Genomic DNA, 70,474 nt, shown 5'->3' with positions numbered 1-70,474 from the left:
CCACCCAGGTGAGCACCAAAGACAAACCGTCCCTGGAGCCCTGGATGAGATTCACCGTGGTGATGAAGTTGAAGGAGGTGGATGGACGGATGCCGGACATGACAGTGGAGACCTTTGGGAAGAAGATGATCCTGGACCAGGGCTTCTCGACCGCTGAAACCCTCAGCATCCAGAATTACCTGAAGGGGATCTTTTACGTCACCTTCGCCTCCCTTGCCATCTGCAAGAGGTACTGGGAGGCAGTGAAATCGGCGAGACCCGAATCCCCTTTCTCCCGCTTTGTGGGCAATTGCCCTATTCAAAGAGAGGAAAGGCGGGTGACGGTTTCAATGAGGAACCCACACACGCCCATCAAGGACATTGTCACCTTCCTCAGCCGGTTCTGTACCGTCAAGAAGGACCCCACAAGGGTTCTGGATGGGAACAGCTTCTGGACTGGAAAGTGGGCTGTGATCGTCGTCCTGCAAAAGGACACCTCGTGCCCAGAAGGAGTCAAGCACCTCCCACAGTGCTTCTCCCTGGGGGGATCTCAAGGACTTCTCCACTACGCCGACCAGCCACGCAACTGCAGGAAGTGCGGCGGGACGGGCCACGTGATGAAGGACTGCAAGGTCCCGGCATGCAAGAATTGCCACATGGCCAGCCATGAGACCAAAGACTGCCCCACGAGGAAAACCTGCAACCTGTGCGGCAAAGTGGACCACGTCTACAGGGACTGCCCGAGTAGGTCGAGAACCTACTCAGCTGTGGTGACCGGACGTGCCAACCCTGCCCTCAAGCTGCTGCCCTCTGCTACGCAGAAGGAAAAGAAACCGCAGGAGGGTAAGAAACCTGTCAAACCCACCCCCCTCCCATCCTCCCTCACCACCTCCCTACCCATCTCCACCAGCCCACCCCCTGCGACAGTGACTCCCATCCCTACCACTGTCGCAACCCTCCCTGACCCCTCCTCCGACTCTCCTACCCAGCCCATTGTCTCTCCCAACCCAGCCACCCCTGCCCCACCTGACCTTTCTTCCCAGGAAGATTTCCCCGCCCTCCCCTCCCCTCTTACTCCAACTGCAGGTGCCGAGAAGACACGGAACTGCAAGAGGAAGGAGCTCGACAGCCCGTCTGCGGACTCCGAATCCTCTAAGAAACTGGCGGTCGAGCTGACCCCACTGGAAGAAGAAATGGAGGAGCTGGCGGAGGCATTCAGCAGGGAGGAGGAGGAGGAGCTGGATGCCAACGCCGACGCCTTACTCGACCGGATACTGGGAGACAGCTCGCCGCTACCCGAGCAAGGGAACCTGGCATCCGATGCCGAGGAAGCCCCGCCCGACGGAGTGGTAACGTAAACGTAGAACTGTTGCCTAACCTCTCTTTTTTCCCCAACTAATGGCGTCATTTTCAATTTTCACCATTAATGTGAGGAGTATTAAGGATAAGCTTAGAAGACAGTCTGTGTTTACTTTCCTAGATAGTCAGAAATGTGATGTGTACATGTTGCAGGAATGCTCTCTTCCTTTCTCCAGGTCCTACAAACATCTGGGCAGGCAGTGGTCTCACGGCGCCTCCTATTGGTCCGGTGGGGGTGAGTGTAAGTCTGCAGGGGTCGCCATTCTTATCAGGGGGAGCCTCTTCACGCTAGATTCTGTTCAGGAGCTCGTCTGCGGCAGATTGCTGATCGTAGACGGCTCCTGGGCAGGTGAGCCTATCAGGCTTATCTGCGTGTACGCCCCCCCTTTCAAGAATGAGCGTTTGGAGCTTTTCCAGACCCTGCGACCGCAGCTCGCAACCACTAGGGCGGTAGTGATGGCAGGAGACTTCAACTGCACCATGGAGGAGGATGGACGCAGCACCAGCAACTCTACCAAGCTTGATGTGACGTCTAAACTGCTTATAGAAATGGTGACCGAAGCATCACTGCGGGACGCTATGGGCTCCATGGGGTCCGGCTCCGTGAATTATACATGGAGCCGCCCCGATGGCTCTGTGCGTTCCCGCATTGACTTTGTGTTTACCTCTAGAACAGTGAAACAGACGAGGCATTCTATGGTCCCCTGCTTCTTCTCAGACCACAGGGCCATTCTCTTCCAAGGAGTCCTGGGTAGCGGTTTTTCACCTGGCCCAGGCTCCTGGAAGTTGAATTGTGCCCTACTGGAAAGAGAGGACGTGCTGGCGGAGCTGAAGGATGCCTACATCACATGGAAAAATGACAAATGTTACTTTGAATGTATGAGCGACTGGTGGGAATATGCTAAGGCTAACATTCGCAGTTTCTTTCAGGTCAAAGGGAGACAACAGGCGTGCGACCGAAAGAGGAACTTCAAGAGGCTGCAGAGACTTCTGCAGTCCCTGCTGGACCTCCAACGGTGCGGCTGGGACGTGAGAGACGAGCTGGAGGAGACCAAAGGGGGCCTGAAAGGGCACTTTGAGGAGGAATCCAGACGTATCGTCTTCCGTTCCAAGGTGGAGAACCTTGAGAAGGACGAGAAATGCAACTCTTTCTTTTTCAGGAAACTCCACTCTGGCCACACGCCCCTGACTGAGCTGCGAGATGAGGCCGGCATCCCCAGACAGGGGAAGGAGGGCGTGATGAAAGTCGTCCGCGACTACTACAGCGACCTCTACTCCCCTAAGACCACAGACAGCGAGGAGGCTGATAAGTTCCTGTCAGGTATCACTAACACCGTTGATCCTGCAGGTAAAGCCGCCCTGGATGCTCCCTTGGCGTTGGAGGAGTTGCACTCTGCCGCCAAATCCTTTAGGCAGGGCAGGACCCCGGGCAGTGATGGTCTCCCAGCAGAGCTCTACGTAGCGCTGTGGGACCTCATTGGACCGGACCTGCTCGAGCTGTACGGGGAGATGGTGGTGGAGGGCAAAATGCCCCCATCGCTGAGGGAGGGAATGATCACGATCTTGTATAAGCGTAAGGGGGAGAGATGTGAGCTGAAAAATTGGAGGCCCATCTCTCTCTTAAACGTGGACTACAAGATCCTCGCCAAGGTGCTCGCCAACAGGCTGAAGGCTGTCATCGGACAGATCATTCACCCGGACCAGACCTGCGCCATCCCTGGTCGCAGGATTGCAGACAGCCTCGCCCTCCTCAGAGACACGGTCCATTACATCAAGGATCGGAACGTGCACGCGGCCCTGGTCAGTCTTGATCAGGAGAAGGCCTTTGATCGTGTCTCACATGAGCTGATGGGCAGGGTTCTGCATAAATTTGGCCTCGGTAAAATGTTTTGTACGTATGTTAACCTGATGTACCTTGATATCCACAGCTCGGTGCTGGTGAACGGCTGGAAGACTGACCCCTTTAACATCTTGTCCGGGGTCAGACAAGGCTGCCCTCTTTCACCTCTTCTTTTTGTTTGTGTTATAGAGCTCATGGCTGTATGCATCAGACGGAATCCAGAGATCAGAGGGATCGCCGCACCGGGTCGTGACCGACGAGAGGCCAAGTGTTCGCTGTACATGGATGACGCCACTGTCTTCTGCGCGGATCACCGTTCGGTGACAGCACTCGTCCAGACCTGCGAGAACTTCGGCCGAGCCTCAGGGGCTAAAGTCAACTGCGGGAAGTCAGAGGCTATGCTCTTCGGAAAGTGGCACCTGTCATCCTCTGCACCATTTCCTTTCACCATCAAGCCCGACTTCATCAAGATTCTCGGAGTCTGGTTCGGCGGCGAGGGTGCAGCCCTGAGATGTTGGGACGAGAGACTGGCGACTGTTCGCCAAAAGATTGGATTGTGGAGCCTCAGAGATCTTACCATCGAGGGGAAATCACTTGTGCTGCGCAACGAGATTCTTCCCGTTCTGCAGTACACCGCGCAGGCCTGGCCACCACTGGCAACCGTCTGCAGGGCCATCACACGGGCAGTGTTTCACTTCATCTGGGGCTCCAAGATGGACAGAGTAAAGCGATCAGTTATGTACAAGGAGCCCCTCAAGGGTGGGAAGGGTATCCCAGATATCCCAACCATGCTCCGAGCCTTCTTCGTGTGTAACTGCATCCGCAGGACAATGTACGAGAACTTGAACGATTCTGCAGGAAACTCCATGTCCCGTTTCTTCCTCCTGCCTCTTTGGAGGAATCTCGGCTGGGACAAATGGGACAGCTCCATCCCTTACAACTGGAACACCCCGTGGTTCTACCTGGACGTGTCCAAGTTCGTGAGGGAACACCAACTGGAGGGAGTTAAACCTGACTTATGGAAATCGAGGACGATCTACAAGCTCATCAGAGCCAAAGACGATTTAGAGCCGATTCCGGGGCTCCCTTCAGCGACTGCCAAACAGGTCTGGGAGAATGTGGCCTCAAAAAGGCTCACAAACAGACACAAAGACCTGTCGTGGATGGCCATCCAAGGAGGCTTGCCCCTCCGGTCATTCATGCACTCCCGGAACCTGTGCAGGTACAGACATTGCCCCAGGTGCATCATACACGAAGAAACATCTATGCACCTGTTTTGGGACTGTGCCTGGGCCCAGTTGTTGTTGGACGCCCTGGAAAACGAACTGAAAAACTCTGTGCCAAGGAACTGTCTCACGTACCATTCGGTACTCTACGGACTATTCCCTGGCACCCACACCGTTGGGGCGATCCAGGAAGCCTGGCGCCTTATGAACTGTGTTAAGGACGCTTCGTGGCTTGCCAGGAACCGCCTCATTCTGAGGAGGGAGAGGATGTCTATCCAGGACTGTTGCAGGCTGGTTCACAGCTTGCTCAGAGACTATTCCACCATGGACAGCCCTGAGGAAGAAGAGGACTAAAACCCCCCTTTTTCTGCCCCTCTCCCCTTGTCCGAACCGAAGATGAGACTTTGGGACCGTGGCCCCTGCCCCCTCACTCACAATGTCTGTTGTTTTATTGATGTCTTCTATTTATTGCCCTTCCCCTTATATGTGTCTGTCTTTTCAATAAAGCTTCGGGCCTGTGATTCACCCTCCCTCACCCCCCTACCCTCCACACCCATAGCCTTATTTACTGTTGTGTTATTGTATCGTCTAATTGCATAGTGCAGCCTGAGAACTACGGTGTAGGCTACAGGCCCGCGCCGTAGTTCTTCGACTGCACTATACAGTCTGCATCTGTGCTGTGTTTTGGCCTGTGCTGCGACACGGCACTTATGTTTGTCAATGTATTCGTCTGTTTTTTGCAACTTTATACCAATAAAGACGCTTTTTCAATCAAAAATCTGTTCTTATCAGTTCACGCTGACTGACGGTGCTACCTTGTTTCTTGGACCGACAATTGTCCTTCTCAGGGCTAAGCTGCACCCGGGCCGAGAAGCCAGAAAAATCGAAAGCCGAGACTGCGAGGAGAAGGAGAAGATCGCTTGAAGAGGGTGAAGATTTGCATCGCTCCCCAGCTACAGCAGAGGGTTAGACTTGTTTGCTCTGCCCTCTGGAGAAGACACCCCCCCTCCGCCAGCAAGACTGCGTGGAGAAAAGGGACTTCGCCGGAGAAGCTCTGCAGCGCCCCCTACCTGCACTGGAGGGTTAGACTTGCTGGCTCTGCCCTCTGAAGCGACCGACCGCCTCTCCTCCTCTCGACGACAGCGCTGATCCTCCGCCCCGCCTTCTACGCCAAAGGACCCGTGAGTATGGCCACCGCTGCCCCAGCCGCCGCTGTTCCAGCCCCCGCTGCTCCAGCCCCAGCTGCTCCAGCCTCTGCCTCCACTCCGGCCACCCTCGCCAAGAAGAGCCAGGCCAAGACGGCGAAAAAAACCGCCAAAGCCCCCACCGGATCGGCCGCACCCAGCGCCACAACCCCTGCAGCAACACCGCCAGCGGCACCCACCCAGGCGAGCACCAAAGACAAACCGTCCCTGGAGCCCTGGATGAGATTCACCGTGGTGATGAAGTTGAAGGAGGTGGATGGACGGATGCCGGACATGACAGTGGAGACCTTTGGGAAGAAGATGATCCTGGACCAGGGCTTCTCGACCGCTGAAACCCTCAGCATCCAGAATTACCTGAAGGGGATCTTCTACGTCACCTTCGCCTCCCTTGCCATCTGCAAGAGGTACTGGGAGGCAGTGAAATCGGCGAGACCCGAATCCCCTTTCTCCCGCTTTGTGGGCAATTGCCCTATTCAAAGAGAGGAAAGGCGGGTGACGGTTTCAATGAGGAACCCACACACGCCCATCAAGGACATTGTCACCTTCCTCAGCCGGTTCTGTACCGTCAAGAAGGACCCCACAAGGGTTCTGGATGGGAACAGCTTCTGGACTGGAAAGTGGGCTGTGATCGTCGTCCTGCAAAAGGACACCTCGTGCCCAGAAGGAGTCAAGCACCTCCCACAGTGCTTCTCCCTGGGGGGATCTCAAGGACTTCTCCACTACGCCGACCAGCCACGCAACTGCAGGAAGTGCGGCGGGACGGGCCACGTGATGAAGGACTGCAAGGTCCCGGCATGCAAGAATTGCCACATGGCCAGCCATGAGACCAAAGACTGCCCCACGAGGAAAACCTGCAACCTGTGCGGCAAAGTGGACCACGTCTACAGGGACTGCCCGAGTAGGTCGAGAACCTACTCAGCTGTGGTGACCGGACGTGCCAACCCTGCCCTCAAGCTGCTGCCCTCTGCTACGCAGAAGGAAAAGAAACCGCAGGAGGGTAAGAAACCTGTCAAACCCACCCCCCTCCCATCCTCCCTCACCACCTCCCTACCCATCTCCACCAGCCCACCCCCTGCGACAGTGACTCCCATCCCTACCACTGTCGCAACCCTCCCTGACCCCTCCTCCGACTCTCCTACCCAGCCCATTGTCTCTCCCAACCCAGCCACCCCTGCCCCACCTGACCTTTCTTCCCAGGAAGATTTCCCCGCCCTCCCCTCCCCTCTTACTCCAACTGCAGGTGCCGAGAAGACACGGAACTGCAAGAGGAAGGAGCTCGACAGCCCGTCTGCGGACTCCGAATCCTCTAAGAAACTGGCGGTCGAGCTGACCCCACTGGAAGAAGAAATGGAGGAGCTGGCGGAGGCATTCAGCAGGGAGGAGGAGGAGGAGCTGGATGCCAACGCCGACGCCTTACTCGACCGGATACTGGGAGACTGCTCGCCGCTACCCGAGCAAGGGAACCTGGCATCCGATGCCGAGGAAGCCCCGCCCGACGGAGTGGTAACGTAAATGTAGAACTGTTGCCTAACCTCTCTTTTTTCCCCAACTAATGGCGTCATTTTCAATTTTCACCATTAATGTGAGGAGTATTAAGGATAAGCTTAGAAGACAGTCTGTGTTTACTTTCCTAGATAGTCAGAAATGTGATGTGTACATGTTGCAGGAATGCTCTCTTCCTTTCTCCAGGTCCTACAAACATCTGGGCAGGCAGTGGTCTCACGGCGCCTCCTATTGGTCCGGTGGGGGTGAGTGTAAGTCTGCAGGGGTCGCCATTCTTATCAGGGGGAGCCTCTTCACGCTAGATTCTGTTCAGGAGCTCGTCTGCGGCAGATTGCTGATCGTAGACGGCTCCTGGGCAGGTGAGCCTATCAGGCTTATCTGCGTGTACGCCCCCCCTTTCAAGAATGAGCGCTTGGAGCTTTTCCAGACCCTGCGACCGCAGCTCGCAACCACTAGGGCGGTAGTGATGGCAGGAGACTTCAACTGCACCATGGAGGAGGATGGACGCAGCACCAGCAACTCTACCAAGCTTGATGTGACGTCTAAACTGCTCATAGAAATGGTGACCGAAGCATCACTGCGGGACGCTATGGGCTCCATGGGGTCCGGCTCCGTGAATTTTACATGGAGCCGCCCCGATGGCTCTGTGCGTTCCCGCATTGACTTTGTGTTTACCTCTAGAGCAGTGAAGCAGACGAGGCATTCTATGGTCCCCTGCTTCTTCTCAGACCACAGGGCCATTCTCTTCCAAGGAGTCCTGGGCAGCGGTTTTTCACCTGGCCCAGGCTCCTGGAAGTTGAATTGCGCCCTACTGGAAAGAGAGGAGGTGCTGGCGGAGCTGAAGGATGCCTACATCACATGGAAAAATGACAAATGTTATTTTGAATGTATGAGCGACTGGTGGGAATATGCTAAGGCTAACATTCGCAGTTTCTTTCAGGTTAAAGGGAGACAACAGGCGTGCGACCGAAAGAGGAACTTCAAGAGACTGCAGAGAAATTTGCAGTCCCTGCTGGACCTCCAACGGTGCGGCTGGGACGTGAGAGACGAGCTGGATGAGACCAAAGAGGGCCTGAAAGGGCACTTTGAGGAGGAATCCAGACGTATCGTCTTCCGTTCCAAGGTGGAGAACCTTGAGAAGGACGAGAAGTCAAATTCTTTCTTTTTCAGGAAACTCCACTCTGGCCACACGCCCCTGACTGAGCTGCGAGATGAGACCGGCATCCCCAGACAGGGGAAGGAGGGCGTGATGAAAGTCGTCCGCGACTATTACAGCGACCTCTACTCCCCTAAGACTACAGACAGCGAGGAGGCTGATAAGTTCCTGTCAGGTATCACTAACACAATTGATCCTGCAGGTAAAGCCGCCCTGGATGCTCCCTTGGCGTTGGAGGAGTTGCACTCTGCCGCCAGATCCTTTAGGCAGGGCAGGACCCCGGGCAGTGATGGTCTCCCAGCAGAGCTCTATGTAGCGCTGTGGGACCTCATTGGACCGGACCTGCTCGAGCTGTACGGGGAGATGGTGGTGGAGGGCAAAATGCCCCCATCGCTGAGGGAGGGAATGATCACGATCTTGTATAAGCGTAAGGGGGAGAGATGTGAGCTGAAAAATTGGAGGCCCATCTCTCTCTTAAACGTGGACTACAAGATCCTCGCCAAGGTGCTCGCCAACAGGCTGAAGGCTGTCATCGGACAGATCATTCACCCGGACCAGACCTGCGCCATTCCTGGTCGCAGGATTGCAGACAGCCTCGCCCTCCTCAGAGACACGGTCCATTACATCAAGGATCGGAACGTTCACGCGGCCCTGGTCAGTCTTGACCAGGAGAAGGCCTTCGATCGTGTCTCACATGAGCTGATGGGCAGGGTTCTGCATAAATTTGGCCTCGGTAAAATGTTTTGTACGTATGTTAACCTGATGTACCTTGATATCCACAGCTCGGTGCTGGTGAACGGCTGGAAGACTGACCCCTTTTCCATCTTGTCCGGGGTCAGACAAGGCTGCCCTCTTTCACCTCTTCTTTTTGTTTGTGTTATAGAGCTTATGGCTGTATGCATCAGACGGAACCCAGAGATCAGAGGGATCGCCGCACCGGGTCGTGACCGACGAGAGGCCAAGTGTTCGCTGTACATGGATGACGTCACTGTCTTCTGCGCAGACCAGCGTTCGGTGACAGCACTCGTCCAGACCTGCGAGAACTTCGGCCGAGCCTCAGGGGCTAAAGTCAACTGCGGGAAGTCAGAGGCTATGCTCTTCGGAAAGTGGCACCTGTCATCCTCTGCACCATTTCCTTTCACCATCAAGCCCGACTTCATCAAGATCCTGGGAGTCTGGTTCGGCGGTGAGGGTGCAGCCCTGAGATGTTGGGAAGAGAGACTGGCGACTGTTCGACAAAAGATTGGATTGTGGAGCCTCAGAGAACTTACCATCGAGGGGAAATCACTTGTGCTGCGCAACGAGATTCTTCCCGTTCTGCAGTACACCGCGCAGGCCTGGCCACCACTGGCAACCGTCTGCAGGGCCACCACAAGGGCAGTGTTTCACTTCATCTGGGGCTCCAAGATGGACAGAGTAAAGCGGTCAGTTATGTACAAGGAGCCCCTCAAGGGTGGAAAGGGTATTCCGGATATCCCAACCATGCTTCGAGCCTTCTTCGTGTGTAACTGCATCCGAAGGACAATGTACGAGAACTTGAACGATTCGGCAGGAAACTCTATGTCCCGTTTCTTCCTCCTGCCTCTTTGGAGGAATCTCGGCTGGGACAAATGGGACAGCTCCATCCCTTACAACTGGAACACCCCGTGGTTCTACCTGGACGTGTCCAAGTTCGTGAGGGAACACCAACTGGAGGGAGTTAAACCTGACTTATGGAAACCGAAGACCATCTACAAGCTCATCAGAGCTAAAGACGATTTGGAGCCGATTCCGGGGCTCCCTTCAGCGACTGCCAAACAGGTCTGGGAGAATGTGGCCTCTAAAAGGCTCACAAACAGACACAAAGACCTGTCGTGGATGGCCATCCAGGGGGGCCTGCCCCTCCGGTCATTCATGCACTCCCGGAACCTGTGCAGGTACAGACATTGCCCCAGGTGCATCATACACGAGGAAACATCTATGCACCTGTTTTGGGACTGTGCCTGGGCCCAGTTGTTGTTGGACGCCCTGGAAAACGAACTGAAAAACTCTGTGCCAAGGAACTGTCTCACGTACCATTCGGTACTCTACGGACTATTCCCTGGCACCCACACCGTTGGGGCGATCCAGGAAGCCTGGCGCCTTATGAACAGTGTTAAGGACGCTTCGTGGCTTGCCAGGAACCGCCTCATTCTGAGGAGGGAGAGGATGTCTATCCAGGACTGTTGCAGGCTGGTTCACAGCTTGCTCAGAGACTATTCCACCATGGACAGCCCTGAGGAAGAAGAGGACTAAAACCCCCCTTTTTCTGCCCCTCTCCCCTTGTCCGAACCGAAGATGAGACTTTGGGACCGTGGCCCCTGCCCCCTCACTCACAATGTCTGTTGTTTTATTGATATCTTCTATTTATTGCCCTCCCCCTTATATGTGTCTGTCTTTTCAATAAAGCTTCGGGCCTGTGATTCACCCTCCCTCACCCCCCTACCCTCCACACCCATAGCCTTAATTACTGTTGTGTTATTGTATCGTCTAATTGCATAGTGCAGCCTGAGAACTACGGTGTAGGCTACAGGCCCGCGCCGTAGTTCTTCGACTGCACTATACAGTCTGCATCTGTGCTGTGTTTTGGCCTGTGCTGCGACACGGCACTTATGTTTGTCAATGTTACCGTCTGTTTTTTGCAACTTTATACCAATAAAGACGCTTTTTCAATCAAAAATCTGTTCTTATCAGTTCACGCTGACTGACGGTGCTACCTTGTTTCTTGGACCGACAATTGTCCTTCTCAGGGCTAAGCTGCACCCGGGCCGAGAAGCCAGAAAAAATCGGAAGTCGAGACTGCGAGGAGAAGGAGAAGATCGCTTGAAGAGGGTGAAGATTTGCAACGCTCCCCCAGCTACAGCAGAGGGTTAGACTTTTTTGCTCTGCCCTCTGGAGAAGATACCCCCCCTCCGCCAGCAAGACTGCGTGGAGAAAAGGGACTTCGCCGGAGAAGCTCTGCAGCGCCCCCTACCTGCACTGGAGGGTTAGACTTGCTGGCTCTGCCCTCTGAAGCGACCGACCGCCTCTCCTCCTCTCGACGACAGCGCTGATCCTCCGCCCCGCCTCCTACGCCAGGAACCGTGAGTATGGCCACCGCTGCCCCAGCCGCCGCTGCTCCAGCCACCGCTGCTCCAGCCCCAGCTGCTCCAGCCTCTGCCTCCACTCCGGCCACCCTCGCCAAGAAGAGCCAGGCCAAGACGGCGAAAAAAACCGCCAAAGCCCCCACCGGATCGGCCGCACCCAGCGCCACAACCCCCGCAGCAACACCGCCAGCGGCACCCACCCAGGTGAGCACCAAAGACAAACCGTCCCTGGAGCCCTGGATGAGATTCACCGTGGTGATGAAGTTGAAGGAGGTGGATGGACGGATGCCGGACATGACAGTGGAGACCTTTGGGAAGAAGATGATCCTGGACCAGGGCTTCTCGACCGCTGAAACCCTCAGCATCCAGAATTACCTGAAGGGGATCTTTTACGTCACCTTCGCCTCCCTTGCCATCTGCAAGAGGTACTGGGAGGCAGTGAAATCGGCGAGACCCGAATCCCCTTTCTCCCGCTTTGTGGGCAATTGCCCTATTCAAAGAGAGGAAAGGCGGGTGACGGTTTCAATGAGGAACCCACACACGCCCATCAAGGACATTGTCACCTTCCTCAGCCGGTTCTGTACCGTCAAGAAGGACCCCACAAGGGTTCTGGATGGAAACAGCTTCTGGACTGGAAAGTGGGCTGTGATCGTCGTCCTGCAAAAGGACACCTCGTGCCCAGAAGGAGTCAAGCACCTCCCACAGTGCTTCTCCCTGGGGGGATCCCAAGGACTTCTCCACTACACCGACCAGCCACGCAACTGCAGGAAGTGCGGCGGGACGGGCCACGTGATGAAGGACTGCAAGGTCCCGGCATGCAAGAATTGCCACATGGCCAGCCATGAGACAAAAGACTGCCCCACGAGGAAAACCTGCAACCTGTGCGGCAAAGTGGACCACGTCTACAGGGACTGCCCGAGTAGGTCGAGAACCTACTCAGCTGTGGTGACCGGACGTGCCAACCCTGCCCTCAAGCTGCTGCCCTCTGCTACGCAGAAGGAAAAGAAACCGCAGGAGGGTAAGAAACCTGTCAAACCCACCCCCCTCCCATCCTCCCTCACCACCTCCCTCCCCATCTCCGCCAGCCCACCCCCTGCGACAGTGACCCCCATCCCTACCACTGTCGCAACCCTCCCTGACCCCTCCTCCGACTCTCCTACCCAGCCCATTGTCTCTCCCAACCCAGCCACCCCTGCCCCACCTGACCTTTCTTCCGAGGAAGATTTCCCCGCCCTCCCCTCCCCTCTTACTCCAACTGCAGGTGCCGAGAAGACGAGGAACTGCAAGAGGAAGGAGCTCGACAGCCCGTCTGCGGACTCCGAATCCTCTAAGAAACTGGCGGTCGAGCTGATCCCGCTGGAAGAAGAAATGGAGGAGCTGGCGGAGGCATTCAGCAGGGTGGAGGAGGAGGAGCTGGATGCCAACGCCGCCGCCTTACTCGACCAGATACTGGGAAACAACTCGCCGCTACCCGAGCAAGGGAACCTGGCATCCGATGCCGAGGAAGCCCCGCCCGACGGAGTGGTAACGTAAATGTAGAACTGTTGCCTAACCTCTCTTTTTTCCCCAACTAATGGCGTCATTTTCAATTTTCACCATTAATGTGAGGAGTATTAAGGACAAGCTTAGAAGACAGTCTGTGTTTACTTTCCTAGATAGTCAGAAATGCGATGTGTACATGTTGCAGGAATGCTCTCTTCCTTTCTCCAGGTCCTACAAACATCTGGGCAGGCAGTGGTCTCACGGCGCCTCCTATTGGTCCGGTGGGGGTGAGTGTAAGTCTGCAGGGGTCGCCATTCTTATTAGGGGGAGCCTCTTCACGCTAGATTCTGTTCAGGAGCTTGTCTGCGGCAGATTACTTGTCGTAGATGGCTCCTGGGCAGGTGAGCCTATTAGGCTTATCTGCGTGTACGCCCCCCCTTTCAAGAATGAGCGTTTGGAGCTTTTCCAGACCCTGCGACCGCAGCTCGCAACCACTAGGGCGGTAGTGATGGCAGGAGACTTCAACTGCACCATGGAAGAGGATGGACGCAGCACCAGCAACTGTACCAAGCTTGATGTGACGTCTAAACTGCTCATAGAAATGGTGACCGAAGCATCACTGCGGGACGCTATGGGCTCCATGGGGTCCGGCTCCGTGAACTATACATGGAGCCGCCCCGATGGCTCTGTGCGTTCCCGCATTGACTTTGTGTTTACCTCTAGAACAGTGAAGCAGACCAGGCACTCTATGGTCCCCTGCTTCTTCTCAGACCACAGGGCCATTCTCTTCCAAGGAGTCCTGGGTAGCGGTTTCGCACCTGGCCCAGGCTCTTGGAAGTTGAATTGTGCCCTGCTGGAAAGAGAGGATGTGCTGGCGGAGCTGAAGGACGCCTACATCACATGGAAAAATGACAAATGTTATTTTGAATGTATGAGCGACTGGTGGGAATATGCTAAGGCTAACATTCGCAGTTTCTTTCAGGTTAAAGGGAGACAACAGGCGTGCGACCGAAAGAGGAACTTCAAGAGACTGCAGAGAAATTTGCAGTCCCTGCTGGACCTCCAACGGTGCGGCTGGGACGTGAGAGACGAGCTGGATGAGACCAAAGAGGGCCTGAAAGGGCACTTTGAGGAGGAATCCAGACGTATCGTCTTCCGTTCCAAGGTGGAGAACCTTGAGAAGGACGAGAAGTCTAATTCTTTCTTTTTCAGGAAACTCCACTCTGGCCACACGCCCCTGACTGAGCTGCGAGATGAGACCGGCATCCCCAGACAGGGGAAGGAGGGCGTGATGAAAGTCGTCCGCGACTATTACAGCGACCTCTACTCCCCCAAGACTACAGACAGCGAGGAGGCCGATAAGTTCCTGTCAGGTATCACTAATTCTATTGATCCTGCAGGCAAAGCCACTCTGGATGCTCCCTTGGCGTTGGAGGAGTTGCACTCTGCCGCCAGATCCTTCAGGCAGGGCAGGACCCCGGGCAGTGATGGTCTCCCAGCAGAGCTCTATGTAGCGCTGTGGGACCTCATTGGACCGGACCTGCTCGAGCTGTACGGGGAGATGGTGGTGGAGGGCAAAATGCCCCCATCGCTGAGGGAGGGAATGATCACGATCTTGTATAAGCGTAAGGGGGAGAGATGTGAGCTGAAAAATTGGAGGCCCATCTCTCTCTTAAACGTGGACTACAAGATCCTCGCCAAGGTGCTCGCCAACAGGTTGAAGGCTGTCATCGGACAGATCATTCACCCAGACCAGACCTGCGCCATTCCTGGTCGCAGGATTGCAGACAGCCTCGCCCTCCTCAGAGACACGGTCCATTACATCAAGGATCGGAACGTTCACGCGGCCCTGGTCAGTCTTGACCAGGAGAAGGCCTTTGATCGTGTCTCACATGAGCTGATGGGCAGGGTTCTGCATAAATTCGGCCTCGGTAAAATGTTTTGTACGTATGTTAACCTGATGTACCTTGATATCCACAGCTCGGTGCTGGTGAACGGCTGGAAGACTGACCCCTTTTCCATCTTGTCCGGGGTCAGACAAGGCTGCCCTCTTTCACCTCTTCTTTTTGTTTGTGTTATAGAGCTCATGGCTGTATGCATCAGACGGAATCCAGAGATCAGAGGGATCACCGCACCGGGTCGTGACCGACGAGAGGCCAAGTGTTCGCTGTACATGGATGACGTCACTGTCTTCTGCGCGGATCACCGTTCGGTGACAGCACTCGTCCAGACCTGCGAGAACTTCGGCCGAGCCTCAGGGGCTAAAGTCAACTGCGGGAAGTCAGAGGCTATGCTCTTCGGAAAGTGGCACCTGTCATCCTCTGCACCATTTCCTTTCACCATCAAGCCCGACTTCATTAAGATCCTCGGAGTCTGGTTCGGCGGCGAGGGTGCAGCCCTGAGATGTTGGGACGAGAGACTGGCGACCGTTCGCCAAAAGATTGGATTGTGGAGCCTCAGAGACCTTACCATCGAGGGGAAATCACTTGTGCTGCGCAACGAGATTCTTCCTGTTCTGCAGTACACCGCGCAGGCCTGGCCACCCCTGGCAACCGTCTGCAGGGCCATCACGAGGGCAGTGTTTCACTTCATCTGGGGCTCCAAGATGGACAGAGTAAAGCGGTCAGTTATGTACAAGGAGCCCCTCAAGGGTGGAAAGGGTATTCCGGATATCCCAACCATGCTTCGAGCCTTCTTCGTGTGTAACTGCATCCGCAGGACAATGTACGAGAACTTGAACGATTCTGCAGGAAACTCTATGTCCCGTTTCTTCCTCCTGCCTCTTTGGAGGAATCTCGGCTGGGACAAATGGGACAGCTCCATCCCTTACAACTGGAACACCCCGTGGTTCTACCTGGACGTGTCCAAGTTCGTGAGGGAACACCAACTGGAGGGAGTTAAACCTGACTTATGGAAATCAAAGACGATCTACAAGCTCATCAGAGCTAAAGACGATTTGGAGCCGATTCCGGGGCTCCCTTCAGCGACTGCCAAACAGGTCTGGGAGAATGTGGCCTCTAAAAGGCTCACAAACAGACACAAAGACCTGTCGTGGATGGCCATCCAGGGGGGCCTGCCCCTCCGGTCATTCATGCACTCCCGGAACCTGTGCAGGTACAGACATTGCCCCAGGTGCATCATACACGAGGAAACATCCATGCACCTGTTTTGGGACTGTGCCTGGGCCCAGTTGTTGTTGGACGCCCTGGAAAACGAACTGAAAAACTCTGTGCCAAGGAACTGTCTCACGTACCATTCGGTACTCTACGGACTATTCCCTGGCACCCACACCGTTGGGGCGATCCAGGAAGCCTGGCGCCTTATGAACAGTGTTAAGGACGCTTCGTGGCTTGCCAGGAACCGCCTCATTCTGAGGAGGGAGAGGATGTCTATCCAGGACTGTTGCAGGCTGGTTCACAGCTTGCTCAGAGACTATTCCACCATGGACAGCCCTGAGGAAGAAGAGGATTAAAGCCCCCCTTTTTCTGCCCCTCTCCCCTTGTCCGAACCGAAAATGAGACTTTGGGACCGTGGCCCCTTCCCCCTCACTCACAATGTCTGTTGTTTTATTGATGTCTTCTATTTATTGCCCTTCCCCTTATATGTGTCTGTCCTTCAATAAAGCTTCGGGCTTGTGATTCACCCTCCCTCACCCCCCTACCCTCCACACCCATAGCCTTATTTACTGTTGTGTTATTGTATCGTTTAATTGCATAGTGCAGCCTGAGAACTACAGTGTAGGCTACAGGCCCGCGCCGTAGTTCTTCGACTGCACTATACAGTCTGCATCTGTGCTGTGTTTTGGCCTGTGCTGCGACACGGCACTTATGTTTGTCAATGTTACCGTCTGTTTTTTGCAACTTTATACCAATAAAGACGCTTTTTCAATCAAAAATCTGTTCTTATCAGTTCACGCTGACTGACGGTGCTACCTTGTTTCTTGGACCGACAATTGTCCTTCTCAGGGCTAAGCTGCACCCGGGCCGAGAAGCCAGAAAAATCGAAAGCCGAGACTGCGAGGAGAAGGAGAAGATCGCTTGAAGAGGGTGAAGATTTGCATCGCTCCCCAGCTACAGCAGAGGGTTAGACTTGTTTGCTCTGCCCCCTGGAGAAGATACCCCCCCCCTCCGCCAGCAAGACTGCGTGGAGAAAAGGGACTTCGCCGGAGAAGCTCTGCAGCGCCCCCTACCTGCACTGGAGGGTTAGACTTGCTGGCTCTGCCCTCTGAAGCGACCGACCGCCTCTCCTCCTCTCGACGACAGCGCTGATCCTCCGCCCCGCCTTCTACGCCAAAGGACCCGTGAGTATGGCCACCGCTGCCCCAGCCGCCGCTGTTCCAGCCCCCGCTGCTCCAGCCCCAGCGGCTCCAGCCTCTGCCTCCACTCCGGCCACCCTCGCCAAGAAGAGCCAGGCCAAGACGGCGAAAAAAACCGCCAAAGCCCCCACCGGATCGGCCGCACCCAGCGCCACAACCCCCGCAGCAACACCGCCAGCGGCACCCACCCAGGTGAGCACCAAAGACAAACCGTCCCTGGAGCCCTGGATGAGATTCACCGTGGTGATGAAGTTGAAGGAGGTGGATGGACGGATGCCGGACATGACAGTGGAGACCTTTGGGAAGAAGATGATCCTGGACCAGGGCTTCTCGACCGCTGAAACCCTCAGCATCCAGAATTACCTGAAGGGGATCTTTTACGTCACCTTCGCCTCCCTTGCCATCTGCAAGAGGTACTGGGAGGCAGTGAAATCGGCGAGACCCGAATCCCCTTTCTCCCGCTTTGTGGGCAATTGCCCTATTCAAAGAGAGGAAAGGCGGGTGACGGTTTCAATGAGGAACCCACACACGCCCATCAAGGACATTGTCACCTTCCTCAGCCGGTTCTGTACCGTCAAGAAGGACCCCACAAGGGTTCTGGATGGGAACAGCTTCTGGACCGGAAAGTGGGCTGTGATCGTCGTCCTGCAAAAGGACACCTCGTGCCCAGAAGGAGTCAAGCACCTCCCACAGTGCTTCTCCCTGGGGGGATCCCAAGGACTTCTCCACTACACCGACCAGCCACGCAACTGCAGGAAGTGCGGCGGGACGGGCCACGTGATGAAGGACTGCAAGGTCCCGGCATGCAAGAATTGCCACATGGCCAGCCATGAGACAAAAGACTGCCCCACGAGGAAAACCTGCAACCTGTGCGGCAAAGTGGACCACGTCTACAGGGACTGCCCGAGTAGGTCGAGAACCTACTCAGCTGTGGTGACCGGACGTGCCAACCCTGCCCTCAAGCTGCTGCCCTCTGCTACGCAGAAGGAAAAGAAACCGCAGGAGGGTAAGAAACCTGTCAAACCCACCCCCCTCCCATCCTCCCTCACCACCTCCCTCCCCATCTCCACCAGCCCACCCCCTGCGACAGTGACTCCCATCCCTACCACTGTCGCAACCCTCCCTGACCCCTCCTCCGACTCTCCTACCCAGCCCATTGTCTCTCCCAACCCAGCCACCCCTGCCCCACCTGACCTTTCTTCCCAGGAAGATTTCCCCGCCCTCCCCTCCCCCCTTACTCCAACTGCAGGTGCCGAGAAGACACGGAACTGCAAGAGGAAGGAGCTCGACAGCCCGTCTGCGGACTCCGAATCCTCTAAGAAACTGGCGGTCGAGCTGATCCCGCTGGAAGAAGAAATGGAGGAGCTGGCGGAGGCATTCAGCAGGGAGGAGGAGGAGGAGCTGGATGCCAACGCCGACGCCTTACTCGACCGGATACTGGGAGACAGCTCGCCGCTACCCGAGCAAGGGAACCTGGCATCCGATGCCGAGGAAGCCCCGCCCGACGGAGTGGTAACGTAAATGTAGAACTGTTGCCTAACCTCTCTTTTTTCCCCAACTAATGGCGTCATTTTCAATTTTCACCATTAATGTGAGGAGTATTAAGGACAAGCTTAGAAGACAGTCTGTGTTTACTTTCCTAGATAGTCAGAAATGTGATGTGTACATGTTGCAGGAATGCTCTCTTCCTTTCTCCAGGTCCTACAAACATCTGGGCAGGCAGTGGTCTCACGGCGCCTCCTATTGGTCCGGTGGGGGTGAGTGTAAGTCTGCAGGGGTCGCCATTCTTATTAGGGGGAGCCTCTTCACGCTAGATTCTGTTCAGGAGCTTGTCTGCGGCAGATTACTTGTCGTAGATGGCTCCTGGGCAGGTGAGCCTATTAGGCTTATCTGCGTGTACGCCCCCCCTTTCAAGAATGAGCGTTTGGAGCTTTTCCAGACCCTGCGACCGCAGCTCGCAACCACTAGGGCGGTAGTGATGGCAGGAGACTTCAACTGCACCATGGAAGAGGATGGACGCAGCACCAGCAACTCTACCAAGCTTGATGTGACGTCTAAACTGCTCATAGAAATGGTGACCGAAGCATCACTGCGGGACGCTATGGGCTCCATGGGGTCCGGCTCCGTGAACTATACATGGAGCCGCCCCGATGGCTCTGTGCGTTCCCGCATTGACTTTGTGTTTACCTCTAGAACAGTGAAGCAGACCAGGCATTCTATGGTCCCCTGCTTCTTCTCAGACCACAGGGCCATTCTCTTCCAAGGAGTCCTGGGTAGCGGCTTCGCTCCTGGCCCAGGCTCTTGGAAGTTGAACTGTGCCCTGCTGGAAAGAGAGGAGGTGCTGGCGGAGCTGAAGGATGCCTACATCACATGGAAAAATGACAAATGTTATTTTGAATGTATGAGCGACTGGTGGGAATATGCTAAGGCTAACATTCGCAGTTTCTTTCAGGTTAAAGGGAGACAACAGGCGTGCGACCGAAAGAGGAACTTCAAGAGGCTGCAGAGACTTCTGCAGTCCCTACTGGACCTCCAACGGTGCGGCTGGGACGTGAGAGACGAGCTGGATGAGACCAAAGGGGGCCTGAAAAGGCACTTTGAGGAGGAATCCAGACGTATCGTCTTCCGTTCCAAGGTGGAGAACCTTGAGAAGGACGAGAAATGTAATTCGTTCTTTTTCAGGAAACTCCACTCTGGCCACACGCCCCTGACCGAGCTGCGAGATGAGACCGGCATCCCCAGACAGGGGAAGGAGGGCGTGATGAAAGTCGTCAGAGACTACTACAGCGACCTCTACTCCCCTAAGACCACAGACAGCGAGGAGGCCGATAAGTTCCTGTCAGGTATCACTAACTCTATTGATCCTGCAGGCAAAGCCACCCTGGATGCTCCCTTGGCGTTGGAGGAGTTGCACTCTGCCGCCAAATCCTTTAGGCAGGGCAGGACCCCGGGCAGTGACGGTCTCCCAGCAGAGCTCTACGTAGCGCTGTGGGACCTCATTGGACCGGACCTGCTCGAGCTGTACGGGGAGATGGTGGTGGAGGGCAAAATGCCCCCATCGCTGAGGGAGGGAATGATCACGATCTTGTATAAGCGTAAGGGGGAGAGATGTGAGCTGAAGAATTGGAGGCCCATCTCTCTCTTAAACGTGGACTACAAGATCCTCGCCAAGGTGCTCGCCAACAGGCTGAAGGATGTCATCGGACAGATCATTCACCCGGACCAGACCTGCGCCATCCCCGGTCGCAGGATTGCAGACAGCCTCGCCCTCCTCAGAGACACGGTCCATTACATCAAGGATCGGAACGTGCACGCGGCCCTGGTCAGCCTTGATCAGGAGAAGGCCTTTGATCGTGTCTCACATGAGCTGATGGGCAGGGTTCTGTATAAATTTGGCCTCGGTAAAATGTTTTGTACGTATGTTAACCTGATGTACCTTGATATCCACAGCTCGGTGCTGGTGAACGGCTGGAAGACTGACCCCTTTTCCATCTTGTCCGGGGTCAGACAAGGCTGCCCGCTTTCACCTCTTCTTTTTGTTTGTGTTATAGAGCTCATGGCTGTATGCATCAGACGGAATCCAGAGATCAGAGGGATCGCCGCACCGGGTCGTGACCGACGAGAGGCCAAGTGTTCGCTGTACATGGATGACGTCACTGTCTTCTGCGCGGATCAACGTTCGGTGACAGCACTCGTCCAGACCTGCGAGAACTTCGGCCGAGCCTCAGGGGCTAAAGTCAACTGCGGGAAGTCAGAGGCTATGCTCTTCGGAAAGTGGCACCTGTCATCCTCTGCACCATTTCCTTTCGCCATCAAGCCCGACTTCATTAAGATTCTCGGAGTCTGGTTCGGCGGCGAGGGTGCAGCCCTGAGATGTTGGGACGAGAGACTGGCGACTGTTCGCCAAAAGATTGGATTGTGGAGCCTCAGAGATCTTACCATCGAGGGGAAATCACTTGTGCTGCGCAACGAGATCCTTCCCGTTCTGCAGTACACCGCGCAGGCCTGGCCACCCCTGGCAACCGTCTGCAGGGCCATCACACGGGCAGTGTTTCACTTCATCTGGGGCTCCAAGATGGACAGAGTAAAGCGGTCAGTTATGTACAAGGAGCCCCTCAAGGGAGGAAAGGGTATTCCAGATATCCCAACCATGCTTCGAGCCTTCTTCGTGTGTAACTGCATCCGCAGGACAATGTACGAGAACACGAACGATTCTGCAGGAAACTCCATGTCCCGTTTCTTCCTCCTGCCTCTTTGGAGGAACCTTGGCTGGGACAAATGGGATAGCTCCATCCCTTACAACTGGAACACTCCGTGGTACTACCTGGACGTGTCCAAGTTCGTGAGGGAACACCAACTGGAGGGAGTTAAACCTGACTTATGGAAATCAAAGACGATCTACAAGCTCATCAGAGCTAAAGACGATTTGGAGCCGATTCCGGGGCTCCCTTCAGCGACTGCCAAACAGGTCTGGGAGAATGTGGCCTCCAAAAGGCTCACAAACAGACACAAAGACCTGTCGTGGATGGCCATCCAGGGGGGCTTGCCCCTCCGGTCATTCATGCACTCCCGGAACCTGTGCAGGTACAGACATTGCCCCAGGTGCATCATACATGAAGAAACATCTATGCACCTGTTTTGGGACTGTGCCTGGGCCCAGTTGTTGTTGGACGCCCTGGAAAACGAACTGAAAAACTCTGTGCCAAGGAACTGTCTCACGTACCATTCGGTACTCTACGGACTATTCCCTGGCACCCACACCGTTGGGGCGATCCAGGAAGCCTGGCGCCTTATGAACTGTGTTAAGGACGCTTCGTGGCTTGCCAGGAACCGCCTCATTCTGAGGAGGGAGAGGATGTCTATCCAGGACTGTTGCAGGCTGGTTCACAGCTTGCTCAGAGACTATTCCACCATGGACAGCCCTGAGGAAGAAGAGGACTAAAACCCCCCTTTTTCTGCCCCTCTCCCCTTGTCCGAACCGAAAATGAGACTTTGGGACCGTGGCCCCTGCCCCCTCACTCACAATGTCTGCTGTTTTATTGATGTCTTCTATTTATTGCCCTTCCCCTTATATGTGTCTGTCTTTTCAATAAAGCTTCGGGCTTGTGATTCACCCTCCCTCACCCCCCTACCCTCCACACCCATAGCCTTATTTAATGTTGTGTTATTGTATCGTTTAATTGCATAGTGCAGCCTGAGAACTACAGGGTAGGCTACAGGCCCGCACCGTAGTTCTTCGACTGCACTATACAGTCTGCATCTGTGCTGTGTTTTGGCCTGTGCTGCGACACGGCACTTATGTTTGTCAATGTATTCGTCTGTTTTTTGCAACTTTATACCAATAAAGACGCTTTTTCAATCAAAAAAATCTGTTCTTATCAGTTTAATATCTGATACGCCCCCTATCTGGGGGCCATATATTAAATGGATTTTTAGAACAGGGAGATGGAAGAAGAGCTTGCTCTGTCCACTCCACGCATTGACCCGGTATTGCAGTACCTCCGGGACCGGTGCACCTTTCCTATTCTGTATTCCAAAAATAGATGAATGCTGACTTCTCAGCTTATTCCCCAGGATTTGCAATGTTTTTTTGCCTGCTGCATTGATAAACTCTTGGATTTTGTAAGCATGCTTTTTATACTGTGTCAAAATTGTATTCAATCTTTGCTGTCTATTAAAATGTTACAATGGATGAATAAAAGCACCTGTGAACTACTGTGTGGAGTCTTATTTAGCGTCTACTTCTTGTCTCCATTGAATTCCCTCCTTCTGCACAAGACAAATTGAAACAGTTGATCAGCATTTGGATGTGAGGCCTACGTAGGCCTAATTCTTGAATGCAAACTAAGTATGAACGAAGAAGCCTTACCTCTTCGAAATGAATTCCTACATTTTTAACTTACTATCATGATCATCCTTTCGGCTGGTCTTTTCGACCTGTTCATGTTTGGAACTAATTTTTATTTTTGTGGCGGTGGTGTCCACGCTGGTTGCAGGAGGTGTGGATAGTTGCTGTTACAGGCACTAAAGGCACAAGCTCTGCAGTATGTGTATATGCTGCATCCATCTCCTGGTGTGTGTCTCCCTCAAGTGGATGTCAGTTAGCAAGCCAAGCAAATGCAGTCCATACAGCCAAGCACATTGTGACATCACGTGTGTCGCATAATGATGACATCACATGTGTCGCATCATGATGACATCATAGAGTGTGCATCATGATGACTTCACAGAGCCCTCACACTGTAGTGAAAAATTGAAATCTGCCAGGATGAACGGGTTGGTTGAAACAATCCAGATTTTAGAGACAGGAGGTTCAAGGCAGCCAGGGAACCTTCCATTGCAGAATGAATGTCCCACTGCTTAAGTGATGAAGTGCAAGTGCATAGCATTGTGTCAATGTGATAATAAGCACGGAGCCAGCAGGGACAGACGGGACGGGCGGCAGACGTCTGGTGGGTGTGGTTGTCGGAGGCGGACCAAATGCAAATGATTGTGCATCAGCCAGCCAGTCAGTCAAGCAGCCAGCAAGACAGGAGAGGAGAGAAAACTCACGATGCAGGAGTGAGTGATGGAATGTGGTTGCGCGCGCCTGGGTGACTGCCTGCTTGTCAGTCCGGACTTCTCCTTCCTTCCTCCTCTTCTTTGCTGTCGCCGCCGCCGCCAACAAAAGTCAAGTCAATCTGCAGATAGTGTGAGCGTGCGTTGGGGAGGGTGATTCTCCATGATGGATTGTAGATCCTGTTTCGGTTGCGCCGGTCCCTCAGCCCACATTCGGGTTATCGCTTCTCGGCCTTTTGGCTAAGATCAAGTGTAGTACCTGCTCGAGGGAAACACAGGGTGGAGTATCTGTTCTTACACTAGGAGCGTGAGAGGTTCCTAGATGTGGAATGGAGAAACACTTTGTGGAGTACCAAATGCTGGGGTGTGGCGCTGCCTCTGGTCGAGAGGGGAGGAAAACTAGGCTTAGTATCCACCGTCCTTCTAAGGGGATGAAAAAAGGCCCCTTGCGTGGAGTGGAGAAAGGCCTGGTCTAGTATCTCTTCTCGTACTGGGGGTTGACCCTGGCACCGAGTGGGTATGAAACTGGGTCTGGCTGAGAGGTCGGGAGCAGCTAGAAGCTCGAGGTGTTTCGTGCCCCTGGAACTGGAAGGGACAGGGGTGCCGGAAATGCACTGGGGTTTCGAGCCACCTTTGCACTAAGGCACTTTAGCACTTAACACTTCAACCCTTCCTGTCTGCACCCACTTCCTTTGCCCTGGCCTTTTGGCTAGGGTAAGGAAAATTTTTTATACCCCCCGGCCTTCTGGCTGGGGCTTATTTATTTATTTATTTATGCCCACTCACGTGTTTTGCACTTGTGCACAGCACTAGCACTTTTTATGTTTTTTGTAGTGTGTCACGTCACGGTTTTGTTGGGGTTAAGGTGAGACCCTTATGGGCCACCCTCTCTCCTAAGTTGCTGAGGCCCTCTCCTTTTGGGGAGGGCCAGAGGCTGATATCGGTCCCCAGGGGGAAGCTTCGGCCAACCCTGGGGACACACGAGGGTCCCTCCGCGCTTCGGCAAGGGGGGACCCACAGTCCCTTTTTTCCCTCAGTAGGCCTTCGGGCTCTGAGGGTTAGGGGAGTAACGGGGCCCTTCTCCTTTCGGAGAGGGTCCAAGAACCTTCGCCCCCAGCACGTTTGGTCACAGACACTGGGTGATGAAGTCACGCACCTCGGGCTTCGATAAAAAAAAAAATCTGTTCTTATCAGTTCACGCTGACTGACGGTGCTACCTTGTTTCTTGGACCGACAATTGTCCTTCTCAGGGCTAAGCTGCACCCGGGCCGAGAAGCCAGAAAAATCGAAAGCCGAGACTGCGAGGAGAAGGAGAAGATCGCTTGAAGAGGGTGAAGATTTGCATCGCTCCCCAGCTACAGCAGAGGGTTAGACTTGTTTGCTCTGCCCCCTGGAGAAGATACCCCCCCCCTCCGCCAGCAAGACTGCGTGGAGAAAAGGGACTTCGCCGGAGAAGCTCTGCAGCGCCCCCTACCTGCACTGGAGGGTTAGACTTGCTGGCTCTGCCCTCTGAAGCGACCGACCGCCTCTCCTCCTCTCGACGACAGCGCTGATCCTCCGCCCCGCCTTCTACGCCAAAGGACCCGTGAGTATGGCCACCGCTGCCCCAGCCGCCGCTGTTCCAGCCCCCGCTGCTCCAGCCCCAGCGGCTCCAGCCTCTGCCTCCACTCCGGCCACCCTCGCCAAGAAGAGCCAGGCCAAGACGGCGAAAAAAACCGCCAAAGCCCCCACCGGATCGGCCGCACCCAGCGCCACAACCCCCGCAGCAACACCGCCAGCGGCACCCACCCAGGTGAGCACCAAAGACAAACCGTCCCTGGAGCCCTGGATGAGATTCACCGTGGTGATGAAGTTGAAGGAGGTGGATGGACGGATGCCGGACATGACAGTGGAGACCTTTGGGAAGAAGATGATCCTGGACCAGGGCTTCTCGACCGCTGAAACCCTCAGCATCCAGAATTACCTGAAGGGGATCTTTTACGTCACCTTCGCCTCCCTTGCCATCTGCAAGAGGTACTGGGAGGCAGTGAAATCGGCGAGACCCGAATCCCCTTTCTCCCGCTTTGTGGGCAATTGCCCTATTCAAAGAGAGGAAAGGCGGGTGACGGTTTCAATGAGGAACCCACACACGCCCATCAAGGACATTGTCACCTTCCTCAGCCGGTTCTGTACCGTCAAGAAGGACCCCACAAGGGTTCTGGATGGGAACAGCTTCTGGACCGGAAAGTGGGCTGTGATCGTCGTCCTGCAAAAGGACACCTCGTGCCCAGAAGGAGTCAAGCACCTCCCACAGTGCTTCTCCCTGGGGGGATCCCAAGGACTTCTCCACTACACCGACCAGCCACGCAACTGCAGGAAGTGCGGCGGGACGGGCCACGTGATGAAGGACTGCAAGGTCCCGGCATGCAAGAATTGCCACATGGCCAGCCATGAGACAAAAGACTGCCCCACGAGGAAAACCTGCAACCTGTGCGGCAAAGTGGACCACGTCTACAGGGACTGCCCGAGTAGGTCGAGAACCTACTCAGCTGTGGTGACCGGACGTGCCAACCCTGCCCTCAAGCTGCTGCCCTCTGCTACGCAGAAGGAAAAGAAACCGCAGGAGGGTAAGAAACCTGTCAAACCCACCCCCCTCCCATCCTCCCTCACCACCTCCCTCCCCATCTCCACCAGCCCACCCCCTGCGACAGTGACTCCCATCCCTACCACTGTCGCAACCCTCCCTGACCCCTCCTCCGACTCTCCTACCCAGCCCATTGTCTCTCCCAACCCAGCCACCCCTGCCCCACCTGACCTTTCTTCCCAGGAAGATTTCCCCGCCCTCCCCTCCCCCCTTACTCCAACTGCAGGTGCCGAGAAGACACGGAACTGCAAGAGGAAGGAGCTCGACAGCCCGTCTGCGGACTCCGAATCCTCTAAGAAACTGGCGGTCGAGCTGATCCCGCTGGAAGAAGAAATGGAGGAGCTGGCGGAGGCATTCAGCAGGGAGGAGGAGGAGGAGCTGGATGCCAACGCCGACGCCTTACTCGACCGGATACTGGGAGACAGCTCGCCGCTACCCGAGCAAGGGAACCTGGCATCCGATGCCGAGGAAGCCCCGCCCGACGGAGTGGTAACGTAAATGTAGAACTGTTGCCTAACCTCTCTTTTTTCCCCAACTAATGGCGTCATTTTCAATTTTCACCATTAATGTGAGGAGTATTAAGGACAAGCTTAGAAGACAGTCTGTGTTTACTTTCCTAGATAGTCAGAAATGTGATGTGTACATGTTGCAGGAATGCTCTCTTCCTTTCTCCAGGTCCTACAAACATCTGGGCAGGCAGTGGTCTCACGGCGCCTCCTATTGGTCCGGTGGGGGTGAGTGTAAGTCTGCAGGGGTCGCCATTCTTATTAGGGGGAGCCTCTTCACGCTAGATTCTGTTCAGGAACTCGTCTGCGGCAGATTGCTTATCGTAGACGGTTCCTGGGCAGGCGAGCCTATTAGGCTTATCTGCGTGTACGCCCCCCCTGGCAAGAATGAGCGTTTGGAGCTTTTCCAGACCCTGCGACCGCAGCTCGCAACCACTAGGGCGGTAGTGATGGCAGGAGACTTCAACTGCACCATGGAAGAGGATGGACGCAGCACCAGCAACTGTACCAAGCTTGATGTGACGTCTAAACTGCTCATAGAAATGGTGACCGAAGCATCACTGCGGGACGCTATGGGCTCCATGGGGTCCGGCTCCGTGAACTATACATGGAGCCGCCCCGATGGCTCTGTGCGTTCCCGCATTGACTTTGTGTTTACCTCTAGAACAGTGAAGCAGACCAGGCATTCTATGGTCCCCTGCTTCTTCTCAGACCACAGGGCCATTCTCTTCCAAGGAGTCCTGGGTAGCGGCTTCGCTCCTGGCCCAGGCTCTTGGAAGTTGAACTGTGCCCTGCTGGAAAGAGAGGAGGTGCTGGCGGAGCTGAAGGATGCCTACATCACATGGAAAAATGACAAATGTTATTTTGAATGTATGAGCGACTGGTGGGAATATGCTAAGGCTAACATTCGCAGTTTCTTTCAGGTTAAAGGGAGACAACAGGCGTGCGACCGAAAGAGGAACTTCAAGAGGCTGCAGAGACTTCTGCAGTCCCTACTGGACCTCCAACGGTGCGGCTGGGACGTGAGAGACGAGCTGGATGAGACCAAAGGGGGCCTGAAAAGGCACTTTGAGGAGGAATCCAGACGTATCGTCTTCCGTTCCAAGGTGGAGAACCTTGAGAAGGACGAGAAATGTAATTCGTTCTTTTTCAGGAAACTCCACTCTGGCCACACGCCCCTGACCGAGCTGCGAGATGAGACCGGCATCCCCAGACAGGGGAAGGAGGGCGTGATGAAAGTCGTCAGAGACTACTACAGCGACCTCTACTCCCCTAAGACCACAGACAGCGAGGAGGCCGATAAGTTCCTGTCAGGTATCACTAACTCTATTGATCCTGCAGGCAAAGCCACTCTGGATGCTCCCTTGGCGTTGGAGGAGTTGCACTCTGCCGCCAAATCCTTTAGGCAGGGCAGGACCCCGGGCAGTGACGGTCTCCCAGCAGAGCTCTACGTAGCGCTGTGGGACCTCATTGGACCGGACCTGCTCGAGCTGTACGGGGAGATGGTGGTGGAGGGCAAAATGCCCCCATCGCTGAGGGAGGGAATGATCACGATCTTGTATAAGCGTAAGGGGGAGAGATATGAGCTGAAGAATTGGAGGCCCATCTCTCTCTTAAACGTGGACTACAAGATCCTCGCCAAGGTGCTCGCCAACAGGCTGAAGGATGTCATCGGACAGATCATTCACCCGGACCAGACCTGCGCCATCCCCGGTCGCAGGATTGCAGACAGCCTCGCCCTCCTCAGAGACACGGTCCATTACATCAAGGATCGGAACGTGCACGCGGCCCTGGTCAGCCTTGATCAGGAGAAGGCCTTTGATCGTGTCTCACATGAGCTGATGGGCAGGGTTCTGCATAAATTTGGCCTCGGTAAAATGTTTTGTACGTATGTTAACCTGATGTACCTTGATATCCACAGCTCGGTGCTGGTGAACGGCTGGAAGACTGACCCCTTTTCCATCTTGTCCGGGGTCAGACAAGGCTGCCCGCTTTCACCTCTTCTTTTTGTTTGTGTTATAGAGCTCATGGCTGTATGCATCAGACGGAATCCAGAGATCAGAGGGATCGCCGCACCGGGTCGTGACCGACGAGAGGCCAAGTGTTCGCTGTACATGGATGACGTCACTGTCTTCTGCGCGGATCAACGTTCGGTGACAGCACTCGTCCAGACCTGCGAGAACTTCGGCCGAGCCTCAGGGGCTAAAGTCAACTGCGGGAAGTCAGAGGCTATGCTCTTCGGAAAGTGGCACCTGTCATCCTCTGCACCATTTCCTTTCGCCATCAAGCCCGACTTCATTAAGATTCTCGGAGTCTGGTTCGGCGGCGAGGGTGCAGCCCTGAGATGTTGGGACGAGAGACTGGCGACTGTTCGCCAAAAGATCGGATTGTGGAGCCTCAGAGAACTTACCATCGAGGGGAAATCACTTGTGCTGCGCAACGAGATTCTTCCTGTTCTGCAGTACACCGCGCAGGCCTGGCCACCCCTGGCAACCGTCTGCAGGGCCATCACGAGGGCAGTGTTTCACTTCATCTGGGGCTCCAAGATGGACAGAGTAAAGCGGTCAGTTATGTACAAGGAGCCCCTCAAGGGTGGAAAGGGTATTCCGGATATCCCAACCATGCTTCGAGCCTTCTTCGTGTGTAACTGCATCCGCAGGACAATGTACGAGAACTTGAACGATTCTGCAGGAAACTCCATGTCCCGTTTCTTCCTCCTGCCTCTTTGGAGGAACCTCGGCTGGGACAAATGGGACAGCTCCATCCCTTACAACTGGAACACCCCGTGGTTCTACCTGGACGTGTCCAAGTTCGTGAGGGAACACCAACTGGAGGGAGTTAAACCTGACTTATGGAAATCGAAGACGATCTACAAGCTCATCAGAGCTAAAGACGATTTGGAGCCGATTCCGGGGCTCCCTTCAGCGACTGCCAAACAGGTCTGGGAGAATGTGGCCTCTAAAAGGCTCACAAACAGACACAAAGACCTGTCGTGGATGGCCATCCAGGGGGGCCTGCCCCTCCGGTCATTCATGCACTCCCGGAACCTGTGCAGGTACAGACATTGCCCCAGGTGCATCATACACGAGGAAACATCTATGCACCTGTTTTGGGACTGTGCCTGGGCCCAGTTGTTGTTGGACGCCCTGGAAAACGAACTGAAAAACTCTGTGCCAAGGAACTGTCTCACGTACCATTCGGTACTCTACGGACTATTCCCTGGCACCCACACCGTTGGGGCGATCCAGGAAGCCTGGCGCCTTATGAACAGTGTTAAGGACGCTTCGTGGCTTGCCAGGAACCGCCTCATTCTGAGGAGGGAGAGGATGTCTATCCAGGACTGTTGCAGGCTGGTTCACAGCTCGCTCAGAGACTATTCCACCATGGACAGCCCTGAGGAAGAAGAGGATTAAAGCCCCCCTTTTTCTGCCCCTCTCCCCTTGTCCGAACCGAAAATGAGACTTTGGGACCGTGGCCCCTTCCCCCTCACTCACAATGTCTGTTGTTTTATTGATGTCTGCTATTTATTGCCCTTCCCCTTATATGTGTCTGTCTTTCAATAAAGCTTCGGGCTTGTGATTCACCCTCCCTCACCCCCCTACCCTCCACACCCATAGCCTTATTTACTGTTGTGTTATTGTATCGTTTAATTGCATAGTGCAGCCTGAGAACTACAGTGTAGGCTACAGGCCCGCGCCGTAGTTCTTCGACTGCACTATACAGTCTGCATCTGTGCTGTGTTTTGGCCTGTGCTGCGACACGGCACTTATGTTTGTCAATGTTCCCGTCTGTTTTTTGCAACTTTATACCAATAAAGACGCTTTTTCAATCAAAAATCTGTTCTTATCAGTTTAATATCTGATACGCCCCCTATCTGGGGGCCATATATTAAATGGATTTTTAGAACAGGGAGATGGAAGAAGAGCTTGCTCTGTCCACTCCACGCATTGACCCGGTATTGCAGTACCTCCGGGACCGGTGCACCTTTCCTATTCTGTATTCCAAAAATAGATGAATGCTGACTTCTCAGCTTATTCCCCAGGATTTGCAATGTTTTTTTGCCTGCTGCATTGATAAACTCTTGGATTTTGTAAGCATGCTTTTTATACTGTGTCAAAATTGTATTCAATCTTTGCTGTCTATTAAAATGTTACAATGGATGAATAAAAGCACCTGTGAACTACTGTGTGGAGTCTTATTTAGCGTCTACTTCTTGTCTCCATTGAATTCCCTCCTTCTGCACAAGACAAATTGAAACAGTTGATCAGCATTTGGATGTGAGGCCTACGTAGGCCTAATTCTTGAATGCAAACTAAGTATGAACGAAGAAGCCTTACCTCTTCGAAATGAATTCCTACATTTTTAACTTACTATCATGATCATCCTTTCGGCTGGTCTTTTCGACCTGTTCATGTTTGGAACTAATTTTTATTTTTGTGGCGGTGGTGTCCACGCTGGTTGCAGGAGGTGTGGATAGTTGCTGTTACAGGCACTAAAGGCACAAGCTCTGCAGTATGTGTATATGCTGCATCCATCTCCTGGTGTGTGTCTCCCTCAAGTGGATGTCAGTTAGCAAGCCAAGCAAATGCAGTCCATACAGCCAAGCACATTGTGACATCACGTGTGTCGCATAATGATGACATCACATGTGTCGCATCATGATGACATCATAGAGTGTGCATCATGATGACTTCACAGAGCCCTCACACTGTAGTGAAAAATTGAAATCTGCCAGGATGAACGGGTTGGTTGAAACAATCCAGATTTTAGAGACAGGAGGTTCAAGGCAGCCAGGGAACCTTCCATTGCAGAATGAATGTCCCACTGCTTAAGTGATGAAGTGCAAGTGCATAGCATTGTGTCAATGTGATAATAAGCACGGAGCCAGCAGGGACAGACGGGACGGGCGGCAGACGTCTGGTGGGTGTGGTTGTCGGAGGCGGACCAAATGCAAATGATTGTGCATCAGCCAGCCAGTCAGTCAAGCAGCCAGCAAGACAGGAGAGGAGAGAAAACTCACGATGCAGGAGTGAGTGATGGAATGTGGTTGCGCGCGCCTGGGTGACTGCCTGCTTGTCAGTCCGGACTTCTCCTTCCTTCCTCCTCTTCTTTGCTGTCGTCGCCGCCGCCGCCAACAAAAGTCAAGTCAATCTGCAGATAGTGTGAGCGTGATTCTCCATGATGGATTGTAGATCCTGTTTCGGTTGCACCGGTCCCTCAGCCCACATTCGGGTTATCGCTTCTCGGCCTTTTGGCTAAGATCAAGTGTAGTACCTGCTCGAGGGAAACACAGGGTGGAGTATCTGTTCTTACACTAGGAGCGTGAGAGGTTCCTAGATGTGGAATGGAGAAACACTTTGTGGAGTACCAAATGCTGGGGTGTGGCGCTGCCTCTGGTCGAGAGGGGAGAAAAACTAGGCTTAGTATCCACCGTCCTTCTAAGGGGATGAAAAAAGGCCCCTTGCGTGGAGTGGAGAAAGGCCTGGTCTAGTATCTCTTCTCGTACTGGGGGTTGACCCTGGCACCGAGTGGGTATGAAACTGGGTCTGGCTGAGAGGTCGGGAGCAGCTAGAAGCTCGAGGTGTTTCGTGCCCCTGGAACTGGAAGGGACAGGGGTGCCGGAAATGCACTGGGGTTTCGAGCCACCTTTGCACTAAGGCACTTTAGCACTTAACACTTCAACCCTTCCTGTCTGCACCCACTTCCTTTGCCCTGGCCTTTTGGCTAGGGTAAGGAAAATTTTTTATACCCCCCGGCCTTCTGGCTGGGGCTTATTTATTTATTTATGCCCACTCACGTGTTTTGCACTTGCGCACAGCACTAGCACTTTTTATGTTTTTTGTAGTGTGTCACGTCACGGTTTTGTTGGGGTTAAGGTGAGACCCTTATGGGCCACCCTCTCTCCTAAGTTGCTGAGGCCCTCTCCTTTTGGGGAGGGCCAGAGGCTGATATCGGTCCCCAGGGGGAAGCTTCGGCCAACCCTGGGGACACACGAGGGTCCCTCCGCGCTTCGGCAAGGGGGGACCCACAGTCCCTTTTTTCCCTCAGTAGGCCTTCGGGCTCTGAGGGTTAGGGGAGTAACGGGGCCCTTCTCCTTTCGGAGAGGGTCCAAGAACCTTCGCCCCCAGCACGTTTGGTCACAGACACTGGGTGATGAAGTCACGCACCTCGGGCTTCGATAAAAAAAAAAAATCTGTTCTTATCAGTTTAATATCTGATACGCCCCCTATCTGGGGGCCATATATTAAATGGATTTTTAGAACAGGGAGATGGAAGAAGAGCTTGCTCTGTCCACTCCACGCATTGACCCGGTATTGCAGTACCTCCGGGACCGGTGCACCTTTCCTATTCTGTATTCCAAAAATAGATGAATGCTGACTTCTCAGCTTATTCCCCAGGATTTGCAATGTTTTTTTGCCTGCTGCATTGATAAACTCTTGGATTTTGTAAGCATGCTTTTTATACTGTGTCAAAATTGTATTCAATCTTTGCTGTCTATTAAAATGTTACAATGGATGAATAAAAGCACCTGTGAACTACTGTGTGGAGTCTTATTTAGCGTCTACTTCTTGTCTCCATTGAATTCCCTCCTTCTGCACAAGACAAATTGAAACAGTTGATCAGCATTTGGATGTGAGGCCTACGTAGGCCTAATTCTTGAATGCAAACTAAGTATGAACGAAGAAGCCTTACCTCTTCGAAATGAATTCCTACATTTTTAACTTACTATCATGATCATCCTTTCGGCTGGTCTTTTCGACCTGTTCATGTTTGGAACTAATTTTTATTTTTGTGGCGGTGGTGTCCACGCTGGTTGCAGGAGGTGTGGATAGTTGCTGTTACAGGCACTAAAGGCACAAGCTCTGCAGTATGTGTATATGCTGCATCCATCTCCTGGTGTGTGTCTCCCTCAAGTGGATGTCAGTTAGCAAGCCAAGCAAATGCAGTCCATACAGCCAAGCACATTGTGACATCACGTGTGTCGCATAATGATGACATCACATGTGTCGCATCATGATGACATCATAGAGTGTGCATCATGATGACTTCACAGAGCCCTCACACTGTAGTGAAAAATTGAAATCTGCCAGGATGAACGGGTTGGTTGAAACAATCCAGATTTTAGAGACAGGAGGTTCAAGGCAGCCAGGGAACCTTCCATTGCAGAATGAATGTCCCACTGCTTAAGTGATGAAGTGCAAGTGCATAGCATTGTGTCAATGTGATAATAAGCACGGAGCCAGCAGGGACAGACGGGACGGGCGGCAGACGTCTGGTGGGTGTGGTTGTCGGAGGCGGACCAAATGCAAATGATTGTGCATCAGCCAGCCAGTCAGTCAAGCAGCCAGCAAGACAGGAGAGGAGAGAAAACTCACGATGCAGGAGTGAGTGATGGAATGTGGTTGCGCGCGCCTGGGTGACTGCCTGCTTGTCAGTCCGGACTTCTCCTTCCTTCCTCCTCTTCTTTGCTGTCGCCGCCGCCGCCAACAAAAGTCAAGTCAATCTGCAGATAGTGTGAGCGTGCGTTGGGGAGGGTGATTCTCCATGATGGATTGTAGATCCTGTTTCGGTTGCGCCGGTCCCTCAGCCCACATTCGGGTTATCGCTTCTCGGCCTTTTGGCTAAGATCAAGTGTAGTACCTGCTCGAGGGAAACACAGGGTGGAGTATCTGTTCTTACACTAGGAGCGTGAGAGGTTCCTAGATGTGGAATGGAGAAACACTTTGTGGAGTACCAAATGCTGGGGTGTGGCGCTGCCTCTGGTCGAGAGGGGAGAAAAACTAGGCTTAGTATCCACCGTCCTTCTAAGGGGATGAAAAAAGGCCCCTTGCGTGGAGTGGAGAAAGGCCTGGTCTAGTATCTCTTCTCGTACTGGGGGTTGACCCTGGCACCGAGTGGGTATGAAACTGGGTCTGGCTGAGAGGTCGGGAGCAGCTAGAAGCTCGAGGTGTTTCGTGCCCCTGGAACTGGAAGGGACAGGGGTGCCGGAAATGCACTGGGGTTTCGAGCCACCTTTGCACTAAGGCACTTTAGCACTTAACACTTCAACCCTTCCTGTCTGCACCCACTTCCTTTGCCCTGGCCTTTTGGCTAGGGTAAGGAAAATTTTTTATACCCCCCGGCCTTCTGGCTGGGGCTTATTTATTTATTTATGCCCACTCACGTGTTTTGCACTTACGCACAGCACTAGCACTTTTTATGTTTTTTGTAGTGTGTCACGTCACGGTTTTGTTGGGGTTAAGGTGAGACCCTTATGGGCCACCCTCTCTCCTAAGTTGCTGAGGCCCTCTCCTTTTGGGGAGGGCCAGAGGCTGATATCGGTCCCCAGGGGGAAGCTTCGGCCAACCCTGGGGACACACGAGGGTCCCTCCGCGCTTTGGCAAGGGGGGACCCACAGTCCCTTTTTTCCCCCAGTAGGCCTTCGGGCTCTGAGGGTTAGGGGAGTAACGGGGCCCTTCTCCTTTCGGAGAGGGTCCAAGAACCTTCGCCCCCAGCACGTTTGGTCACAGACACTGGGTGATGAAGTCACGCACCTCGGGCTTCGATAAAAAAAAAAAAAATCTGTTCTTATCAGTTCACGCTGACTGACGGTGCTACCTTGTTTCTTGGACCGACAATTGTCCTTCTCAGGGCTAAGCTGCACCCGGGCCGAGAAGCCAGAAAAATCGAAAGTCGAGACTGCGAGGAGAAGGAGAAGATCGCTTGAAGAGGGTGAAGATTTGCATCGCTCCCCAGCTACAGCAGAGGGTTAGACTTGTTTGCTCTGCCCTCTGGAGAAGATACCCCCCCTACGCCAGCAAGACTGCGTGGAGAAAAGGGACTTCGCCGGAGAAGCTCTGCAGCGCCCCCTACCTGCACTGGAGGGCTAGACTTGCTGGCTCTGCCCTCTGAAGCGACCGACCGCCTCTCCTCCTCTCGACGACAGCGCTGATCCTCCGCCCCGCCTTCTACGCCAAAGGACCCGTGAGTATGGCCACCGCTGCCCCAGCCGCCGCTGTTCCAGCCCCAGCTGCTCCAGCCCCAGCTGCTCCAGCCTCTGCCTCCACTCCGGCCACCCTCGCCAAGAAGAGCCAGGCCAAGACGGCGAAAAAAACCGCCAAAGCCCCCACCGGATCGACCGCAACCAGCGCCACAACCCCTGCAGCAACACCGCCAGCGACACCCACCCAGGTGAGCACCAAAGACAAACCGTCCCTGGAGCCCTGGATGAGATTCACCGTGGTGATGAAGTTGAAGGAGGTGGATGGACGGATGCCGGACATGACAGTGGAGACCTTTGGGAAGAAGATGATCCTGGACCAGGGCTTCTCGACCGCTGAAACCCTCAGCATCCAGAATTACCTGAAGGGGATCTTTTACGTCACCTTCGCCTCCCTTGCCATCTGCAAGAGGTACTGGGAGGCAGTGAAATCGGCGAGACCCGAATCCCCTTTCTCCCGCTTTGTGGGCAATTGCCCTATTCAAAGAGAGGAAAGGCGGGTGACGGTTTCAATGAGGAACCCACACACGCCCATCAAGGACATTGTCACCTTCCTCAGCCGGTTCTGTACCGTCAAGAAGGACCCCACAAGGGTTCTGGATGGGAACAGCTTCTGGACTGGAAAGTGGGCTGTGATCGTCGTCCTGCAAAAGGACACCTCGTGCCCAGAAGGAGTCAAGCACCTCCCACAGTGCTTCTCCCTGGGGGGATCTCAAGGACTTCTCCACTACGCCGACCAGCCACGCAACTGCAGGAAGTGCGGCGGGATGGGCCACGTGATGAAGGACTGCAAGGTCCCGGCATGCAAGAATTGCCACATGGCCAGCCATGAGACCAAGGACTGCCCCACGAGGAAAACCTGCAACCTGTGCGGCAAAGTGGACCACGTCTACAGGGACTGCCCGAGTAGGTCGAGAACCTACTCAGCTGTGGTGACCGGACGTGCCAACCCTGCCCTCAAGCTGCTGCCCTCTGCTACGCAGAAGGAAAAGAAACCGCAGGAGGGTAAGAAACCAGTCAAACCCACCCCCCTCCCATCCTCCCTCACCACCTCCCTCCCCATCTCCACCAGCCCACCCCCTGCGACAGTGACTCCCATCCCTACCACTGTCGCAACCCTCCCTGACCCCTCCTCCGACTCTCCTACCCAGCCCATTGTCTCTCCCAACCCAGCCACCCCCGCCCCACCTGACCTTTCTTCCCAGGAAGATTTCCCCGCCCTCCCCTCCCCTCTTACTCCAACTGCAGGTGCCGAGAAGACACGGAACTGCAAGAGGAAGGAGCTCGACAGCCCGTCTGCGGACTCCGAATCCTCTAAGAAACTGGCGGTCGAGCTGATCCCGCTGGAAGAAGAAATGGAGGAGCTGGCGGAGGCATTCAGCAGGGAGGAGGAGGAGGAGCTGGATGCCAACGCCGACGCCTTACTCGACCGGATACTGGGAGACAACTCGCCGCTACCCGAGCAAGGGAACCTGGCATCCGATGCCGAGGAAGCCCCGCCCGACGGAGTGGTAACGTAAATGTAGAACTGTTGCCTAACCTCTCTTTTTTCCCCAACTAATGGCGTCATTTTCAATTTTCACCATTAATGTGAGGAGTATTAAGGATAAGCTTAGAAGACAGTCTGTGTTTACTTTCTTAGATAGTCAGAAATGTGATGTGTACATGTTGCAGGAATGCTCTCTTCCTTTCTCCAAGTCCTACAAACATCTGGGCAGGCAGTGGTCTCACGGCGCCTCCTATTGGTCCGGTGGGGGTGAGTGTAAGTCTGCAGGGGTCGCCATTCTTATCAGGGGGAGCCTCTTCACGCTAGATTCTGTTCAGGAGCTCGTCTGCGGCAGATTGCTTATCGTAGACGGCTCCTGGGCAGGTGAGCCTATTAGGCTTATCTGCGTGTACGCCCCCCCTTTCAAGAATGAGCGTTTGGAGCTTTTCCAGACCCTGCGACCGCAGCTCGCAACCACTAGGGCGGTAGTGATGGCAGGAGACTTCAACTGCACCATGGAAGAGGATGGACGCAGCACCAGCAACTCTACCAAGCTTGATGTGACGTCTAAACTGCTTATAGAAATGGTGACCGAAGCATCACTGCGGGACGCTATGGGCTCCATGGGGTCCGGCTCCGTGAATTATACATGGAGCCGCCCCGATGGCTCTGTGCGTTCCCGCATTGACTTTGTGTTTACCTCTAGAGCAGTGAAGCAGACGAGGCATTCTATGGTCCCCTGCTTCTTCTCAGACCACAGGGCCATTCTCTTCCAAGGAGTCCTGGGCAGCGGTTTTTCACCTGGCCCAGGCTCCTGGAAGTTGAATTGCGCCCTACTGGAAAGAGAGGAGGTGCTGGCGGAGCTGAAGGATGCCTACATTACATGGAAAAATGACAAATGTTATTTTGAATGTATGAGCGACTGGTGGGAATATGCTAAGGCTAACATTCGCAGTTTCTTTCAGGTTAAAGGGAGACAACAGGCGTGCGACCGAAAGAGGAACTTCAAGAGACTGCAAAGACATCTGCAGTCCCTGCTGGACCTCCAACGGTGCGGCTGGGACGTGAGAGACGAGCTGGATGAGACCAAAGGGGGCCTGAAAAGGCACTTTGAGGAGGAATCCAGACGTATCGTCTTCCGGTCCAAGGTGGAGAACCTTGAGAAGGACGAGAAACCTACTTCTTTCTTTTTCAGGAAACTCCACTCTGGCCACACGCCCCTGACTGAGCTGCGAGATGAGACCGGCATTCCCAGACAGGGGAAGGAGGGCGTGATGAAAGTCGTCCGCGACTATTACAGCGATCTCTACTCCCCTAAGACTACAGACAGCGAGGAGGCTGATAAGTTCCTGTCAGGTATCACTAACACAATTGATCCTGCAGGTAAAGCCGCTCTGGATGCTCCCTTGGCGTTGGAGGAGTTGCACTCTGCCGCCAGATCCTTTAGGCAGGGCAGGACCCCGGGCAGTGATGGTCTCCCAGCAGAGCTCTATGTAGCGCTGTGGGACCTCATTGGACCGGACCTGCTCGAGCTGTATGGGGAAATGGTGGTGGAGGGCAAAATGCCCCCATCGCTGAGGGAGGGAATGATCACGATCTTGTATAAGCGTAAGGGGGAGAGATGCGAGCTGAAAAATTGGAGGCCCATCTCTCTCTTAAACGTGGACTACAAGATCCTCGCCAAGGTGCTCGCTAACAGGCTGAAGGCTGTCATCGGACAGATCATTCACCCGGACCAGACCTGCGCCATTCCTGGTCGCAGGATTGCAGACAGCCTCGCCCTCCTCAGAGACACGGTCCATTACATCAAGGATCGGAACGTTCACGCGGCCCTGGTCAGCCTCGACCAGGAGAAGGCCTTCGATCGTGTCTCACATGAGCTGATGGGCAGGGTTCTGCATAAATTTGGCCTCGGTAAAATGTTTTGTACGTATGTTAACCTGATGTACCTTGATATCCACAGCTCGGTGCTGGTGAACGGCTGGAAGACTGACCCCTTCTCCATCTTGTCTGGGGTCAGACAAGGCTGCCCTCTTTCACCCCTTCTTTTTGTTTGTGTTATAGAGCTCATGGCTGTATGCATCAGACGGAATCCAGAGATCAGAGGGATCGCCGCACCGGGTCGTGACCGACGAGAGGCCAAGTGTTCGCTGTACATGGATGATGTCACTGTCTTCTGCGCGGATCAACGTTCGGTGACAGCGCTCGTCCAGACCTGCGAGAACTTCGGCCGAGCCTCAGGGGCTAAAGTCAACTGCGGGAAGTCAGAGGCTATGCTCTTCGGAAAGTGGCACCTGTCATCCTCTGCACCATTTCCTTTTGCCATCAAGCCCGACTTCATCAAGATCTTGGGAGTCTGGTTCGGCGGCGAGGGTGCAGCCCTGAGATGTTGGGAAGAGAGACTGGCAACTGTTCGACAAAAGATTGGATTGTGGAGCCTCAGAGAACTTACCATCGAGGGGAAATCACTTGTGCTGCGCAACGAGATCCTTCCCGTTCTGCAGTACACCGCGCAGGCCTGGCCACCTCTGGCAACCGTCTGCAGGGCCATCACAAGGGCAGTGTTTCACTTCATCTGGGGCTCCAAGATGGACAGAGTAAAGCGTGCAGTTATGTACAAGGAGCCCCTCAAGGGTGGAAAGGGTATCCCTGATATCCCCACCATGCTTCGAGCCTTCTTCGTCTGTAACTGCATCCGAAGGACAATGTACGAGAACTTGAACGATTCTGCAGGAAACTCCATGTCCCGTTTCTTCCTCCTGCCTCTTTGGAGGAACCTCGGCTGGGACAAATGGGACAGCTCCATCCCTTACAACTGGAACACTCCGTGGTACTACCTGGACGTGTCCAAGTTCGTGAGGGAACACCAACTGGAGGGAGTTAAACCTGACTTATGGAAGCCGAAGACCATCTACAAGCTCATCAGAGCTAAAGACGATTTGGAACCGATTCCGGGGCTCCCTTCAGCGACTGCCAAACAGGTCTGGGAGAATGTGGCCTCCAAAAGGCTCACAAACAGACACAAAGACCTGTCGTGGATGGCCATCCAGGGGGGCTTGCCCCTCCGGTCATTCATGCACTCCCGGAACCTGTGCAGGTATAGACATTGCCCCAGGTGCATCATACAGGAGGAAACATCTATGCACCTGTTTTGGGACTGTGCCTGGGCCCAGTTGTTGTTGGATGCCCTGGAAAACGAACTGAAAAACTCTGTGCCAAGGAACTGCCTCACGTACCATTCGGTACTCTACGGACTTTTCCCTGGCACCCACACCGTTGGGGCGATCCAGGAAGCCTGGCGCCTTATGAACTGTATTAAGGACGCTTCGTGGCTAGCCAGGAACCGCCTCATTCTGAGGAGGGAGAGGATGTCCATCCAGGACTGTTGCAGGCTGGTCCACAGCCTGCTCAGAGACTATTCCACCATGGACAGCCCTGAGGAAGAAGAGGACTAAAACCCCCCTTTTTCTGCCCCCCTCCCCTTGTCCGAACCGAAAATGAGACTTTGGGACCGTGGCCCCTGCCCCCTCACTCACAATGTCTGTTGTTTTATTGATGTCTTCTATTTATTGCCCTTCCCCTTATATGTGTCTGTCTTTTCAATAAAGCTTCGGGCTTGTGATTCACCCTCCCTCACCCCCCTACCCTCCACACCCATAGCCTTATTTACTGTTGTGTTATTGTATCGTCTAATTGCATAGTGCAGCCTGAGAACTACGGTGTAGGCTACAGGCCCGCACCGTAGTTCTTCGACTGCACTATACAGTCTGCATCTGTGCTGTGTTTTGGCCTGTGCTGCGACACGGCACTTATGTTTGTCAATGTATTCGTCTGTTTTTTGCAACTTTATACCAATAAAGACGCTTTTTCAATCAAAAAAATCTGTTCTTATCAGTTTAATATCTGATACGCCCCCTATCTGGGGGCCATATATTAAATGGATTTTTAGAACAGGGAGATGGAAGAAGAGCTTGCTCTGTCCACTCCACGCATTGACCCGGTATTGCAGTACCTCCGGGACCGGTGCACCTTTCCTATTCTGTATTCCAAAAATAGATGAATGCTGACTTCTCAGCTTATTCCCCAGGATTTGCAATGTTTTTTTGCCTGCTGCATTGATAAACTCTTGGATTTTGTAAGCATGCTTTTTATACTGTGTCAAAATTGTATTCAATCTTTGCTGTCTATTAAAATGTTACAATGGATGAATAAAAGCACCTGTGAACTACTGTGTGGAGTCTTATTTAGCGTCTACTTCTTGTCTCCATTGAATTCCCTCCTTCTGCACAAGACAAATTGAAACAGTTGATCAGCATTTGGATGTGAGGCCTACGTAGGCCTAATTCTTGAATGCAAACTAAGTATGAACGAAGAAGCCTTACCTCTTCGAAATGAATTCCTACATTTTTAACTTACTATCATGATCATCCTTTCGGCTGGTCTTTTCGACCTGTTCATGTTTGGAACTAATTTTTATTTTTGTGGCGGTGGTGTCCACGCTGGTTGCAGGAGGTGTGGATAGTTGCTGTTACAGGCACTAAAGGCACAAGCTCTGCAGTATGTGTATATGCTGCATCCATCTCCTGGTGTGTGTCTCCCTCAAGTGGATGTCAGTTAGCAAGCCAAGCAAATGCAGTCCATACAGCCAAGCACATTGTGACATCACGTGTGTCGCATAATGATGACATCACATGTGTCGCATCATGATGACATCATAGAGTGTGCATCATGATGACTTCACAGAGCCCTCACACTGTAGTGAAAAATTGAAATCTGCCAGGATGAACGGGTTGGTTGAAACAATCCAGATTTTAGAGACAGGAGGTTCAAGGCAGCCAGGGAACCTTCCATTGCAGAATGAATGTCCCACTGCTTAAGTGATGAAGTGCAAGTGCATAGCATTGTGTCAATGTGATAATAAGCACGGAGCCAGCAGGGACAGACGGGACGGGCGGCAGACGTCTGGTGGGTGTGGTTGTCGGAGGCGGACCAAATGCAAATGATTGTGCATCAGCCAGCCAGTCAGTCAAGCAGCCAGCAAGACAGGAGAGGAGAGAAAACTCACGATGCAGGAGTGAGTGATGGAATGTGGTTGCGCGCGCCTGGGTGACTGCCTGCTTGTCAGTCCGGACTTCTCCTTCCTTCCTCCTCTTCTTTGCTGTCGCCGCCGCCGCCAACAAAAGTCAAGTCAATCTGCAGATAGTGTGAGCGTGCGTTGGGGAGGGTGATTCTCCATGATGGATTGTAGATCCTGTTTCGGTTGCGCCGGTCCCTCAGCCCACATTCGGGTTATCGCTTCTCGGCCTTTTGGCTAAGATCAAGTGTAGTACCTGCTCGAGGGAAACACAGGGTGGAGTATCTGTTCTTACACTAGGAGCGTGAGAGGTTCCTAGATGTGGAATGGAGAAACACTTTGTGGAGTACCAAATGCTGGGGTGTGGCGCTGCCTCTGGTCGAGAGGGGAGGAAAACTAGGCTTAGTATCCACCGTCCTTCTAAGGGGATGAAAAAAGGCCCCTTGCGTGGAGTGGAGAAAGGCCTGGTCTAGTATCTCTTCTCGTACTGGGGGTTGACCCTGGCACCGAGTGGGTATGAAACTGGGTCTGGCTGAGAGGTCGGGAGCAGCTAGAAGCTCGAGGTGTTTCGTGCCCCTGGAACTGGAAGGGACAGGGGTGCCGGAAATGCACTGGGGTTTCGAGCCACCTTTGCACTAAGGCACTTTAGCACTTAACACTTCAACCCTTCCTGTCTGCACCCACTTCCTTTGCCCTGGCCTTTTGGCTAGGGTAAGGAAAATTTTTTATACCCCCCGGCCTTCTGGCTGGGGCTTATTTATTTATTTATTTATGCCCACTCACGTGTTTTGCACTTGTGCACAGCACTAGCACTTTTTATGTTTTTTGTAGTGTGTCACGTCACGGTTTTGTTGGGGTTAAGGTGAGACCCTTATGGGCCACCCTCTCTCCTAAGTTGCTGAGGCCCTCTCCTTTTGGGGAGGGCCAGAGGCTGATATCGGTCCCCAGGGGGAAGCTTCGGCCAACCCTGGGGACACACGAGGGTCCCTCCGCGCTTCGGCAAGGGGGGACCCACAGTCCCTTTTTTCCCTCAGTAGGCCTTCGGGCTCTGAGGGTTAGGGGAGTAACGGGGCCCTTCTCCTTTCGGAGAGGGTCCAAGAACCTTCGCCCCCAGCACGTTTGGTCACAGACACTGGGTGATGAAGTCACGCACCTCGGGCTTCGATAAAAAAAAAAATCTGTTCTTATCAGTTCACGCTGACTGACGGTGCTACCTTGTTTCTTGGACCGACAATTGTCCTTCTCAGGGCTAAGCTGCACCCGGGCCGAGAAGCCAGAAAAATCGAAAGCCGAGACTGCGAGGAGAAGGAGAAGATCGCTTGAAGAGGGTGAAGATTTGCATCGCTCCCCAGCTACAGCAGAGGGTTAGACTTGTTTGCTCTGCCCCCTGGAGAAGATACCCCCCCCCTCCGCCAGCAAGACTGCGTGGAGAAAAGGGACTTCGCCGGAGAAGCTCTGCAGCGCCCCCTACCTGCACTGGAGGGTTAGACTTGCTGGCTCTGCCCTCTGAAGCGACCGACCGCCTCTCCTCCTCTCGACGACAGCGCTGATCCTCCGCCCCGCCTTCTACGCCAAAGGACCCGTGAGTATGGCCACCGCTGCCCCAGCCGCCGCTGTTCCAGCCCCCGCTGCTCCAGCCCCAGCGGCTCCAGCCTCTGCCTCCACTCCGGCCACCCTCGCCAAGAAGAGCCAGGCCAAGACGGCGAAAAAAAACGCCAAAGCCCCCACCGGATCGGCCGCACCCAGCGCCACAACCCCCGCAGCAACACCGCCAGCGGCACCCACCCAGGTGAGCACCAAAGACAAACCGTCCCTGGAGCCCTGGATGAGATTCACCGTGGTGATGAAGTTGAAGGAGGTGGATGGACGGATGCCGGACATGACAGTGGAGACCTTTGGGAAGAAGATGATCCTGGACCAGGGCTTCTCGACCGCTGAAACCCTCAGCATCCAGAATTACCTGAAGGGGATCTTTTACGTCACCTTCGCCTCCCTTGCCATCTGCAAGAGGTACTGGGAGGCAGTGAAATCGGCGAGACCCGAATCCCCTTTCTCCCGCTTTGTGGGCAATTGCCCTATTCAAAGAGAGGAAAGGCGGGTGACGGTTTCAATGAGGAACCCACACACGCCCATCAAGGACATTGTCACCTTCCTCAGCCGGTTCTGTACCGTCAAGAAGGACCCCACAAGGGTTCTGGATGGGAACAGCTTCTGGACCGGAAAGTGGGCTGTGATCGTCGTCCTGCAAAAGGACACCTCGTGCCCAGAAGGAGTCAAGCACCTCCCACAGTGCTTCTCCCTGGGGGGATCCCAAGGACTTCTCCACTACACCGACCAGCCACGCAACTGCAGGAAGTGCGGCGGGACGGGCCACGTGATGAAGGACTGCAAGGTCCCGGCATGCAAGAATTGCCACATGGCCAGCCATGAGACAAAAGACTGCCCCACGAGGAAAACCTGCAACCTGTGCGGCAAAGTGGACCACGTCTACAGGGACTGCCCGAGTAGGTCGAGAACCTACTCAGCTGTGGTGACCGGACGTGCCAACCCTGCCCTCAAGCTGCTGCCCTCTGCTACGCAGAAGGAAAAGAAACCGCAGGAGGGTAAGAAACCTGTCAAACCCACCCCCCTCCCATCCTCCCTCACCACCTCCCTCCCCATCTCCACCAGCCCACCCCCTGCGACAGTGACTCCCATCCCTACCACTGTCGCAACCCTCCCTGACCCCTCCTCCGACTCTCCTACCCAGCCCATTGTCTCTCCCAACCCAGCCACCCCTGCCCCACCTGACCTTTCTTCCCAGGAAGATTTCCCCGCCCTCCCCTCCCCCCTTACTCCAACTGCAGGTGCCGAGAAGACACGGAACTGCAAGAGGAAGGAGCTCGACAGCCCGTCTGCGGACTCCGAATCCTCTAAGAAACTGGCGGTCGAGCTGATCCCGCTGGAAGAAGAAATGGAGGAGCTGGCGGAGGCATTCAGCAGGGAGGAGGAGGAGGAGCTGGATGCCAACGCCGACGCCTTACTCGACCGGATACTGGGAGACAGCTCGCCGCTACCCGAGCAAGGGAACCTGGCATCCGATGCCGAGGAAGCCCCGCCCGACGGAGTGGTAACGTAAATGTAGAACTGTTGCCTAACCTCTCTTTTTTCCCCAACTAATGGCGTCATTTTCAATTTTCACCATTAATGTGAGGAGTATTAAGGACAAGCTTAGAAGACAGTCTGTGTTTACTTTCCTAGATAGTCAGAAATGTGATGTGTACATGTTGCAGGAATGCTCTCTTCCTTTCTCCAGGTCCTACAAACATCTGGGCAGGCAGTGGTCTCACGGCGCCTCCTATTGGTCCGGTGGGGGTGAGTGTAAGTCTGCAGGGGTCGCCATTCTTATTAGGGGGAGCCTCTTCACGCTAGATTCTGTTCAGGAACTCGTCTGCGGCAGATTGCTTATCGTAGACGGTTCCTGGGCAGGCGAGCCTATTAGGCTTATCTGCGTGTACGCCCCCCCTGGCAAGAATGAGCGTTTGGAGCTTTTCCAGACCCTGCGACCGCAGCTCGCAACCACTAGGGCGGTAGTGATGGCAGGAGACTTCAACTGCACCATGGAAGAGGATGGACGCAGCACCAGCAACTGTACCAAGCTTGATGTGACGTCTAAACTGCTCATAGAAATGGTGACCGAAGCATCACTGCGGGACGCTATGGGCTCCATGGGGTCCGGCTCCGTGAACTATACATGGAGCCGCCCCGATGGCTCTGTGCGTTCCCGCATTGACTTTGTGTTTACCTCTAGAACAGTGAAGCAGACCAGGCATTCTATGGTCCCCTGCTTCTTCTCAGACCACAGGGCCATTCTCTTCCAAGGAGTCCTGGGTAGCGGCTTCGCTCCTGGCCCAGGCTCTTGGAAGTTGAACTGTGCCCTGCTGGAAAGAGAGGAGGTGCTGGCGGAGCTGAAGGATGCCTACATCACATGGAAAAATGACAAATGTTATTTTGAATGTATGAGCGACTGGTGGGAATATGCTAAGGCTAACATTCGCAGTTTCTTTCAGGTTAAAGGGAGACAACAGGCGTGCGACCGAAAGAGGAACTTCAAGAGGCTGCAGAGACTTCTGCAGTCCCTACTGGACCTCCAACGGTGCGGCTGGGACGTGAGAGACGAGCTGGATGAGACCAAAGGGGGCCTGAAAAGGCACTTTGAGGAGGAATCCAGACGTATCGTCTTCCGTTCCAAGGTGGAGAACCTTGAGAAGGACGAGAAATGTAATTCGTTCTTTTTCAGGAAACTCCACTCTGGCCACACGCCCCTGACCGAGCTGCGAGATGAGACCGGCATCCCCAGACAGGGGAAGGAGGGCGTGATGAAAGTCGTCAGAGACTACTACAGCGACCTCTACTCCCCTAAGACCACAGACAGCGAGGAGGCCGATAAGTTCCTGTCAGGTATCACTAACTCTATTGATCCTGCAGGCAAAGCCACTCTGGATGCTCCCTTGGCGTTGGAGGAGTTGCACTCTGCCGCCAAATCCTTTAGGCAGGGCAGGACCCCGGGCAGTGACGGTCTCCCAGCAGAGCTCTACGTAGCGCTGTGGGACCTCATTGGACCGGACCTGCTCGAGCTGTACGGGGAGATGGTGGTGGAGGGCAAAATGCCCCCATCGCTGAGGGAGGGAATGATCACGATCTTGTATAAGCGTAAGGGGGAGAGATATGAGCTGAAGAATTGGAGGCCCATCTCTCTCTTAAACGTGGACTACAAGATCCTCGCCAAGGTGCTCGCCAACAGGCTGAAGGATGTCATCGGACAGATCATTCACCCGGACCAGACCTGCGCCATCCCCGGTCGCAGGATTGCAGACAGCCTCGCCCTCCTCAGAGACACGGTCCATTACATCAAGGATCGGAACGTGCACGCGGCCCTGGTCAGCCTTGATCAGGAGAAGGCCTTTGATCGTGTCTCACATGAGCTGATGGGCAGGGTTCTGCATAAATTTGGCCTCGGTAAAATGTTTTGTACGTATGTTAACCTGATGTACCTTGATATCCACAGCTCGGTGCTGGTGAACGGCTGGAAGACTGACCCCTTTTCCATCTTGTCCGGGGTCAGACAAGGCTGCCCGCTTTCACCTCTTCTTTTTGTTTGTGTTATAGAGCTCATGGCTGTATGCATCAGACGGAATCCAGAGATCAGAGGGATCGCCGCACCGGGTCGTGACCGACGAGAGGCCAAGTGTTCGCTGTACATGGATGACGTCACTGTCTTCTGCGCGGATCAACGTTCGGTGACAGCACTCGTCCAGACCTGCGAGAACTTCGGCCGAGCCTCAGGGGCTAAAGTCAACTGCGGGAAGTCAGAGGCTATGCTCTTCGGAAAGTGGCACCTGTCATCCTCTGCACCATTTCCTTTCGCCATCAAGCCCGACTTCATTAAGATTCTCGGAGTCTGGTTCGGCGGCGAGGGTGCAGCCCTGAGATGTTGGGACGAGAGACTGGCGACTGTTCGCCAAAAGATCGGATTGTGGAGCCTCAGAGAACTTACCATCGAGGGGAAATCACTTGTGCTGCGCAACGAGATTCTTCCTGTTCTGCAGTACACCGCGCAGGCCTGGCCACCCCTGGCAACCGTCTGCAGGGCCATCACGAGGGCAGTGTTTCACTTCATCTGGGGCTCCAAGATGGACAGAGTAAAGCGGTCAGTTATGTACAAGGAGCCCCTCAAGGGTGGAAAGGGTATTCCGGATATCCCAACCATGCTTCGAGCCTTCTTCGTGTGTAACTGCATCCGCAGGACAATGTACGAGAACTTGAACGATTCTGCAGGAAACTCCATGTCCCGTTTCTTCCTCCTGCCTCTTTGGAGGAACCTCGGCTGGGACAAATGGGACAGCTCCATCCCTTACAACTGGAACACCCCGTGGTTCTACCTGGACGTGTCCAAGTTCGTGAGGGAACACCAACTGGAGGGAGTTAAACCTGACTTATGGAAATCGAAGACGATCTACAAGCTCATCAGAGCTAAAGACGATTTGGAGCCGATTCCGGGGCTCCCTTCAGCGACTGCCAAACAGGTCTGGGAGAATGTGGCCTCTAAAAGGCTCACAAACAGACACAAAGACCTGTCGTGGATGGCCATCCAGGGGGGCCTGCCCCTCCGGTCATTCATGCACTCCCGGAACCTGTGCAGGTACAGACATTGCCCCAGGTGCATCATACACGAGGAAACATCTATGCACCTGTTTTGGGACTGTGCCTGGGCCCAGTTGTTGTTGGACGCCCTGGAAAACGAACTGAAAAACTCTGTGCCAAGGAACTGTCTCACGTACCATTCGGTACTCTACGGACTATTCCCTGGCACCCACACCGTTGGGGCGATCCAGGAAGCCTGGCGCCTTATGAACAGTGTTAAGGACGCTTCGTGGCTTGCCAGGAACCGCCTCATTCTGAGGAGGGAGAGGATGTCTATCCAGGACTGTTGCAGGCTGGTTCACAGCTCGCTCAGAGACTATTCCACCATGGACAGCCCTGAGGAAGAAGAGGATTAAAGCCCCCCTTTTTCTGCCCCTCTCCCCTTGTCCGAACCGAAAATGAGACTTTGGGACCGTGGCCCCTTCCCCCTCACTCACAATGTCTGTTGTTTTATTGATGTCTGCTATTTATTGCCCTTCCCCTTATATGTGTCTGTCTTTCAATAAAGCTTCGGGCTTGTGATTCACCCTCCCTCACCCCCCTACCCTCCACACCCATAGCCTTATTTACTGTTGTGTTATTGTATCGTTTAATTGCATAGTGCAGCCTGAGAACTACAGTGTAGGCTACAGGCCCGCGCCGTAGTTCTTCGACTGCACTATACAGTCTGCATCTGTGCTGTGTTTTGGCCTGTGCTGCGACACGGCACTTATGTTTGTCAATGTTCCCGTCTGTTTTTTGCAACTTTATACCAATAAAGACGCTTTTTCAATCAAAAATCTGTTCTTATCAGTTTAATATCTGATACGCCCCCTATCTGGGGGCCATATATTAAATGGATTTTTAGAACAGGGAGATGGAAGAAGAGCTTGCTCTGTCCACTCCACGCATTGACCCGGTATTGCAGTACCTCCGGGACCGGTGCACCTTTCCTATTCTGTATTCCAAAAATAGATGAATGCTGACTTCTCAGCTTATTCCCCAGGATTTGCAATGTTTTTTTGCCTGCTGCATTGATAAACTCTTGGATTTTGTAAGCATGCTTTTTATACTGTGTCAAAATTGTATTCAATCTTTGCTGTCTATTAAAATGTTACAATGGATGAATAAAAGCACCTGTGAACTACTGTGTGGAGTCTTATTTAGCGTCTACTTCTTGTCTCCATTGAATTCCCTCCTTCTGCACAAGACAAATTGAAACAGTTGATCAGCATTTGGATGTGAGGCCTACGTAGGCCTAATTCTTGAATGCAAACTAAGTATGAACGAAGAAGCCTTACCTCTTCGAAATGAATTCCTACATTTTTAACTTACTATCATGATCATCCTTTCGGCTGGTCTTTTCGACCTGTTCATGTTTGGAACTAATTTTTATTTTTGTGGCGGTGGTGTCCACGCTGGTTGCAGGAGGTGTGGATAGTTGCTGTTACAGGCACTAAAGGCACAAGCTCTGCAGTATGTGTATATGCTGCATCCATCTCCTGGTGTGTGTCTCCCTCAAGTGGATGTCAGTTAGCAAGCCAAGCAAATGCAGTCCATACAGCCAAGCACATTGTGACATCACGTGTGTCGCATAATGATGACATCACATGTGTCGCATCATGATGACATCATAGAGTGTGCATCATGATGACTTCACAGAGCCCTCACACTGTAGTGAAAAATTGAAATCTGCCAGGATGAACGGGTTGGTTGAAACAATCCAGATTTTAGAGACAGGAGGTTCAAGGCAGCCAGGGAACCTTCCATTGCAGAATGAATGTCCCACTGCTTAAGTGATGAAGTGCAAGTGCATAGCATTGTGTCAATGTGATAATAAGCACGGAGCCAGCAGGGACAGACGGGACGGGCGGCAGACGTCTGGTGGGTGTGGTTGTCGGAGGCGGACCAAATGCAAATGATTGTGCATCAGCCAGCCAGTCAGTCAAGCAGCCAGCAAGACAGGAGAGGAGAGAAAACTCACGATGCAGGAGTGAGTGATGGAATGTGGTTGCGCGCGCCTGGGTGACTGCCTGCTTGTCAGTCCGGACTTCTCCTTCCTTCCTCCTCTTCTTTGCTGTCGTCGCCGCCGCCGCCAACAAAAGTCAAGTCAATCTGCAGATAGTGTGAGCGTGATTCTCCATGATGGATTGTAGATCCTGTTTCGGTTGCACCGGTCCCTCAGCCCACATTCGGGTTATCGCTTCTCGGCCTTTTGGCTAAGATCAAGTGTAGTACCTGCTCGAGGGAAACACAGGGTGGAGTATCTGTTCTTACACTAGGAGCGTGAGAGGTTCCTAGATGTGGAATGGAGAAACACTTTGTGGAGTACCAAATGCTGGGGTGTGGCGCTGCCTCTGGTCGAGAGGGGAGAAAAACTAGGCTTAGTATCCACCGTCCTTCTAAGGGGATGAAAAAAGGCCCCTTGCGTGGAGTGGAGAAAGGCCTGGTCTAGTATCTCTTCTCGTACTGGGGGTTGACCCTGGCACCGAGTGGGTATGAAACTGGGTCTGGCTGAGAGGTCGGGAGCAGCTAGAAGCTCGAGGTGTTTCGTGCCCCTGGAACTGGAAGGGACAGGGGTGCCGGAAATGCACTGGGGTTTCGAGCCACCTTTGCACTAAGGCACTTTAGCACTTAACACTTCAACCCTTCCTGTCTGCACCCACTTCCTTTGCCCTGGCCTTTTGGCTAGGGTAAGGAAAATTTTTTATACCCCCCGGCCTTCTGGCTGGGGCTTATTTATTTATTTATTTATGCCCACTCACGTGTTTTGCACTTGCGCACAGCACTAGCACTTTTTATGTTTTTTGTAGTGTGTCACGTCACGGTTTTGTTGGGGTTAAGGTGAGACCCTTATGGGCCACCCTCTCTCCTAAGTTGCTGAGGCCCTCTCCTTTTGGGGAGGGCCAGAGGCTGATATCGGTCCCCAGGGGGAAGCTTCGGCCAACCCTGGGGACACACGAGGGTCCCTCCGCGCTTCGGCAAGGGGGGACCCACAGTCCCTTTTTTCCCTCAGTAGGCCTTCGGGCTCTGAGGGTTAGGGGAGTAACGGGGCCCTTCTCCTTTCGGAGAGGGTCCAAGAACCTTCGCCCCCAGCACGTTTGGTCACAGACACTGGGTGATGAAGTCACGCACCTCGGGCTTCGATAAAAAAAAAAAAATCTGTTCTTATCAGTGGAGAAAAACCGACCGGTTAGCCCCACTTCATGGGGGGAGTGCGAACCCCCCATGTTGTATGAGGCACGGTTCGGTGGAGATCCCGTCTGCATGGGGGAGTAATATGCCCCTATGTGGTACAGGGAGCCGCCTGGTGAAGTACCCACTGTAGAGAAACACAGGGTGGAGTACCTGTTCTTACACTAGGAGCGTGAGAGGTTCCTAGATGTGGAATGGAGAAACACCCTGTGGAGTATCTTGCCGGGGTGTGGCGGGCCCCTGGTGGAGAGTGGAGAAAAACTGGGCTGAGTATTCCTATCTTCGTGGGGCCTAAGGAACCCTCACGTTGTTTAGGAACAGCCTGGTCTAGTACCTACTCTTTTACTGGGGGTTGACCCTGGTGTAGGAGCAGTACGAAGCTTGGTCTGGCTAGAGGCCAGGAGCAGCTTAGAAGCCCGGGGTGACATGTGCCCTTGGGGTGAAAACCCCAAGGGTGCCTTAACCTGCACTGGTCCCAACCTTTGCACTTTAAGAGCACTTGCACTGTCACTTCGTCCCAACTTCTGTTGCACCACATCCTTTGCCCTGGCCTTCTGGCTAGGGCAAGGATAATTTTTTACCCCCCCCCCGGCCTTTTGGCTGGGGTCTATTTATTTATTATGCCCACATATGAGTTTTTGCACCTGCACCTGCACTTGCACAAACTTTAGCACTTTATTCGTTTTTTGGTTGTTTGTAGTATGTCACGGTCACGTTTTTTGTTGGGGTTAAGGTGAGACCCTTTTGGGCCGCCCTCTCCTCTAAAGTTGCTGAGGTCCTCTCCACGGGGGGAGGACCAGACGCAGAAATCGGTCCCCAGGGGGACGCTTCGGCCAACCCTGGGGACACCCGAGGGTTCCCCTGCGCTTCGGCAAAGGGGGACCCACAGTCCTTTTTTTCCCTCAGGGCCTTTTGGCTCTGAGGGTTTAGAGGAGTAACGGGGCCCTTCTCCTTTGGGAGAGGGTCCAAGAACCTTCGCCCCCAGCACGTTTGGTCACAGACACTGGGTGATGAAGCACCGCACCTCGGGCTTCAAAAAAGAAAAAAAAAAAAAAAAAAAAAAAACCTGCTCGAGGGAAACACAGGGTGGAGTATCTGTTCTTACACTAGGAGCGTGAGAGGTTCCTAGATGTGGAATGGAGAAACACTTTGTGGAGTACCAAATGCTGGGGTGTGGCGCTGCCTCTGGTCGAGAGGGGAGAAAAACTAGGCTTAGTATCCACCGTCCTTCTAAGGGGATGAAAAAAGGCCCCTTGCGTGGAGTGGAGAAAGGCCTGGTCTAGTATCTCTTCTCGTACTGGGGGTTGACCCTGGCACCGAGTGGGTATGAAACTGGGTCTGGCTGAGAGGTCGGGAGCAGCTAGAAGCTCGAGGTGTTTCGTGCCCCTGGAACTGGAAGGGACAGGGGTGCCGGAAATGCACTGGGGTTTCGAGCCACCTTTGCACTAAGGCACTTTAGCACTTAACACTTCAACCCTTCCTGTCTGCACCCACTTCCTTTGCCCTGGCCTTTTGGCTAGGGTAAGGAAAATTTTTTATACCCCCCGGCCTTCTGGCTGGGGCTTATTTATTTATTTATGCCCACTCACGTGTTTTGCACTTACACACAGCACTAGCACTTTTTATGTTTTTTGTAGTGTGTCACGTCACGGTTTTGTTGGGGTTAAGGTGAGACCCTTATGGGCCACCCTCTCTCCTAAGTTGCTGAGGCCCTCTCCTTTTGGGGAGGGCCAGAGGCTGATATCGGTCCCCAGGGGGAAGCTTCGGCCAACCCTGGGGACACACGAGGGTCCCTCCGCGCTTTGGCAAGGGGGGACCCACAGTCCCTTTTTTCCCCCAGTAGGCCTTCGGGCTCTGAGGGTTAGGGGAGTAACGGGGCCCTTCTCCTTTCGGAGAGGGTCCAAGAACCTTCGCCCCCAGCACGTTTGGTCACAGACACTGGGTGATGAAGTCACGCACCTCGGGCTTCGATAAAAAAAAAAAAAATCTGTTCTTATCAGTTCACGCTGACTGACGGTGCTACCTTGTTTCTTGGACCGACAATTGTCCTTCTCAGGGCTAAGCTGCACCCGGGCCGAGAAGCCAGAAAAATCGAAAGTCGAGACTGCGAGGAGAAGGAGAAGATCGCTTGAAGAGGGTGAAGATTTGCATCGCTCCCCAGCTACAGCAGAGGGTTAGACTTGTTTGCTCTGCCCTCTGGAGAAGATACCCCCCCTACGCCAGCAAGACTGCGTGGAGAAAAGGGACTTCGCCGGAGAAGCTCTGCAGCGCCCCCTACCTGCACTGGAGGGCTAGACTTGCTGGCTCTGCCCTCTGAAGCGACCGACCGCCTCTCCTCCTCTCGACGACAGCGCTGATCCTCCGCCCCGCCTTCTACGCCAAAGGACCCGTGAGTATGGCCACCGCTGCCCCAGCCGCCGCTGTTCCAGCCCCAGCTGCTCCAGCCCCAGCTGCTCCAGCCTCTGCCTCCACTCCGGCCACCCTCGCCAAGAAGAGCCAGGCCAAGACGGCGAAAAAAACCGCCAAAGCCCCCACCGGATCGACCGCAACCAGCGCCACAACCCCTGCAGCAACACCGCCAGCGACACCCACCCAGGTGAGCACCAAAGACAAACCGTCCCTGGAGCCCTGGATGAGATTCACCGTGGTGATGAAGTTGAAGGAGGTGGATGGACGGATGCCGGACATGACAGTGGAGACCTTTGGGAAGAAGATGATCCTGGACCAGGGCTTCTCGACCGCTGAAACCCTCAGCATCCAGAATTACCTGAAGGGGATCTTTTACGTCACCTTCGCCTCCCTTGCCATCTGCAAGAGGTACTGGGAGGCAGTGAAATCGGCGAGACCCGAATCCCCTTTCTCCCGCTTTGTGGGCAATTGCCCTATTCAAAGAGAGGAAAGGCGGGTGACGGTTTCAATGAGGAACCCACACACGCCCATCAAGGACATTGTCACCTTCCTCAGCCGGTTCTGTACCGTCAAGAAGGACCCCACAAGGGTTCTGGATGGGAACAGCTTCTGGACTGGAAAGTGGGCTGTGATCGTCGTCCTGCAAAAGGACACCTCGTGCCCAGAAGGAGTCAAGCACCTCCCACAGTGCTTCTCCCTGGGGGGATCTCAAGGACTTCTCCACTACGCCGACCAGCCACGCAACTGCAGGAAGTGCGGCGGGATGGGCCACGTGATGAAGGACTGCAAGGTCCCGGCATGCAAGAATTGCCACATGGCCAGCCATGAGACCAAGGACTGCCCCACGAGGAAAACCTGCAACCTGTGCGGCAAAGTGGACCACGTCTACAGGGACTGCCCGAGTAGGTCGAGAACCTACTCAGCTGTGGTGACCGGACGTGCCAACCCTGCCCTCAAGCTGCTGCCCTCTGCTACGCAGAAGGAAAAGAAACCGCAGGAGGGTAAGAAACCAGTCAAACCCACCCCCCTCCCATCCTCCCTCACCACCTCCCTCCCCATCTCCACCAGCCCACCCCCTGCGACAGTGACTCCCATCCCTACCACTGTCGCAACCCTCCCTGACCCCTCCTCCGACTCTCCTACCCAGCCCATTGTCTCTCCCAACCCAGCCACCCCCGCCCCACCTGACCTTTCTTCCCAGGAAGATTTCCCCGCCCTCCCCTCCCCTCTTACTCCAACTGCAGGTGCCGAGAAGACACGGAACTGCAAGAGGAAGGAGCTCGACAGCCCGTCTGCGGACTCCGAATCCTCTAAGAAACTGGCGGTCGAGCTGATCCCGCTGGAAGAAGAAATGGAGGAGCTGGCGGAGGCATTCAGCAGGGAGGAGGAGGAGGAGCTGGATGCCAACGCCGACGCCTTACTCGACCGGATACTGGGAGACAACTCGCCGCTACCCGAGCAAGGGAACCTGGCATCCGATGCCGAGGAAGCCCCGCCCGACGGAGTGGTAACGTAAATGTAGAACTGTTGCCTAACCTCTCTTTTTTCCCCAACTAATGGCGTCATTTTCAATTTTCACCATTAATGTGAGGAGTATTAAGGATAAGCTTAGAAGACAGTCTGTGTTTACTTTCTTAGATAGTCAGAAATGTGATGTGTACATGTTGCAGGAATGCTCTCTTCCTTTCTCCAAGTCCTACAAACATCTGGGCAGGCAGTGGTCTCACGGCGCCTCCTATTGGTCCGGTGGGGGTGAGTGTAAGTCTGCAGGGGTCGCCATTCTTATCAGGGGGAGCCTCTTCATGCTAGATTCTGTTCAGGAGCTCGTCTGCGGCAGATTGCTTATCGTAGACGGCTCCTGGGCAGGTGAGCCTATTAGGCTTATCTGCGTGTACGCCCCCCCTTTCAAGAATGAGCGTTTGGAGCTTTTCCAGACCCTGCGACCGCAGCTCGCAACCACTAGGGCGGTAGTGATGGCAGGAGACTTCAACTGCACCATGGAAGAGGATGGACGCAGCACCAGCAACTCTACCAAGCTTGATGTGACGTCTAAACTGCTTATAGAAATGGTGACCGAAGCATCACTGCGGGACGCTATGGGCTCCATGGGGTCCGGCTCCGTGAATTATACATGGAGCCGCCCCGATGGCTCTGTGCGTTCCCGCATTGACTTTGTGTTTACCTCTAGAGCAGTGAAGCAGACGAGGCATTCTATGGTCCCCTGCTTCTTCTCAGACCACAGGGCCATTCTCTTCCAAGGAGTCCTGGGCAGCGGTTTTTCACCTGGCCCAGGCTCCTGGAAGTTGAATTGCGCCCTACTGGAAAGAGAGGAGGTGCTGGCGGAGCTGAAGGATGCCTACATTACATGGAAAAATGACAAATGTTATTTTGAATGTATGAGCGACTGGTGGGAATATGCTAAGGCTAACATTCGCAGTTTCTTTCAGGTTAAAGGGAGACAACAGGCGTGCGACCGAAAGAGGAACTTCAAGAGACTGCAAAGACATCTGCAGTCCCTGCTGGACCTCCAACGGTGCGGCTGGGACGTGAGAGACGAGCTGGATGAGACCAAAGGGGGCCTGAAAAGGCACTTTGAGGAGGAATCCAGACGTATCGTCTTCCGGTCCAAGGTGGAGAACCTTGAGAAGGACGAGAAACCTACTTCTTTCTTTTTCAGGAAACTCCACTCTGGCCACACGCCCCTGACTGAGCTGCGAGATGAGACCGGCATTCCCAGACAGGGGAAGGAGGGCGTGATGAAAGTCGTCCGCGACTATTACAGCGATCTCTACTCCCCTAAGACTACAGACAGCGAGGAGGCTGATAAGTTCCTGTCAGGTATCACTAACACAATTGATCCTGCAGGTAAAGCCGCTCTGGATGCTCCCTTGGCGTTGGAGGAGTTGCACTCTGCCGCCAGATCCTTTAGGCAGGGCAGGACCCCGGGCAGTGATGGTCTCCCAGCAGAGCTCTATGTAGCGCTGTGGGACCTCATTGGACCGGACCTGCTCGAGCTGTATGGGGAAATGGTGGTGGAGGGCAAAATGCCCCCATCGCTGAGGGAGGGAATGATCACGATCTTGTATAAGCGTAAGGGGGAGAGATGCGAGCTGAAAAATTGGAGGCCCATCTCTCTCTTAAACGTGGACTACAAGATCCTCGCCAAGGTGCTCGCTAACAGGCTGAAGGCTGTCATCGGACAGATCATTCACCCGGACCAGACCTGCGCCATTCCTGGTCGCAGGATTGCAGACAGCCTCGCCCTCCTCAGAGACACGGTCCATTACATCAAGGATCGGAACGTTCACGCGGCCCTGGTCAGCCTCGACCAGGAGAAGGCCTTCGATCGTGTCTCACATGAGCTGATGGGCAGGGTTCTGCATAAATTTGGCCTCGGTAAAATGTTTTGTACGTATGTTAACCTGATGTACCTTGATATCCACAGCTCGGTGCTGGTGAACGGCTGGAAGACTGACCCCTTCTCCATCTTGTCTGGGGTCAGACAAGGCTGCCCTCTTTCACCCCTTCTTTTTGTTTGTGTTATAGAGCTCATGGCTGTATGCATCAGACGGAATCCAGAGATCAGAGGGATCGCCGCACCGGGTCGTGACCGACGAGAGGCCAAGTGTTCGCTGTACATGGATGATGTCACTGTCTTCTGCGCGGATCAACGTTCGGTGACAGCGCTCGTCCAGACCTGCGAGAACTTCGGCCGAGCCTCAGGGGCTAAAGTCAACTGCGGGAAGTCAGAGGCTATGCTCTTCGGAAAGTGGCACCTGTCATCCTCTGCACCATTTCCTTTTGCCATCAAGCCCGACTTCATCAAGATCTTGGGAGTCTGGTTCGGCGGCGAGGGTGCAGCCCTGAGATGTTGGGAAGAGAGACTGGCAACTGTTCGACAAAAGATTGGATTGTGGAGCCTCAGAGAACTTACCATCGAGGGGAAATCACTTGTGCTGCGCAACGAGATCCTTCCCGTTCTGCAGTACACCGCGCAGGCCTGGCCACCTCTGGCAACCGTCTGCAGGGCCATCACAAGGGCAGTGTTTCACTTCATCTGGGGCTCCAAGATGGACAGAGTAAAGCGTGCAGTTATGTACAAGGAGCCCCTCAAGGGTGGAAAGGGTATCCCTGATATCCCCACCATGCTTCGAGCCTTCTTCGTCTGTAACTGCATCCGAAGGACAATGTACGAGAACTTGAACGATTCTGCAGGAAACTCCATGTCCCGTTTCTTCCTCCTGCCTCTTTGGAGGAACCTCGGCTGGGACAAATGGGACAGCTCCATCCCTTACAACTGGAACACTCCGTGGTACTACCTGGACGTGTCCAAGTTCGTGAGGGAACACCAACTGGAGGGAGTTAAACCTGACTTATGGAAGCCGAAGACCATCTACAAGCTCATCAGAGCTAAAGACGATTTGGAACCGATTCCGGGGCTCCCTTCAGCGACTGCCAAACAGGTCTGGGAGAATGTGGCCTCCAAAAGGCTCACAAACAGACACAAAGACCTGTCGTGGATGGCCATCCAGGGGGGCTTGCCCCTCCGGTCATTCATGCACTCCCGGAACCTGTGCAGGTATAGACATTGCCCCAGGTGCATCATACAGGAGGAAACATCTATGCACCTGTTTTGGGACTGTGCCTGGGCCCAGTTGTTGTTGGATGCCCTGGAAAACGAACTGAAAAACTCTGTGCCAAGGAACTGCCTCACGTACCATTCGGTACTCTACGGACTTTTCCCTGGCACCCACACCGTTGGGGCGATCCAGGAAGCCTGGCGCCTTATGAACTGTATTAAGGACGCTTCGTGGCTAGCCAGGAACCGCCTCATTCTGAGGAGGGAGAGGATGTCCATCCAGGACTGTTGCAGGCTGGTCCACAGCCTGCTCAGAGACTATTCCACCATGGACAGCCCTGAGGAAGAAGAGGACTAAACCCCCCCCCTTTTTCTGCCCCCCTCCCCTTGTCCGAACCGAAAATGAGACTTTGGGACCGTGGCCCCTGCCCCCTCACTCACAATGTCTGTTGTTTTATTGATGTCTTCTATTTATTGCCCTTCCCCTTATATGTGTCTGTCTTTCAATAAAGCTTCGGGCTTGTGATTCACCCTCCCTCACCCCCCTACCCTCCACACCCATGGCCTTATTTACTGTTGTGTTATTGTATCGTTTAATTGCATAGTGCAGCCTGAGAACTACAGGGTAGGCTACAGGCCCGCGCCGTAGTTCTTCGACTGCACTATACAGTCTGCATCTGTGCTGTGTTTTGGCCTGTGCTGCGACACGGCACTTATGTTTGTCAATGTTACCGTCTGTTTTTTGCAACTTTATACCAATAAAGACGCTTTTTCAATCAAAAAATCTGTTCTTATCAGTTCACGCTGACTGACGGTGCTACCTTGTTTCTTGGACCGACAATTGTCCTTCTCAGGGCTAAGCTGCACCCGGGCCGAGAAGCCAGAAAAATCGAAAGTCGAGACTGCGAGGAGAAGGAGAAGATCGCTTGAAGAGGGTGAAGATTTGCATCGCTCCCCAGCTACAGCAGAGGGTTAGACTTGTTTGCTCTGCCCTCTGGAGAAGATACCCCCCCTCCGCCAGCAAGACTGCGTGGAGAAAAGGGACTTCGCCGGAGAAGCTCTGCAGCGCCCCCTACCTGCACTGGAGGGCTAGACTTGCTGGCTCTGCCCTCTGAAGCGACCGACCGCCTCTCCTCCTCTTGACGACAGCGCTGATCCTCCGCCCCGCCTTCTACGCCAAAGGAGCTGTGAGTATGGCCACCGCTGCCCCAGCCGCCGCTGTTCCAGCCCCCGCTGCTCCAGCCCCAGCTGCTCCAGCCTCTGCCTCCACTCCGGCCACCCTCGCCAAGAAGAGCCAGGCCAAGACGGCGAAAAAAAACGCCAAAGCCCCCACCGGATCGGCCGCACCCAGCGCCACAACCCCTGCAGCAACACCGCCAGCGACACCCACCCAGGCGAGCACCAAAGACAAACCGTCCCTGGAGCCCTGGATGAGATTCACCGTGGTGATGAAGTTGAAGGAGGTGGATGGACGGATGCCGGACATGACAGTGGAGACCTTTGGGAAGAAGATGATCCTGGACCAGGGCTTCTCGACCGCTGAAACCCTCAGCATCCAGAATTACCTGAAGGGGATCTTCTACGTCACCTTCGCCTCCCTTGCCATCTGCAAGAGGTACTGGGAGGCAGTGAAATCGGCGAGACCCGAATCCCCTTTCTCCCGCTTTGTGGGCAATTGCCCTATTCAAAGAGAGGAAAGGCGGGTGACGGTTTCAATGAGGAACCCACACACGCCCATCAAGGACATTGTCACCTTCCTCAGCCGGTTCTGTACCGTCAAGAAGGACCCCACAAGGGTTCTGGATGGGAACAGCTTCTGGACTGGAAAGTGGGCTGTGATCGTCGTCCTGCAAAAGGACACCTCGTGCCCAGAAGGAGTCAAGCACCTCCCACAGTGCTTCTCCCTGGGGGGATCTCAAGGACTTCTCCACTACGCCGACCAGCCACGCAACTGCAGGAAGTGCGGCGGGACGGGCCACGTGATGAAGGACTGCAAGGTCCCGGCATGCAAGAATTGCCACATGGCCAGCCATGAGACCAAAGACTGCCCCACGAGGAAAACCTGCAACCTGTGCGGCAAAGTGGACCACGTCTACAGGGACTGCCCGAGTAGGTCGAGAACCTACTCAGCTGTGGTGACCGGACGTGCCAACCCTGCCCTCAAGCTGCTGCCCTCTGCTACGCAGAAGGAAAAGAAACCGCAGGAGGGTAAGAAACCTGTCAAACCCACCCCCCTCCCATCCTCCCTCACCACCTCCCTACCCATCTCCACCAGCCCACCCCCTGCGACAGTGACTCCCATCCCTACCACTGTCGCAACCCTCCCTGACCCCTCCTCCGACTCTCCTACCCAGCCCATTGTCTCCCCCAACCCAGCCACCCCTGCCCCACCTGACCTTTCTTCCCAGGAAGATTTCCCCGCCCTCCCCTCCCCTCTTACTCCAACTGCAGGTGCCGAGAAGACACGGAACTGCAAGAGGAAGGAGCTCGACAGCCCGTCTGCGGACTCCGAATCCTCTAAGAAACTGGCGGTCGAGCTGACCCCACTGGAAGAAGAAATGGAGGAGCTGGCGGAGGCATTCAGCAGGGAGGAGGAGGAGGAGCTGGATGCCAACGCCGACGCCTTACTCGACCGGATACTGGGAGACAGCTCGCCGCTACCCGAGCAAGGGAACCTGGCATCCGATGCCGAGGAAGCCCCGCCCGACGGAGTGGTAACGTAAATGTAGAACTGTTGCCTAACCTCTCTTTTTTCCCCAACTAATGGCGTCATTTTCAATTTTCACCATTAATGTGAGGAGTATTAAGGATAAGCTTAGAAGACAGTCTGTGTTTACTTTCCTAGATAGTCAGAAATGTGATGTGTACATGTTGCAGGAATGCTCTCTTCCTTTCTCCAGGTCCTACAAACATCTGGGCAGGCAGTGGTCTCACGGCGCCTCCTATTGGTCCGGTGGGGGTGAGTGTAAGTCTGCAGGGGTCGCCATTCTTATCAGGGGGAGCCTCTTCACGCTAGATTCTGTTCAGGAGCTCGTCTGCGGCAGATTGCTGATCGTAGACGGCTCCTGGGCAGGTGAGCCTATCAGGCTTATCTGCGTGTACGCCCCCCCTTTCAAGAATGAGCGTTTGGAGCTTTTCCAGACCCTGCGACCGCAGCTCGCAATCACTAGGGCGGTAGTGATGGCAGGAGACTTCAACTGCACCATGGAGGAGGATGGACGCAGCACCAGCAACTCTACCAAGCTTGATGTGACGTCTAAACTGCTCATAGAAATGGTGACCGAAGCATCACTGCGGGACGCTATGGGCTCCATGGGGTCCGGCTCCGTGAATTTTACATGGAGCCGCCCCGATGGCTCTGTGCGTTCCCGCATTGACTTTGTGTTTACCTCTAGAGCAGTGAAGCAGACGAGGCATTCTATGGTCCCCTGCTTCTTCTCAGACCACAGGGCCATTCTCTTCCAAGGAGTCCTGGGCAGCGGTTTTTCACCTGGCCCAGGCTCCTGGAAGTTGAATTGCGCCCTACTGGAAAGAGAGGAGGTGCTGGCGGAGCTGAAGGATGCCTACATCACATGGAAAAATGACAAATGTTATTTTGATTGTATGAGCGACTGGTGGGAATATGCTAAGGCTAACATTCGCAGTTTCTTTCAGGTTAAAGGGAGACAACAGGCGTGCGACCGAAAGAGGAACTTCAAGAGACTGCAAAGACATCTGCAGTCCCTGCTGGACCTCCAACGGTGCGGCTGGGACGTGAGAGACGAGCTGGATGAGACCAAAGGGGGCCTGAAAAGGCACTTTGAGGAGGAATCCAGACGTATCGTCTTCCGTTCCAAGGTGGAGAACCTGGAGAAGGATGAGAAATGTAATTCTTTCTTTTTCAGGAAACTCCACTCCGGCCACACGCCCCTGACTGAGCTGCGAGATGAGACCGGCATCCCCAGACAGGGGAAGGAGGGCGTGATGAAAGTCGTCCGCGACTATTACAGCGACCTCTACTCCCCTAAGACTACAGACAGCGAGGAGGCTGATAAGTTCCTGTCAGGTATCACTAACACAATTGATCCTGCAGGTAAAGCCGCCCTGGATGCTCCCTTGGCGTTGGAGGAGTTGCACTCTGCCGCCAGATCCTTTAGGCAGGGCAGGACCCCGGGCAGTGATGGTCTCCCAGCAGAGCTCTATGTAGCGCTGTGGGACCTCATTGGACCGGACCTGCTCGAGCTGTATGGGGGGATGGTGGTGGAGGGCAAAATGCCCCCATCGCTGAGGGAGGGAATGATCACGATCTTGTATAAGCGTAAGGGGGAGAGATGTGAGCTGAAAAATTGGAGGCCCATCTCTCTCTTAAACGTGGACTACAAGATCCTCGCCAAGGTGCTCGCCAACAGGCTGAAGGCTGTCATCGGACAGATCATTCACCCGGACCAGACCTGCGCCATTCCTGGTCGCAGGATTGCAGACAGCCTCGCCCTCCTCAGAGACACGGTCCATTACATCAAGGATCGGAACGTTCACGCGGCCCTGGTCAGCCTTGACCAGGAGAAGGCCTTTGATCGTGTCTCACATGAGCTGATGGGCAGGGTTCTGCATAAATTTGGCCTCGGTAAAATGTTTTGTACGTATGTTAACCTGATGTACCTTGATATCCACAGCTCGGTGCTGGTGAACGGCTGGAAGACTGACCCCTTTTCCATCCTGTCCGGGGTCAGACAAGGCTGCCCTCTTTCACCTCTTCTTTTTGTTTGTGTTATAGAGCTTATGGCTGTATGCATCAGACGGAATCCAGAGATCAGAGGGATCGTCGCACCGGGTCGTGACCGACGAGAGGCCAAGTGTTCGCTGTACATGGATGATGTCACTGTCTTCTGCGCGGATCAACGTTCGGTGACAGCGCTCGTCCAGACCTGCGAGAACTTCGGCCGAGCCTCAGGGGCTAAAGTCAACTGCGGGAAGTCAGAGGCTATGCTCTTCGGAAAGTGGCACCTGTCATCCTCTGCACCATTTCCTTTTGCCATCAAGCCCGACTTCATCAAGATCTTGGGAGTCTGGTTCGGCGGCGAGGGTGCAGCCCTGAGATGTTGGGAAGAGAGACTGGCAACTGTTCGACAAAAGATTGGATTGTGGAGCCTCAGAGAACTTACCATCGAGGGGAAATCACTTGTGCTGCGCAACGAGATCCTTCCCGTTCTGCAGTACACCGCGCAGGCCTGGCCACCTCTGGCAACCGTCTGCAGGGCCATCACAAGGGCAGTGTTTCACTTCATCTGGGGCTCCAAGATGGACAGAGTAAAGCGTGCAGTTATGTACAAGGAGCCCCTCAAGGGTGGAAAGGGTATCCCTGATGTCCCCACCATGCTTCGAGCCTTCTTCGTCTGTAACTGCATCCGAAGGACAATGTACGAGAACTTGAACGATTCTGCAGGAAACTCCATGTCCCGTTTCTTCCTCCTGCCTCTTTGGAGGAACCTCGGCTGGGACAAATGGGACAGCTCCATCCCTTACAACTGGAACACTCCGTGGTACTACCTGGACGTGTCCAAGTTCGTGAGGGAACACCAACTGGAGGGAGTTAAACCTGACTTATGGAAGCCGAAGACCATCTACAAGCTCATCAGAGCTAAAGACGATTTGGAGCCGATTCCGGGGCTCCCTTCAGCGACTGCCAAACAGGTCTGGGAGAATGTGGCCTCCAAAAGGCTCACAAACAGACACAAAGACCTGTCGTGGATGGCCATCCAGGGGGGCTTGCCCCTCCGGTCATTCATGCACTCCCGGAACCTGTGCAGGTACAGACATTGCCCCAGGTGCATCATACATGAAGAAACATCTATGCACCTGTTTTGGGACTGTGCCTGGGCCCAGTTGTTGTTGGACGCCCTGGAAAACGAACTGAAAAACTCTGTGCCGAGGAACTGTCTCACGTACCATTCGGTACTCTACGGACTATTCCCTGGCACCCACACCGTTGGGGCGATCCAGGAAGCCTGGCGCCTTATGAACTGTGTTAAGGACGCTTCGTGGCTTGCCAGGAACCGCCTCATTCTGAGGAGGGAGAGGATGTCCATCCAGGACTGTTGCAGGCTGGTCCACAGCCTGCTCAGAGACTATTCCACCATGGACAGCCCTGAGGAAGAAGAGGACTAAACCCCCCTTTTTCTGCCCCTCTCCCCTTGTCCGAACCGAAAATGAGACTTTGGGACCGTGGCCCCTGCCCCCTCACTCACAATGTCTGTTGTTTTATTGATGTCTTCTATTTATCGCCCTTCCCCTTATATGTGTCTGTCTTTCAATAAAGCTTCGGGCTTGTGATTCACCCTCCCTCACCCCCCTACCCTCCACACCCATAGCCTTATTTACTGTTGTGTTATTGTATCGTTTAATTGCATAGTGCAGCCTGAGAACTACGGTGTAGGCTACAGGCCCGCGCCGTAGTTCTTCGACTGCACTATACAGTCTGCATCTGTGCTGTGTTTTGGCCTGTGCTGCGACACGGCACTTATGTTTGTCAATGTTACCGTCTGTTTTTTGCAACTTTATACCAATAAAGACGCTTTTTCAATCAAAAAATCTGTTCTTATCAGTTTAATATCTGATACGCCCCCTATCTGGGGGCCATATATTAAATGGATTTTTAGAACAGGGAGATGGAAGAAGAGCTTGCTCTGTCCACTCCACGCATTGACCCGGTATTGCAGTACCTCCGGGACCGGTGCACCTTTCCTATTCTGTATTCCAAAAATAGATGAATGCTGACTTCTCAGCTTATTCCCCAGGATTTGCAATGTTTTTTTGCCTGCTGCATTGATAAACTCTTGGATTTTGTAAGCATGCTTTTTATACTGTGTCAAAATTGTATTCAATCTTTGCTGTCTATTAAAATGTTACAATGGATGAATAAAAGCACCTGTGAACTACTGTGTGGAGTCTTATTTAGCGTCTACTTCTTGTCTCCATTGAATTCCCTCCTTCTGCACAAGACAAATTGAAACAGTTGATCAGCATTTGGATGTGAGGCCTACGTAGGCCTAATTCTTGAATGCAAACTAAGTACGAACGAAGAAGCCTTACCTCTTCGAAATGAATTCCTACATTTTTAACTTACTATCATGATCATCCTTTCGGCTGGTCTTTTCGACCTGTTCATGTTTGGAACTAATTTTTATTTTTGTGGCGGTGGTGTCCACGCTGGTTGCAGGAGGTGTGGATAGTTGCTGTTACAGGCACTAAAGGCACAAGCTCTGCAGTATGTGTATATGCTGCATCCATCTCCTGGTGTGTGTCTCCCTCAAGTGGATGTCAGTTAGCAAGCCAAGCAAATGCAGTCCATACAGCCAAGCACATTGTGACATCACGTGTGTCGCATAATGATGACATCACATGTGTCGCATCATGATGACATCATAGAGTGTGCATCATGATGACTTCACAGAGCCCTCACACTGTAGTGAAAAATTGAAATCTGCCAGGATGAACGGGTTGGTTGAAACAATCCAGATTTTAGAGACAGGAGGTTCAAGGCAGCCAGGGAACCTTCCATTGCAGAATGAATGTCCCACTGCTTAAGTGATGAAGTGCAAGTGCATAGCATTGTGTCAATGTGATAATAAGCACGGAGCCAGCAGGGACAGACGGGACGGGCGGCAGACGTCTGGTGGGTGTGGTTGTCGGAGGCGGACCAAATGCAAATGATTGTGCATCAGCCAGCCAGTCAGTCAAGCAGCCAGCAAGACAGGAGAGGAGAGAAAACTCACGATGCAGGAGTGAGTGATGGAATGTGGTTGCGCGCGCCTGGGTGACTGCCTGCTTGTCAGTCCGGACTTCTCCTTCCTTCCTCCTCTTCTTTGCTGTCGCCGCCGCCGCCAACAAAAGTCAAGTCAATCTGCAGATAGTGTAAGCGTGCGTGGGGGAGGGTGATTCTCCATGATGGATTGTAGATCCTGTTTCGGTTGCGCCGGTCCCTCAGCCCACATTCGGGTTATCGCTTCTCGGCCTTTTGGCTGCGATCTTGTGTCGCAGCCAGGGGGTATTCAGGGGTCCTTCTTCGGAGGGGCCCCCAGGATAACGAGGGGGGATAGTGCGGTTTTTTTCCTTTTCAGGTGCTGAGCGGTGTCCCTGTGTGGATGGCCTGGGAAAATGTCGGGAATTAAGAATACGTGTAGAGTGCGGATCACGAGGAGTACTGGAAACGGTGGATTGAAGTACCTGGTGGAGGAGGTATTGGAGGGCTTGTTATCTGTTCAAAGGAGGGAGATTTATTGTATTCAGGAGATTCCATCACAGAGTCTTTATGACGTGACTTTTATTGAACATGGGATATATGAGGAGACTGTTTCTAGGATGCGGAGAGAGGTTGATAATCCTGTGATGGAAGGTGTGGAGTTGATACCGACCATGTGTGACGAACGGCCTTTAACTATACACCTGTTTGACCCATTTACTGATTTAGCAGTGATACAAGCGTTTCTGAGGCAGTATTGCTCAAGTGTGAGAGGTGGTTTACAACAGAGGAATATTTGTGGCATTTTTAACGGGAACTGGAAGTTTTGGGTGAGGTTGAAGCCCGATAAAAATGATAAGGAAGGGGTTAAACACCCCCCGGCTTCCTTTTCAATTGGTGGCTTCAGAGGCTACCTTTGGTACCCCCGACAGCCAGAATTTTGTAAGAAATGTCACCAGTATTATCACTGCACAGACGAATGCCCAGATTTGGGCACATGTAGGAACTGTAATAAGACTGGTCACACAATGGGGGAATGCCCACTCCCTAGAAAATGTGACATCTGTGGGGAAACGGGGCATTTTGCCCGAAATTGTGACCAGGTGCAGAAGGAGGAGAGAGGGAAAACCCCGGGTCAGTATGCTGCAGAAAACGCTGAATTTCATCGAAGGAGAGTGGAGGCGGTTAGGCTGAAGTACGAACGGGAGGAGCAGGAAAACCGTGAGAAAATGGCGGCGTTGGATGCGGCACGGTCTGGAGGTGGGGGAAATGCGGAGGAAGCAACCTTACCTCCTCGTGAAGAAAGAGCGGGCGCTTCTGTGATTGTCCCAGGGGGGCAGGGAGAGAATGCCGCGAGAAAGCAGAAGACGGCGCAACGGGTGGCTCCACCCCCGATGACGGAGGAGAACCTGGATGAGATGAGCAGTGAGGAAGATACGGCATCTGGGATGACGGAGGGGGATGAACGTTCCTACAGTGATGTAGAGCGGGAGGAAGGCACAGGTATCGAAAGGTCCACCGAGAGCAGTGCAGTGAGAAGATGCAGTGATGGGGAGAGTGAAACGGACTATTCAAAAACGCCAGCGCAACTGAGGTGCGGTGCTGGTGCAGCAAAAAAACCCCGTACGGATCCACCAGAGCCAGTAGAACCACACAGGGAGAAGGAAAGAATGTATTCCCAGAGGGAAAGTCTTAAATATATTCAACCTTTAACTTTTGGATATGGGGCTAGTCCTGAAAGAGAATCTCCGGAAAATTATACCCCTGCAATATCCTCCCCGGAACAAGCCTTTGTGGAGGAGGCAGGGGAGGAAAATCTGAGAAGGACATGTCAGTTTAAGGGAGAAGGATGAATATATCTATGTATATGTTGTCCTGATTTTTTTCTCCTTTCTCTTTCTTTTTTTAAACAGCTGCTGTGGGTAAAAAAAACTTGGTCCTGGTATCCCTCAATGTAAGGGGGTGTAAAACCAGAGCCAGACGAGCAGCGGTACTGGATTACGTTAAAGATTTAGGTGGCAATATAATATGCCTACAAGAGTGTGGGATTGTAGTGCCTCCAGGGGAAGAAGAATGGGGGTATGGGGATTCGGTATGGAGTGGATCAGGGGAAAATAGAAATGATGGTATAGGGGTGTTGGTGAAGGGTAGAGAGATTAGAATAGAGTCACATACAATAATTGAACCGGGTAGGTGTATTTTGGTAAACATAAATTATGGTGGGTGGAGGTTTAGGCTTTTTAATATATATGCACATGCTGAGAGAAATAAAAGGAAAACATTGTTTGAGAGTTTGGAGCTTTATTTGATTGGAAGGGTGCCTGTAGTGTTGGTGGGTGATATGAATTGTGTGATTGATAGGGGAGTGAAAAGGGGTATGAATGAGGTAAGAATGGACGTCACAGGTAGAATGTTGAGAAGTATGATTGGTGATTATGCACTGAAGGATGCGGCGAGAGAATGTGTAGTAGGGGAACCTTTGCCTACATACAGAGCTGATAGAGGTGGGATTGTGTCACGTTTGGATTACATGTTGGTTGCGAATGAATTTACGTGTGTTAGTTTTGAGCAGATGAGTGTGGAATTTTCTGATCATGAATACATTAAGTGTAAGATTGAGTATACTATGGGTGAGGAGTATGGAAGAGGTGTTTGGAAAATGAATGTAAGTATGTTAGAGGATGATGAGGTGAGAGATAGGTTTTGTGAAAGTTTTGAGATATGGAAGGAAAAAATGGGTGGATATGAGTGTAAACTGAAGTGGTGGGACTGGGTGAAAGGTGAGATTGGAGTTTTTTTTAGAAAGATTGGGTATAGAATGGCGAAGGAGAAAAGAGAGCAGAGAGAATGGAGGAATAAAAGGTTGGTGTTTTTGTATAGGATGAGGGAGTGTGGTTTTGATGTGGTGGATGATATTATTGCTATAAGGAAGGAAATTAAGAAAAGTATGAAAGAAAGGGGCCGGCAGATTGTGTATAATGCAAAAGTGGAATGTATGGAGAAGGATGAAAAATGCAGTAAGTTTTTCTTTAAAAAAGTGTGTGGTGGGAGAAAGGATATGAATGCTGTTTTAAGGGAGAATGGAGATGAGGTGGGAGGTGTGGAAATGAGGCACGAGGTGGGAGTTTTTTATGGTAAATTGTATGAAAGGAAGTTATGTGATGATAGTATGGAGAGTGAAGTATTGAGTGCAATAACTAAGAGGGTGGATGAGAGTGATTGTAGTATGTTATGTAGGGAAGTGACTGAAAAAGAGGTGAAAGAGGCGATTGATAGTATGATGAGAAATAAAACGCCAGGTAAGGATGGGTTGCCGGTAGAATTTTATAGTATGATGTGGGATGTGGTAGGTAAGGTTGTGATTGAGATAATTAAATATATGTTTGAGAAGGGAAGAATGAGTGTGACTATGAGGGAAGGTGTGGTCGTGCTGATACACAAGAAGGGTGAAAGGAAATGTTTGAAAAATTGGAGGCCGATAACTTTATTGAATGTAGATTACAAAATATATGCAAAAGTGATGGCGAATAGAATGAGAAGAGTGATTGAGCAAGTGATTGGTGAGGATCAGGTGTGTGCAGTGCCTGAAAGGAGAATAAGTGATAATTTGATGCTGTTGAGAGATATGCTTGGGGATTGTATGAGTAGGAAGCAGAGAATGTATGTGATGGCCTTGGATTTTGAAAAAGCTTTTGATAGAGTGTCGCATGAGTTTATGTTGAGAGTGTTAGTTAGGATGGGGTTTCCGTGTGATTTTGTAAGTAGGATAAGAAGTATGTATGAGGGGGTAAGTAGTAGAGTGTTGGTGAATGGTGTTTTAAGTGAGAGTTTTAAGATTGAATCGGGGGTTAGGCAGGGATGCCCATTGTCTCCAATAGTGTTTGTGTGTGTGTGATAGAGCCTTTGTTGTGTATGTTGAGGAGAGATAAAGTAATGAGAGGTTTTATGATACCAGGAAGTAATGGAAGGAGTGTGAAAGTTCTTGGCTATATGGATGATGTGGTGATTGTAGGGGT

General features: G+C 53.5%; 3 non-coding genes and 8 pseudogenes across 3 annotated transcripts; all 11 read left to right on the top strand.

Annotated features, from left to right (window-relative positions):
- The first annotated feature begins 22,515 nt into the window (after positions 1-22,515).
- LOC134899691 (U2 spliceosomal RNA) lies at positions 22,516-22,690 on the top strand (annotated as a pseudogene).
- A 1,257-nt stretch (positions 22,691-23,947) lies between these two features.
- Positions 23,948-24,071, top strand: LOC134899839 (U2 spliceosomal RNA; annotated as a pseudogene).
- A 6,590-nt stretch (positions 24,072-30,661) lies between these two features.
- LOC134899693 (U2 spliceosomal RNA) lies at positions 30,662-30,845 on the top strand. The gene has a single exon (XR_010173334.1). It is a non-coding gene; the product is annotated as a U2 spliceosomal RNA (small nuclear RNA).
- Positions 30,846-32,091: 1,246 nt separating this feature from the next.
- LOC134899837 (U2 spliceosomal RNA) lies at positions 32,092-32,215 on the top strand (annotated as a pseudogene).
- Positions 32,216-33,021: 806 nt separating this feature from the next.
- On the top strand, positions 33,022-33,201 carry LOC134899702 (U2 spliceosomal RNA; annotated as a pseudogene).
- Positions 33,202-34,458: 1,257 nt separating this feature from the next.
- Positions 34,459-34,582, top strand: LOC134899836 (U2 spliceosomal RNA; annotated as a pseudogene).
- Positions 34,583-41,181: 6,599 nt separating this feature from the next.
- LOC134899689 (U2 spliceosomal RNA) lies at positions 41,182-41,356 on the top strand (annotated as a pseudogene).
- Positions 41,357-42,613: 1,257 nt separating this feature from the next.
- LOC134899835 (U2 spliceosomal RNA) lies at positions 42,614-42,737 on the top strand (annotated as a pseudogene).
- A 6,590-nt stretch (positions 42,738-49,327) lies between these two features.
- On the top strand, positions 49,328-49,511 carry LOC134899692 (U2 spliceosomal RNA). Its single transcript, XR_010173333.1, has one exon. It is a non-coding gene; the product is annotated as a U2 spliceosomal RNA (small nuclear RNA).
- Positions 49,512-50,757: 1,246 nt separating this feature from the next.
- On the top strand, positions 50,758-50,881 carry LOC134899834 (U2 spliceosomal RNA; annotated as a pseudogene).
- Positions 50,882-65,276: 14,395 nt separating this feature from the next.
- On the top strand, positions 65,277-65,461 carry LOC134899685 (U2 spliceosomal RNA). The gene has a single exon (XR_010173329.1). It is a non-coding gene; the product is annotated as a U2 spliceosomal RNA (small nuclear RNA).
- The last annotated feature ends 5,013 nt before the right edge of the window (positions 65,462-70,474 follow it).

The sequence above is a fragment of the Pseudophryne corroboree genome, chromosome 3 (assembly GCF_028390025.1).
Source record: "Pseudophryne corroboree isolate aPseCor3 chromosome 3, aPseCor3.hap2, whole genome shotgun sequence".
Taxonomy (NCBI): domain Eukaryota; kingdom Metazoa; phylum Chordata; class Amphibia; order Anura; family Myobatrachidae; genus Pseudophryne; species Pseudophryne corroboree.
Note: the sequence above shows the minus strand (reverse complement) of the source record. Positions and strands in the feature narration are given on the sequence as shown.